The sequence below is a fragment of the Callithrix jacchus genome, chromosome 4 (genome assembly GCF_049354715.1).
Source record: "Callithrix jacchus isolate 240 chromosome 4, calJac240_pri, whole genome shotgun sequence".
Taxonomy (NCBI): Eukaryota; Metazoa; Chordata; class Mammalia; order Primates; family Cebidae; genus Callithrix; species Callithrix jacchus.
Genome location: NC_133505.1, coordinates 141607735 through 141679140, shown reverse-complemented (window position 1 = coordinate 141679140; position 71406 = coordinate 141607735). Strand labels below are relative to the sequence as shown.

The window sequence follows — 71406 nt, the reverse complement described above, 5'->3', positions numbered from 1 at the left end:
ACAAAATGGAAGACAGAAATCACAACATACTTGCAAAGAGGTCTGTGCCATTCATAAGAGGGTTTGGCTATCCTTGGATTCTTGAGAAAAGGCTTTTAAGTCCTCTCTCTCAGTCTGTTCCAGCTGCTCTAACAAAACACCCCGAACTGGGTAATTTATAATAACAACCATTTATGTCTTACCATTCTAGAGGCTGGGAAGTCCAAGATCAAGACGTCAACATGTGGTATCTGGTGAGGGCTCTCTGCATCAAACATGGCATCTATTGCTGTGTCCTCACATGGCAGAAGGGACAAACACTGTGTCCACATGTGTTTGTCCACATGTGGCAGAAGAGCTGAAGGAACAAACTTGCTCCCTCAAGTGCTTTTATAAGGTCACTAATCTCACCCATGAGGATGGATCCCTCATGGCCCAATCTCATAATTAAGAGGCTTCAACTCTTAATACTGTTATATTGGGAATTAAATTTCAACATGAATTTTGGAAGGGCATAAATATTCAAATGATTGCACTCTGTCCCAAAAGGAAAGTCTCCGTGGCTCCCTTGGCCAGGCCAGGCCTAATTGGGAGATAAATATATAACTCTGAGATAGATTCAAATACTGTTGAATTTTGATTTGTCTAATGTCTCTTCTGGTTCCTTGTTGGTTCTTTAACTTTATCTGAGCTGCCTAAGTTCTGCTTAAGGTAAGAATAAATGTGCTGAAGTTTGATTATTTGGCAATTCAAGTAGTTTCATTAGAGGAAGGGAATGTGCCAAGACACAAGAATCTGTGGGTTTTCTGATATGCTTCTCATATTATATAAATAAATTGGAAGTTGGCTGTTAATATCAACCTCTTGAATTTAGTTAAATGAGCCTATTCTCAGTGCATTGACATAATCAGATCCCAAAGCCTATAAGCCAGATATCAAACCATGGTAATTTCAGCAAAATACTGTTGATGCCCCACGGAGCCTCCTGCCTGACAGCATACTGACATTTTCATCTGAGGAATTTTATCTGTGACTAGGCTTATTTCCTTAAACACCTTCTAAAATGTTCATATACAAAAATTGAGTGTATTCTCAGTGATGAAGAAAACCCCAGGTTATCAAAAGCATAATATTCAAAAGTTCTATATATTAAAATGAGTTCTTAGAAATACCATACTCATGTGACATATAAAAGACACACTTCTAAATAACCTAATGAAAGAAGACAATTTAAGATTATTTTCAAAAACGAAGATATTAACCTTCAGATAACTTTATACTGATGATGGTTTTCTTTTTGTTTTGGCTGCCAGGAAGCTGACAGCCAAATGTGAGGCCCCAAACTGTACAGGATCCTAGGCATTTTTAAACTACCCATATCCCTGGCTTTATCTTGTTTGCAAGCACTTAGTTTTCATTCTTCCCAACATTTTCTCCCAGCTGCAACCTATTATACTGTGTGTATTTTTATTTCTGTAAATCATCTCAAATCATTTGTGGAATACAAAGTAATAGAAATAAACCAGCAAAGTAAAAAATTTTTAAATGTGTATAATACATATACATATATTTATATGTGTACGCAACAAATTATATATATATGCATGTGTATATGTGTGTATATTTGCATGTAATGGAAAGAAATCAGAGTATATTCTTAAATATTTTTTGTTGTAGGCTTATGGGAAAACTAAATAAATAAGCATTTAACTAAAAAACCTGGAAAAGAAACAAAATGACTGTCCTTAGGAAATATACCCATGAGTCCATACCGATATGAATACATGATTAAATAAAAAAAGGGAGGTTGAATACATAAGAAAGGGTTTAAAATGAAGAGACAAATCTCCCTTGTAAAGACATTTCAAATAATTTATATAGAGATTTCACCTTTACAGAGGTAGAACCTAACACTACTCCTCGTGTGGGGCTGAGTGTAGTGACTTCTTTCCAAAGAGTACAGTATGGAAAAGCAATGAAAAGAAGAATTTCATAGAAGAAAAACGTGACAAGGACTACTTCAGCCAGGTGATCAACATTAACATCAGCAGTTACGTCATGTCGATCAGTGCATGCCAATATATATCTATGTATGTGATGTGGTGAAGATGGCACTTTACCTCTTCAGTATTCTTCCTAAAAAACTCATAGTGCCACTCTTATCATGAGAAAAACAGGCAGATTTTAATAAAGGAGCATCCTGCAAAATTATTGGCCAATATTCATTAAAACTGTGAAGGCCATCAAACATAAGAAAGTTCTATATGGGAATTTGCCATGAGTACCTAAGGAGACAAGCAAATGTAATGTGGCGTCATGAGTGGGCTCCTGTACCAAAGGCATTAGGTAAAAGCTAAAGAAATATCAATAAATTATGGATTTTAGTTAATAAGAATGTATCACTACTGATTCCTTAATTGTGGCAAATGTACTTTTCTAGTAGAAGATGTTCATATTAGGGGAAACAGGCTGCCATATATCTATAAATATAAAACTGTTCTAAATAATAAAGTCTACATAGTTCTTTAAATTTTTGTTACATAGTATTTAATACAAGTAAAAGAACATTTGTAATTAATACATAGATTAAAAACAAGAGAAACACATGAACTGTTCCCTCTACTAATAATTATAACTTTGGCAATAAGTGCCATTGAGGCTATCCTAATCTATCACAGCCTTTGCCCACTCCTATGGGGATTTTAAATTCAACATTTTCCTTTTTTTAAAAACATTATGTAATCTTTACATAAATTTTTATGTTTAAAAATGTAATTTTTTAATGTATGATTAATATGAGGTAAGAATCCACTTACATTTTTTTCTGTTGTGAATTTTTGGGAAAATATTTCAAATAAATGAAAAGTTCCAAGTCCAATAGAAACAATTTTTTCCTAAACCATGTTGGCATATGATGTCCATCACTACCGAATTGAATATCTGTTTCCTAAAAGGATTCTCCACAGGTCGGGTGCAATGGCTTACACCTGTAATTCCAAAACTTTGGGAGGCCAAGACCAGGGTAATGCTTGAGCCCAGGAGTTCAAGACCAGCCTGGGCAACATAGTGAAATCCCATCTCTACAAAAAATAATAAAAAATAGCCAGTCATGTTACTGCATGCCTGTAATTCTAGCTACTTGGGAGGCCGAGGTGGGAGGATTGCCTGAGCCCAGGAGGTTGAGGCTGTAGTGGGCCTGCTTGTGTCACTCATTCCAGCCTGGGTGACAGAGTGAGACTATCTTATCTATCTGTCTTGCAAAACCACAATAATAATAATCAAAATCAAGAAATTAATATGTATAGATTACAGCTACTCAACCAGCCTCTATTAACATTTCACCAATTGAAACAAAAATGTCTCTAATCCTACTTTGTTCCTGCTGTAGGGAGGACAAGGCTATTCTCTTACTGGTCTTGGAGTCCTGCTGTGTAGAAGTTGGGGAAATTTCACACTCAGTCCCACTTCCACCACCCTAATTCTTCAGTGGATGGAAAACTGCTGAGAACATTACTTTCACTTTTCTGGCTCAGCATCCAGCACAGGGTCTCACTGTGTCACTCAGGCTGGAGTGCAGTGAGTAGTGATTGTGCCACTGCATGATCACGGTTCACAGCAGCCTTGACTGCCCAGAGCTCACGTGATCCACCTCAGCCTCCCAAGTAGCTGGGACTACAGGCATGCCCCACCATACCTGGCTAATTTTTTCTATTTTTTGTAGAGATGGGGTCTCACTTTGTTGACTGGGTTGGTCTCAAACTCCTGGGCTCAAGTGATCCTTCCACCTTAGCCTACCAAAGTTCTGGGATTATAGACATGAGCCACCACACCCGGCATTAAAGAATCCACTTCAAAATACAGAGTCTTTTCCTGGGAGACGCCTGGTTGTTGATGTTGCCCCTGAATCCCACTTGCCCTGGAGAAATTTATCTCCACTTTGTTGTTCCTGGCACCTTACGGAGTGCCACTGTAGATTTCTGGGTACCTATTCTGCCTAATGCTTATCCATGTTTAGCTATATATACTGGGCAAGCCTTTGCATCTGTCCTTTGTTCTTGATCCCAGAATGAAAGTCTGAGCAACCAGGGCTTCCTCCCAGGGTGAACAAATAAGCAGTGCGATCTGTGGCCTCATTCCTGGTCAATTGTATGCATGGATCAAGAAGCCCACGTGATAGGCCCTGTGCCTCTTCTTTTCTAGATATGCCTGAAAAAATCTTGTTAAATCTTTTGGATGATAAGAAGTGGTCCCTGGCCAAGTAAAGCCCTTCCTGTGAAAATCAATTTTTAAAAATAATTCCCTTGGTCAAACTGGATCTGACCGCAGAATTAGGAAGCCTGGAGGATCTGCTGCTGCATACGAGTTGAGAGTGAGGGGTCTCATACCCCAGTAGGTTTTGAAAAGGAAAACGATGCCAGTCACATCCATTTTAAGGTATTGTGGATCAGAATCATTTCTATAGTCTACTTTGCTAAGTAATTTTTTCCACTTTGTATATTTGGCATAAGGTACCATTTTCTCTGATTATCCTTGGCCATTTGACCCAGAACACCTGCAGCTTAATTGATCCTAATGTCAGATCCTTACCAAGTGTCCAGTTTTAAGTATCATCTGACTGTGGAGTCAGATGGTAGCTGCTTCTACAGCTTGTGGCCTTTGTAATATCAATTCCATACCCCTGAACTGGATTTAAGTTTTGTCATCTTAGCACTCTTAACATACTGGAGAAGTTGTATGCCTTCACCCCCGAAGGCTCCACTGACCACAGTTTTAAGTCTTGCCTCTGAGCTGGGCTCTGGACTTTCACCTTCTTGGTTAGGGAGGTAGGCTAGGGTTGTATCATTAACATGGTATGTCAGGCCCCAGGCATTTGGCCATGCCCTTTTCTTTGAGGAAAAGAGCTGCTTCTCCTCACAGAGGGCTCTATTCCTGTCTAGATATGGGATTAGTGCCCAGGGACTGGTATCTGCAAGACAGAGAGTATCAATGAGAAATTTTGAAATTTTAACCAACTAAAATTATATGTCTGCTAACCAGGGTAGGCTTGTTCATGCTGTGATTTGTTAGAAATTGACTCCAAATACAGTGGCATAGGAAAACACATGTTTATTTCATGCTAATTATCACCACGTAATAAAACTGTACTCCATACAGTGACTCAGCATTCCAGGCTGACAGAGTTCTGCAACCTGTACCTGCCACCTGGAACACACAGCCTTCCTGGTCTACATGGAAGAGGGAGGGACAGTGGACAGTTCCTCAGCAGGCTTGGCTCTTAACTCAAAGACCGTTGCCAGAATGATCCAAACGGCCCCACCTAATTGCAAAGGGGCTGAGGAGTACTCGGGAGGAGAACTGTATATTAGAGAACATCAGGGGCGGCCTCCACAGGGGGCAGCTAGCATTTTCCCCAAAATGGCTGAGTTTAATATAAATGTATGTGTTAGGTCTTATCTGTTCTCACTTGAAACAGAATCCCACATACATCTTGAATTTCTCTCTTATATCTTGTTCCTCTCCTCTCCCAGTTTCTCTAGCATTCAGCTCCATCTCTTGGGGGGTCCTGCAACTATCATCCCAAGACAGTGGTCCCATTCTGAGCGCCAACCTTGGAGGCCAAGGGCATGTCCCCAAATTCCTCAGAGTGGACCACATACAACCAAAGAAACCTCTAGTGTTTCATATTGATAACTTTGCATAGGATAATTTTGATGTGTGATTGTGCACAATGCCTCCTCCTAGGAGTGAGGCTAAGAAGATTGGGGTTGGGGGGCGGTGGTGGCAAATGGGCAAGAGAACAACATCCTGCCACATATAAGTGAGAATAGTTATTCCTATAACAACAGCATTTACATTTTCATTCATTCCATGTCATGTTTTTAGTAGGAGAGAAAAATTATAGAGGAGAGGACAGAAGGCCAGAGAGCCAGAGAAGATTCTTTTAAATTTTTGTCTATTATATTATTTTGTTGATATGATAATATATAGGAGAGAGGAGCTCATGTAAAGGCTGGAAGCACCAGGAGAGAGAAGAATGAAGAGTTAGATGATGATCCAGTGAGCAAGGTTCTTGTGGAGACAGAAGGAAAATGGTACCCAAAACAGGTATTTATATGGCCTGGAATTACCGTCTTTTAACTGCCTCTCCATGCTCCTGTATCCATCCTCCCTTATCCTTCTTCAAAGCCTCATTGCCTGATCGCTTCATTTCACTCTCCTGGCACTCTCCATTCCCCACCCTGTGTTTCTCCCGAGTCTAGTGTACCCCTCCCAGCTGCCTCATGTTGCTGTGCTGTGATTTTTGTTTACCACTTTGGGGAGTTTAGAACTCCAGTACACCTGGGGCACCCTAAATCAGGATTGCCTTTCCCTTTTTAAAGAGAATAACTTTTGTTCTATTAGATAAAAGCACCCTATTCTCTTTTGTAATATTCTAGAGCAACTAGTTTTCTTAGAATCTTAGTATACTTAAAAAAAAAATTAGCTAGGTGTGGTGGCAGATGCCTGAAATCTCAGCTACTTTGGAGGCTGAGGCAGGAGAATCGCTTGAACCCTGGAAGTGGAGGTTGCAGTGAGCTGTGATTGTGCCACTGCACTCCAGCTTGGGCAACAGAGTAAGATTCCGTCTTCAAAAAAAAAAAAAAAAGAATATTAATTATATTAGTATACTTAATACCTCCCATTTATAATTTTTTTTCAGTTGCACTCAAGGTCTTGCGATCCCTGTCCTCACAGTGCAGGATCTGGCAGTGAATCCACCCTTTGGGATGTGGTGGGTGGTAGATTCTGCTACCGCGAATGGGATTACGCTTCACCCATGGGTCAGGATGCTGTTACAGGGATGTGGTAAGAACAGATCAGCATTCAGCAGGACACACTGGTGAGCAGATGGAGCCAGCCAGAAGAATTCAGGAGCAGGTATATCCACATGTCTGGTGAAGCAGGTAGAACTGCCTGGAAGTAGGTTCTCAGCCACTAGACCCAGATGGAGTATTTCATGTCTCTTCAAGGGAAACTGACAGAAGAAAAGTTGGTGCCAAGCTTAGAGAAAAGGCTTGAGGCCATGTCAGAGCTCAGATATCAGGACTGGGGTCAAAGACATGGCCAGACTCTGAGTGAGGCCCATGTCCTCCAGGGTTAAAATCTCTTCCAGCCCAGCTCAGCTCTGGTTCCAGAGTCAGTTCTGTGGTTGACCTGTAGGTAGTGATCAAATGGTTGCACTGTGGACAGAAAAGGGCTGACAGGACAGAGCAGGAAGGGAGGGAAGGCCCAGTACATTTAAAGAACCAGCAAAGGCCCAGCTTGAGCAGCCAATGGCACAAGGATGCCACTGTAACTGACAGACACACCTGCTCTGCCACTGGGCCTGCTCCAGTGTGGGGAGTTCTGATCAGCACCAGGAACTGTTTTTTTTTTTTCTTTTTCTCTGCTTTGTCCATGTTGAACCAGTCACTCTTTAGAAGCACTGTGTCTGGTTTCTATACTCTTCTGCTGTCACTCCTCTCTCATGCCATCGTGGGAAAATTTCTTTCTTCAAAAAGATCTCCCTTCCATAGTCCTCTCATTAGAATCTTTTGGATCTTATACAAAAAGACAAACATTCTGATGAGTCCATCACATTAGGCTGAATTGCTGGAGACCTAGGGAGATGGGCTACAAGAGTCTTTATGCACACACTGGGTGGACTTGACGGCTCTCAGCACCAAGCTCACTCCTTAGTACTTTGCTCTGTGCTGCCAGGGCTGGGCCCTGCGTATTTCTCACGTTCTGTCTCCATCTGGCCTTCTGACCATGCGCAGCACAAGAAAGAACCTGAGACTACCTCTGTCTCCAGTCCCTGTCAGCAACTCTCCAGCGACAGGCAACCTGGCTCCAGCCTCCATCTGCTCTGGGCCTCCCAGTATCAGCCACACCACGCCCTATGAAAGTCCCAGCACCAGCTGGGGCAGAGGGCGGGGGGCTCCCCTGCAAGTTTCTGATTTCTCATAGCCCACCTCTTCCGTTTTGTCCTCCAGTTTAAAGAATGGCAGCTGCTTTTTGTGGTTGCTAATCTCTGGGTTATCTCAGCAGCCCTTCTATGCTGTTTCAGCTTTGTCTGGGTAAACATTTCCTGGTATTAAACTTCGAAAAACCTACCATGCTTTCTGTTTTCTGAATGGACCCTGACTGCATATGTGATTGTATTTATTTACTCATATATGTATTTATAGTTATGCCTTGCTTCACGATGGGAATACATTCTGAGAAATGCGACATTAAGTGATTTTTATGGTTGTGCAAAAAATTGAGAGTATTTACACACACCAGGGCGGTGCAGCCTGCTCCACACCTAGGCTAGATGACAGAGCCTATTGCTTCTAGGCCAAAAACCTGGCAACACATTACTGTCCTCAATACTGTAGGCAGTTGTAACGCAGTGGGAAGTATTTGTGTATCTAAACAGAATACATAAAATAAGAGTATAGATAAAAAATGGGCTGGGCTCAGTCGCTCACGCCTGTATTCCCAGCACTTTGGGGGACGGAGGCAGGTGGATCACGAGGTCAAGATACCAAGATCATCCTGGCCAACATGGTGAAACCTCGTCTCTACTAAAGATACAAAAATTAGCCGGGCATGGTGGCGTGCACCTGTAGTCCCAGCTACTTGGGAGGCTGAGGCAGGAGAATCGCTTGAACCCGAAAGACAGAGGTTGTAGTGAGCTGAGATCAAGCCACTGTACTCCAGCCTGGTGCCAAAGCGAGACTCCATCTCAAAAAAAAAAAAAAAAAAGTTACACCTGTACAGGGCACTTACCCACGAAATTTGCTTTGGGTGAGTGAGTGGTGAGTGCATGTGCAGCCTAGGGCAGTACTGAACGCTGGACTGTACACTTAGGCTGCACTAAAGTTACGACAAATACTTTTCTTGGATAATAAATTAACCTTAGCTCACTGTAACTTTCCTACCTTAGGAACTTTTCCATTTGTAAAATACTTTTTGACTCTTATAATAACAGCTTAAAACACATACAACTGTACAGATGTATTTTCTTTATATCCTTTTTCTATAAGCTTTTTTTCTATTTTTAAATATTTTATTTTAAAATTTTTACTTCTCTTAAAAAAAAAAAAAAACGAAGACACAAACAGTCACATGATCCTTGGCCTACCCAGGGTCAGACTCATCAGTGTCACTGTCTTCCTCCTCCACATTTTGTCCTGCTGGAAGGTCTTTAGGGGCAGTAACATGGGTGGAGCTGCCCTCTCTTCATATAGCAATACCTTCTTCCAGAAAAATCTCTTGAAGCACCTCTCTGAGACTTTTTTACAGTTAACTTTTTTTTAGTAAGTAGAAAGAGTTTACACTAAAATAATGATAAAAGGACAGATAACAGGCTGGGTACAGTGACTCACACCTGTAATTCCAGTACTTTGGGAGGCTGAGGTGGACAGATCATGAGGTTAGGAGATTGAGACCATCCCGGCTAACACAGTGAAACCCCATCTCTACTAAAAATACCAAAAATTAGCCTGGCATGGTGGTACCCACCTGTAGTCCTAGCTGCTCGGGAGGCTGAGGCAGGAGAATAGCTTGAAACCAGGAGGCAGAAGTTGCAGCGAGCTGAGATGGCATCACTTTACTCCAGCCTGGGTGACAGAACAAGACTCCGTCTCAAAAAAAAAAAAAAAAAAAAGTACAGACAGGAAATACATAAACCACTAACATAGTCATTTATTATCATTATCAGGTATTAGATACTGTACATAATTGTGTGCTAGACTTTTATACAGCTGGCAGTGCAGTGGGTTTGTTCACATCAGCATCACCACAAACGTGATAATGCCTTGCGCTGTGACATTACGATGGCTGTGATGTCACTCGGCAATAGGAACTTTTTAGCTTCATTATAATTTTATGGACCTTTGATGTATATGGGGTCTGTCATTCACTGAGATGTTATGTGGTGATAACTGTATTTATATATACGTGACCGGTGTTCAAAAAAGTCAGAAGAGATTTTCAACAAAAGCATAGTAATATGACCGAAAATCATTAACACAAAATAAAAGGAAAAAAAGTGTGAGACCGGCCTGGGCAATGTAGGCAAGACCCTGTTTCTACAAAACAATAATAATAATAATAATAAATTAGTCAGGCATGGTGTGGCATGCCTGTTGTCCTAACTACTCAGGTGCCTGAAGCAGGAGGATTATTTGAGCCCAGGAGTGCAAGGCTGCAGTAAGCTATGATCATGCCACTATACTGCAGCCTGAGTAACAGGGAAACTTGTATCCAAAAATAAAAAATAAATAAAATAGATTCAAAAAAATAATTTTTGTATATGGTGCAAGGAATAAATAAAAGTTATTTCAAGGCAGGTGGGTCACGAGGTCAAGAGATTGAGACCATCCTGGCCAATGTGGTGAAATCCCATCTCTACTAAAAATACAAAAATTAGCCAGGTGTGGTGGTGCAGGCCTGCAATCTCAGCTACTCAGGAGGCTCAGGCAGGAAAATCACTTGAACCCGGGAGGCGGAGGTTGCAGTGAGCCTTGAACACACCACTGTACTCCAGCCTGGTGACAGAGTGAGACTCCGTCTCAAAACAAAAACAAAAACAAAAAGTTCACTTCAGAACAAAAAAGTAACCTAGAAAAGAAACATTAACAATTTTAAGCTGAGAGAAAATGTACCTCTTGAAACATCTTTATACTGCTCTCCTTCTTTTTACTGGGTGAGGAGATTGAGCTCTTGCCAAGAATGTGGTTATGGCTGGGTGCAGAGGCTCAAGCCTGTAATCCCAGCACTTTGGGAGGCTGAGGCAAGAGGATCATTAGAGCCCAGGAGTTCAAGATCAGCCTGGCCAACATAGTGAGACCTTGTCTCTACAAAAAATACAAAAATTAGCCAGGCATGGTAGCAGGCGCCTGTAGTCCCAGTGATTTGGAAGGCTGAGGCAGGAGAATCACTTGAGCCTAGGAGTTCACATTCCTTGATTAAGGAGGCTGAGCATGGTTAATATATTCATCAGCCAATTGTGTTCCTTTACCTGTGGATTGCTTCCTTTGCATCTTTGCTTATCTTTTCTGTTGGGGTGCTCATTTCTCTTACCAATTTGTAGAAACTCTCAGCTACATCATGGATTCGAACCCCTTGCTATATGTATCATACACATTTTTGGCTTGTCTTTATTTGCATGGCACACCTAGGAAGATGTGAGTGCCACTGTACCCCTGGTTTGGGGATGGAGAGACAGCTCTTCCAAGAGAAGGCAGCCGGGGTAAAGAAAAACAGTGGAGCAATGGAAAGAGGGTGTCTGTCTTCCGTCACCTCTGCAGGGTGAGCAGTCATGCGCTGAGGAAAAAGGTTATGACTTGGAGATTAAAGGGCTACAGTTCATCCCTTGTTAACTAGGTGACTGTGGAGAAATGGTCTAACCTCTTCAAGGCTGAGTTTCCTCTATAGAAGGGAGGAAGTAACGGTTACTTCATACAGGATCGTTGTGTGTAATAAATGAGGAAATTCATGTAGAGGACTTCGGGGCCTGGCATCCAATCAGTGTTTGAGCAATGAACAGTTGACGGTGTGAACCCAATAAAATCACAGGCACTGCTGCCTTTTGACGATTTTAAAGGACTATGAACACTTAAGTAGCTGTTAGTTTTACACACAATTATGCATGTCACATAAGGTACTAGAAGTCTGTGAAACATTCAGCTGCCCTCTTAGTTCTGAGTTTGAGACTGGAATGCCCTCTGAGAGCGTCAGCTGCCCTCCCACATTCACTGATTGGCAAAGGGAAATATGGGGGCTGGGATCAGGGAGACTCACTCAGGAGTCCAGACAGTGGTGGGACAACCTGAGTGCTCAGTCGTGAAGAGGAAAGGCAGAATTTTTCCTTGCTATGGCTGCAACAAAGGCACTTTTGATGCTGGAAAACTTCATAGATGGAAAATTTTTACCTTGTAGCTCATATATAGATTCTTATGACCCATCAACAGGGGAAGTGTATTGCAGAGTTCCGAATAGCGGAAAAGACGAGGTGAGTATGTGCACTCAAACAAGACTGAAATGTGTTTAATATGTTGGCCAATTATGGGTAACAATTTTGGAAAGGCAGAGGGAGTTGGGGGAAGATGTAGGATTGTTAAACCTGATAGAAGGAAGATTCTGGTTCTAAGAAAGTTTGTGACTGGACTGTATGATACGTAGAACAAATCTCTTACTATATTCATAAGTAAGTCATTTTTCTAGCCAGCCTAACACAACAGTGTGTGCAGTTTTTGTTTTTGTAATTCTCAAACATTTCCTAGTGTCTGGTACAAAGTATTATTTGTAATGATTACTTTGTTAAATATTCCCTTCTCTCCACCAAGCACTGCTTAAATTTACCACTATATCCATGGAATTTTAAAAAATGTGTAGCTTTTTGGTGCATTGAACAAAACAGAATAATGCACAAAGCAACATAGGAAAAAAAAAAGAAAAATGTGTAGCTTTACGAAAACAGACAGGCAAAAAACTGTGGGCTTTGTTTCAGATTGTCTCCTCATAATTTGTCATGTCTTCAAAATGCCTGGTGAAATAAAATCAATCATTTGAACGATGAAACTCAAAATCAAATTCCCATATATTTTCGGAGTTAAATTTAACAGCGTCTTTTTTCTTATTCAGAGTGTTTAATGGTATATATATTATAATTTTTAGTGATGTATAATTAATTTGACTTGGGGAATTTTGTAAAATATTTGATTAGCTATCAATCATTGCACTGAGAATGTAAATATATTGGGAGTGGTAAATGTAGCTGATGTATGTATAGTCATCTAATGCCCTATGCATTATAATTTATTCTCTTTAAGGCACAAATAACTAGATTATTTAAAATATAATTATGGCCTTCATATAAAAATATATATTACTTGCAAAGTTTTTTTTTTGAAGACTACTATTTTTTTCTCTTTTGTTAATACTTCAAATCTGTCTTGCATTAAAAATAAACCTTTAGACTTAGGGATTAATGTTTGCAAATGTTGGCTAATTCATTGGTTAAATTATAATCTGCAATTTTGTTTGCTTTGAATGACCTAACACAGCTGTGGGAAATCCAGCTTTGTGTTTTCCACTCTTCCTTGTTTGCCAAAGTGAAGTTAAAAATGACAAACATGCCAAATTCAGCTGAAATATTTCCTGCAGCTGATAGCTCATAGCTTTTTAGACAATAGAATGTGTATGGATGCACTAGCTGGTAGAGTAATAGATGTGTTCAATTTCTCAGCAATCCAACTTCCAATTATCCTATCGGATCCCATAAGCAGATAGGATCAGATAGGATATTTGGGAGTTGGATTGCTGGCCTGAAAAATATGGTTACCATACAAACCGCATGTCCAGTTTCCCAAAACACCACTCAGAAAAATGTCGCTGGCACTGCTAACAGTGGCTCCCATTTATTAGGCTTTTGCTATGTGCTTTGCAGTCTTTACACCCTTTTTAAAAATTTAAAAAATTGATACATATTAATTGTACATCTTTATGAGCATATGTGACATGTTGATACATGGACACAGTGTGTCATGATCAAATCAGGGTAATTAGGATCTCCATCACGTTAAACATTGATCATTCCTTTGTGTTGGGAACATTCCAAATCTTTTCTTTTATTGTGAAATATACAATAAATTATTGTTAACTATTGTCACTCTACTAGAACTTACTCCTTTTAATCATATTTTTGTATTCATTAGCCAACCTTGATCCTCTCCTCTACCCTTCCCAGCCTCTGATAACCATAATTCTGCTCTCTACCTCCATGAGATCAACTTTTTTTAGCTTCCACAAATGAATGAGAACATGTGATATTTGTATTTTTGTGCCTGGCTTATTTCACTTGACATAATATCCTCTAGCTCAAATCGTGTTGCTGCAAATGACAGGATTTTGTTCCCTTTTATGGCTGAATAATATTCCATTGTGTGTATATACCATGTTTTCTTTCCTTTTCTTTTTTTTTTTTTTGAGATGGAGTGTTGCTCTGTCACCAGGCTGGCGTGCCGTGGCGCAATCTCGGCTCACTGCAAGCTCCGCCTCCTGCGTTCAAGCGATTCTTCCGCCTCAGCCTCCTGAGTAGCTGGGACTACAGGTGCGTGCCACCATGCCTGGCTAATTTTTTTGTATTTTTAGTAGAGACGGTGTTTCACCGTGTTGGCCAGGATGGTCTCGATCTCTTGACCTCGTGATCTGCCCGCCTTGGCTTCCAAAGTGCTGGGATTACAGGCGTGAGCCACCGCGCCTGGCCTATACCATATTTTCTTTATGCATTTATCTATTGATGGACATTAGGTTGAGTCCATATCTTGACTATTGTAAATAGCACTGCAATAAACATGGGGGTACAGGTATACTGATTTCCTTTTCTTTGGATAAATTCCCAGTAGTAGGATTGCTGGATGATATGGTTGTTCTACTTTTTTTTTTTTTTGAGGAAACTTCATATTGTTTTCTATAATGGCTGCACTAATTTACTTTCCCACCAATAGCATATGCATCTTCCCTTTTCTCTGCATCTTCACCAGCCTTCTTTATTTCTTGTTTTTTTTTTTTTTTTTTTTTTGATAATGGTCATTTTAACTGGGATGAGATGGTATCTCTTTGGATTTCCCTAATTACTAGTGATGTTGGACATTTTTCTAGGTACCTATTGGCCATCTTCTTTTGTGGAATATCTACTCAGACCATTTGTCCATTTTTAAGTTGGATTTTTTTGGGGGGCTATTCAGGTTATTAATCCCTTGTCACATGGATAGTTTGCAAATATCTTCTCCCATTTTGTGGGTTGTCTTAACTCTTGATTGTTTCCTCTGTTGGGTAGAGCCTTTTTAGCTTGATGTTATTTCATGTTTTGTTTTGTTTGCTTTTGTTGCCTGTGCTTTTGAAGTCTTACCCCCCAAAAAATCTTTGCCCAAATCAATGTCCTGAAGCATTTATCCTATGTTTTCTTATAGTAGTTTCATAGTTTTGGGTCTTACATCTGTCTAAGTTTTCAATCTATTTTGATTTGATTTGGTGAGAGACAGGGTTCTAGTTTCATTCTTCTGTATATGGTTATCCAGTTTTCCCAGCACCGTTTATTGAATAGACTATCTTTTCACCAATGCATATTTTTGGCAGCTTTGTAAAAAAAGAGTTGACTGTAAATGTATGGATTCATTACTGGGTTCTCTATTCTGTTTCATTGGTCTATGTGTCTGTTTTTATACGAGTGCCATGCTATTTTGGTTACTATAGCTTTTAGTATATTTTAAGTCTGGTAGTGTGCATCCACTAAGCCCTTTAACATGGATTGTCCAAAGAAGCAAGTTGTAACAACCTAGAAATCTCTATTATGAAAAAAAAGGAAGTTGTAATAGAAATCTCTATTATGAGATTTCTAGGTTGTTACAACTTGCTTCTTTGGACAATCTATGTTAAATAAGAAATCTTATTTTACAGAGAATAGTGCTAACACTCTTATCTCTGATGCTTAGATCCATGGTCATGTGCACATGTGTGCACACACACATGCACACCTATGTGCATAGCACATTTTCATTGTAGCATTGTGGTCATAAGCACACACTACAGTCAGACTGCCTGGTTCAAAGACTAGCTTCACCACTTTGTATCTACAACCTTGACTTAGAGCTGAACTTCTGCATGCCTCAGTCTCCTCATCTATGAAATGAGGATAATAATGATGCCTACTTTATAGTGTTATTCTGAGGATTAAACAGACTCATATGTGTTAAGCCCTTAGTGCTTGGCATATAGTAAATTATTTCTATGTATTAGCTTATACTCATATTATTGTATATAGTACTTAATATGTATTCTGTATTCCATGGGCATAAGATGTGCATAAGGCAACTTAGAAAATGTAGTGAACTTGAATTTTCTGAATAGCAAACAGATCAGATTTTTACACTGACTGGAGGAATTCACCCTTTTCTTGCTGGCTGGCAGTGGGGCTTCCTCATGGCTATAGCTGGTGGTAGAGGTCACCAAAGCCATCTCGTCCCCCATCCTGTCTGCAGGTCCACATTAGAGATTTAGTTTTTGAGGTGAAGCCACCGTATTTCTAGAAATTTCTAATTAAGAAGAGAATCATTTGATACTTTACTTCAGCTCAGCTGAAAGTGACTCTAATTAGTTCTTTCTCATACTGCTATAAAGATACTACCCGAGAATGAATAATTTATACAGGAAAGAGATTTAATTGTTTCACAGTTCTGCATGGCCTGGGAGGCCTCAGGAAACTTACAATCGTGGCAGGAGGGGAAGCAGGAATGTTTGATGGCAGGTAAGACAGCATGTGAGGCCCAGGAAAAACTACCATTTATAAAACTATCAGATCTCATGAGAATTCACTCACTATCATGAAAATAACATGGGGGAAACTGCCCCCACCATCCAATCACTTTCCTCCCTTGACACATAGATATTATAATTCAAAATGAGATTTGGGTGGGGACACAAAGCCTAACTATATCAGTGACTTTGCACAAGGAAAATGAAGGAGGGGTGTGGGTCAGGTTTTGCATGAGGGCTAGCACAGGCTCAGGCGGCTAGATTGCTTCAAGTGCTCCAAGAAAGATGCTTGTGGCTGCCAGAAGCCTCTGGAAAAGGATTCTGAATCTGAGCCGGGGCACAGTGGCGGAAGCCAGCTGTGATTATAATAATTTTTCATGCATGTGAGAAAAGAGAGGAGTGAGATGCGGGTTAGGGATTGTTATCTCTGGAGAAGGTATTACTTAGACACTGCCGGAGAGAAGAGACAAGCAGATACGGACTTGAAAATTATTTTGCCTATATCACATTTTGGCCATGAGTTGGCCCTACCTACACCTTCCCACACATATATTGTTTCCTTTTGTATGTAACTCTAAAACCAGGTACCCAAGCCATGTGTTCAGCCACAAATCTCCTCTTCTTCAATAAGGTCTTTCCACTGGGCAAACCAGGCAGCCGGCAGAGCAACGTGTGGTCCTGGAAACCACCAAAATCAGGGTCTGAGTCCTGATTCTGCCACTTACTAGCTGTGGGACCTCTGGCAAGTTACTTGAGTTTTTGTGGCTCCATTTTTTCATCTGTAAAAGGGGCATAGCAATACTCATTAGCATGTTCCATTATATAAAAATTAGTCAATAAGTTATGAATATAATTAGTTATTTCAAATGAAAAGGACAGTCTGAGGATGTGATTTCACCCAAAACTTTAGACCTTATAAGATATGTCACAGCTGAGTTAGAAGCTTTAGAGATTCCACATACCTAGATGAATTTTCTCCTTCAACGCTATATATATTGTATATACTACATATTATACATACTATATGTATAACAGATACATTTTTTTGAGACGGTCCAACTGTGTCACCTAGGCTGGAGTGCAGTGGCACAATTACAGCTCACTACAGTCTCTACCTCCTGGGCTCAAGTAAACCTCCCACCTCAGCCTTCTGAGTAGTTGGGACTATAGACATGCACCACCACGCCCAACGAACTTTAAAAAAAAGTTTGTGTAAAGACAGGGTGCCACTATGTTGACCAGGCTGGTCTTGAACTCCTAGGCTCAAGTCATTCTTCCAACCCAGCCTCCCAAAATGCTAAGATTACAGGCATGAGTCACCACTCCTGGCCCACGTATTTTAAAATTTTTAGTTTCTGAAGTGATTGATTGAAAATGTACATGTGTTAAAATTCAAATAGCTTCTTTCTAGCAATCTGATTGCCACATTCTGGGTGAATTGGTTAAGTGGAGTGTGTTTGTTTCTTTCTATGGTAGTTCTCCTTTGCTGGTCATGTAAACACCTGTGTCATCTACTTTGTGGGTGGCTCAGCACTGGGACATATTGAATATTCAAAATTAGGTGTGGGTGGGGCATGGTGGCTCACGCCCTTAATCCCAGCACTTTGGGAAGCCGAGGCAAGAGGAACCCTTGAATTCAGGAGTTCGAGACCAGCCTGGCCAACATGGTGAAACCCCGTTTCTGCTAAAAATACAAAATTAGCCAGGCATGGTGGCACACACCTGTAATCCCAGCTACTCGGGAGGCTGAGGTGGTTAGCTTGACTGCCAGAAGCAGAGGTTACAGTGAGCCAAGATCATGCCACCACACTCCAAGCTGGGCTACAAACTGAGACTCCGTCAAAAAAAAAAAAATTAGGTGTGTGGGGACCTGAGGATTCTGGTTCCATCCATTCCATCAGGAGTAACAGCTTTAAGGTGACCCTCTCTCCCATTTGCTCCTCAAAGATCGAAGCTGCGGTCAAGGCTGCCAGAGAAGCCTTTCCCGGCTGGTCATCCCGGAGCCCCCAGGAGCGCTCCCGGGTCCTGAACCAGGTGGCGGATTTGCTGGAGCAGTCCCTGGAGGAGTTTGCTCAGGCCGAATCTAAAGACCAAGGTCAGAGTTACCTCTTATTTGTAACACGGGACTCAGGGCATCTCTGATTATTCATGTTACCCCTCCTGGGGCCACCAGACCAGCCCATGCCCCTTCTCCTCTGGCAATAGCAGGAGTGGAGAGCAAACCCTCCCCTGCTCCAGGCCTGGGAAGGCTGGGACTTGCAGCTGGCCCACCTCTGCCTCATTCAGTGGCCAGAGAAAGTCACATGGCTGGATCCAAAAGCAGAGGGGCAAAGAAATACACTCCGACCATTGGATGAAAGGAAATGCAAATATATACAGCAAAGGGCATGGATGTAGAGAGAGACGAAGAACTAGGGCTGATCATGTAGTCTCCTACTCATCCTAAGCAGGGAATTTCAAAGTAAAGACAATCCGAAAAGCAGTGACACAGTCAGATTATTTAGGATGTTTTCTGATATGTCAGTCACCATTCCACTCCCGACACATTTTCTCATTTTTTTTTCCCCACTTTTTCCCAGAGGTCAGGGTAACAGAGTAAATACCTGTAAGTTTTTGCAAGAATATCTGTTAGGATAAGCCAAGAGTTTATCTGTTAGGATAAGCCAAGAGTTGTTTTTTTTTTTTGAGACAAAATCTCACTCTGCCACCAGGCTGGAGTGCAGTGGCGGGATCTTGGCTCACTGCAACCTCTGCCTCCTGGGTTCAAGCGATTCTTCTGCCTGAGCCTCCAGAGGAGCTGGGACTACAGGTGCATGCCACCACACCCAGCTAATTTTTGTGTTTTTAATAGAGATGGGGTTTCACCGTGTTAGCCAGGATGGTCTCGATCTCCTGACCTTGTGGTCTACCTATCTCAGCCTCCCAAGAGAGTTTTAAAAATTACATGTGTGCTATAAACCAACCAAAGAATTAGGAAGCACCCTGAGTCCAAGCCCTCAGGACAAAAATAGTTCTCTGCTGGTGTTCCTGGCCAGTCTCCCTGCATTGTTAAAGAGAACTCAGTAACAGTCCAGGTCAGCTTATGTTTCTCTTTCTGTTCTATCCAGGAGTTAGGATGAGCAGGACATGTGATGGGCGAGCAGGTGACACATAGCATCCCATGCCAGGGTGTTCCCAGCCATCCTTCTGATGACTCTACCATGTGTTGGAAGGTCATGAAACACACATCACATGTGTATAAAAGGGTTTTGTTTTGTGATGTACAAATATGACTGCCCTAACCCCCATATTTCAATGCCTTTGTCACAGGTACAAAGCCTGGTGATTTTGAATTGCTAGAGTTTGTGTGGGTGAAGTGGTAGCATCTGGAAAATTCATGATGAGAATCATGTGTTCAGTCCTACAAAACAAAGATTATTGACTCAGCTTAACCTCCCACCTCAGTTTCCAACCTTATAGCTAAATATTCTATGGTTTTATCAAACCATGATCAACTCTTTGTGAGGTCAAGGAATGCCTGCCCCAGGCTAGAAGGAATCCAGGCCGTTTCAGTGTGAGTGGGGATGGGACATGTGTGCGGTAAAAGCTGACAGAGTGTCTTCATTAGCTGACAGTGCTTTCTGTTGTTTGCTTTGTACAGGGAAAACCTTAGCACTGGCAAGAACCATGGACATTCCCCGGTCTGTGCAGAACTTCAGGTTCTTTGCTTCCTCCATCCTGCACCACATATCAGAGTGCACGCAGATGGACCACCTGGGTTGCATGCACTACACGGTGCGGACCCCTGTGGGAGTCGGTAGGTGACCTTCAGTGAGCTCCCGCCTCCTTGTTCTGCTTGCAGATGCTCACAGCATGCTATAGCATTGTCCTCAAGGAACAGGCCAAGGAAAAGGAAGAGCTGATATTTTTCTTTTACTTAAAATCTATTGGCCTCCAAAAACTATTTCTACTCTACTTTCTTTGTGTTAAATTGCCTACTTTTTTTTTTGAGACAGAGTCTCACTCCGTCGCCAGGCACCAGACTGAAGTGCAGTGGCACAATCTCGGCTCACTGCAACCTCCGCCTCCTGGGTTCAAGCAATTCTCCTGCCTTAGCCTCCTGAGTAGCTGGGATTACAGGTGCACGCCACCACGCCCAGCTAATTTTTGTATTTTTAGCAGAGACAGGGTTTCATTATGTTGTCCAGGCTGGTCTCGAACTCCTGACTTCAAGTGATCTGCCTGCCTTGGCCTCCCCAAATGCTGGGATTATGGGTGTTAGCCACCACACGGGGCCTATGTTCCCGATTTATTCCTGGAATATTGTCTTGGAAAAACAGGGAAAAGAATGATGCTAAGAGTAAATACGTAAATGTACATACCAGGATTTTGTTTGTTTTTTTTTGCTACTTATAATTTAAAAAGGAAAAATCAGGCTGGGCTCAGTGGCTCACACCTGTAATCCCAGCACTTTGAGAGGCCGAGGTGGGCAGATCATTGGAGGTCAGGAATTCAAAACCATCCTGGCCAACATGGAGAAACCCTGTCTCTACTAAAAATACAAAAATCAGCCAGTGTGGTGGCGCACACCTGTAATCCCAGCTACTAGGGAGTCTGAGGCTGGAGAATCTCTTGAACCTGGGAGATGGAGCTTGCAGTAAGCTGAGATGGCACCAATGCACTCCAGCCTGGACAACAAGAGAGAAACTCCATCTCAAAAAAAACACAAAAAACCAAAAAGACAGAAAAATTATACTTTAGAATTGTGTGGGAAAATCACTTAACTTCTATGTGCTTCGGTGTCTTATATGAAAATCTAGAATAATAATTTACTTTCATCTACATATATGTATATTAAATAAATTAATAAATGTAGGGCATGTAGGATGGTACCAGGTATGTGATAAATAAGCCTGAACTGAGAATTATCTTACTTCATGCATGTCTTTGCTTCTTGACCTTTGGAGGAATTATAAATGTCTGCAATGACTAAAACTGTCCACTAGATGCCACTGTTTCATCGGAGAAAAAAACCCTCTTTAATTTGTTCTATTTTATGAATACAAGTTAAACGGAAAAAAATTGTGACATCTTTTTGTTTTGGTTCTTTGAACCCTTCAGAAATTATGTTCTCAAGGCATTGTGGAAAGCTCTACTTCCTCCTAAGAAGTATACTAATAAGTTTTGCTGCAAAAATACTGTTATTCCCTAAAGAATGGATTTTTTCAATGGGAAATTAAATAATATAAAAGATGCATTTGCTTTCATAGCACAGGCTTGGGGCAAGAGTATAAAATAAGGTGAATGCATTTCCTTTCAGAAGGTAGGTTTTTATATTTGTGCGTTTTGTGATTGGAAGCCTAGATAGTTTCAGAACATTGCATGGAGACACATTCTAGATGCTAGTTACGTTACTTATCCAGAAAACGTATCTGGTCAGGATACAAGTGACAATCTAGAGAGAATTTTTCTTTAAAAATCTAAATAGTCAAAATGGATGCTATCACAATCCATGCGCCAAAGGTTATGGGCTTTACACAGGAGGGCCTTCACAAGGAACACTCAGAACCGACTGGCCCCTATTTTATGAATAATTGCATAAAGCTTGAGATCTTGTGTCTCAACCCACAACAGATTTGAAATAAAGGTAAAGAAACTTGTTAGAAGAAATAGCAGCCAGACAGATAAAATAATGAGGAAGGAGACATTTTTGAAAAAGTAAAGCTCAGTCTGTAAATCTCAAAATGCATCACATTCTAGAACTGTTTAGTGACAGGTGACCACTCTTTTTTATTTTTTATTTTTATTTTTTTTAAGTTCAGGGGTACATGTGCAGGATGTGCAGGTTTGTTACATAGGTAAGCGTGGGCCATGGTGGTCTGCTGCACCCACCAATCCATCACCTAGGTATCAAGGCCAGCATGCATTAGCTCTTTATCCTAATGCTCTTCCCCCCAACCGGACAGCCCCAGTGTGTGTTGCTCCTTTCCCTGTGTCCGTGTGTTCTCACTGTTCAGCTCCCACAGATAAGTGAGAACATGCAGTATTTGGTTTTCTGTTCCTGTGTTAGTTGCCGAGGATGATGGCTTCTACCTTCATCCATCTCCCTGCAAAGGACATGATCTCATTCCTTTTTATGACTGCATAGTATTCCATGGTGGGTATGTACCACATTTTCTTTATCCAGTCCATTATTGATGAGCATTTTGGGTTGATTCCATGTCTTTACTATTGCGAATAGCAAAGTGCTGCAATGAAGATTCATGTACATGTGTCTCTATAATAGAATGATTTATAATCCTTTGGGTATGTGATAGGTCAGCTCTTTAGCTCCGGAGTTTATGTTGCTATTGTTCATAATCATGAGCCATCAGGAAATGAGTAAATCATATTGACTTTACTCTGTTTTAAAAGATACAGTTGCTTTAAATATATTTCAGAATTATTTCCCTGAAGGTGACTACAAATAAGCAAAGCTTGGGAAGAAGTTAGAAGAATAAGCTAAGTTTCCTGCAGCCTGGAGTTTTGCATTAATAACCCCACTTGGCCAGTCCGCCTCAGAGGGGTATGCCGTCACTGGCAGCGCTTCTTTCATCCCTTAGCTGGACTGATCAGCCCCTGGAATTTGCCCCTCTACTTGCTGACCTGGAAGATAGCTCCAGCGATGGCTGCAGGGAACACTGTGATTGCCAAGCCCAGTGAGCTGACGTCAGTGACTGCGTGGATGTTGTGCAGACTCTTGGATGAAGCAGGTAACTGGCTGGTTGGGGGCAAGCACAGAGTTGAAGCAAAGTTATAGTTTATGCAGCACAATCGATTCCAGTGACTTCCTGGGCTTTGTCTGTCTGATCCGTTTCTGAGAAATCCCCTGCACCCACAGGGTTTCCTCACCCTGCATCCTGTCTTCAATGCTACTTCAGGCTAGTTCCATTCCCCAGGGGGGGTGACTGGCAGCACAATAATGGCAGAGACTTAAACAGGTTGATCAAATCAAAGACACCAGCCTGCTCCAGAGAGTCCATTTAAATTTAAGTTGGAATCTCAAGTTAAACTTGATGACAGTAAGAATATTGCTAGATACACCTACAGTTTGCTTAGCAACAGAATACCTTGTAGAAGTAGCCCGATTTCAAGAGATGAAAACATGCATCCTTCAGTTTTCCCTGCCTTAGGGACTGCTACTGGAAAGCTGATACAACGTGGCCTTTCCCTCGCACATCAAGGCTCACGTGTTTGTTCCTTGCTCTTTTTCTGCTAATAGTTTCTTGGCTGCATTCAGGGTTTTGTTTTTGGGGTGTAGCTCCCCACAGGAACAGGCTGGCACTGTTTGAAGGTAGCAGGCAGGAGACCCCAGCAGCCCCCTGTGAGAAGTTCCCTTAGTGTGAAGTATTTTGGCTATGTCACTCCACAGCCAGGGCAGGAGTGATGGCGGAGTGGTGGAGACAGACTCACTGTCTTTCTAGCTGAGTCCTTGCTGCCTTGCAGCCCATAGTGAGGCTGGGCTCTCCTGTATCCACAGAATGCCTCGTGTATAGGAGTCCATTTCTCGCTCCCGCTTTGGAACACCTTTCTTTGAAGCCCAGACATACACATTAGCTTCCAGTAAACTCTAGCCAGTTCTTTACTCCATGAGGAATATGATAGCTTAAAACGGAGGCTGTTTAGGGAATGGCATTGGGTGGTAGGATCCCAGGGTCCTGAAGAGGAATGAGACTATCTAGCCTGAGACTCTTGAGTTTTTGTCTATGGCGATCTGAGGCCTCGAGGTGGGGCGGGGGTCAGGGAGTGGGGGGTGGGGTATATGATTTAAATGACCCAACCCTTCCCATGTTCCTCCACTACAAACGACCCCACAGTCTAATCCCATTCTTTGTAAAATGAAGACCTTGGTGTCTGCAAGGGCGCGAAGTATTTCTTCCCTGCCTGGTGACTGCAGGTTCCCTAGAGTGGACTAGGCCTGGGGCTTATCCTCTACTGGGACTTGGAGGCAGGGGTGGCGCCACAGACCCATGTTCCCTTAACCACTCTCTCCTGAGACCAAGCGCGTCTGGATCCACGATGAGTTATCCTTCCCAACCAGTCTGCCCTGAACCTGGTGTGCATGAGAGTTTTCGGTTTCCATCTCTTTGCACAGCGTTTATCTTATTTCTTGTGAACTAAGAAGCCCATTAAACTAAGCTAGCCCGTCTCTCCTTTCCTCCATGGGCTGACTTTGCTGAACGTTCCTCCCCTGACAAATACAGAGATTGTCATGTTCACTTTGCTCCTCTCTTGAGCCCTCAGTTTCTCCACTGGGGTTGGGAGGAATGTGAACCACATCTAGGTCATCTGCTTTAGAGCAATGTAAGAGAAGATTTTAGCAGGGGAGGGAAAAGCGAAAATAACTAATTCATTCTGGATGTTTAAAGAGCTAACTCCTCTAGTCCTGGGCATTTAAACAGACCTAACAGATAACCTTCCTTTGAAATAAAATCATTTTTAAAAGGACACAGTAGGCCGGGTATGGTGGCTCATGCCTGTAATCCCAACACTTTGGGAGGCTGAGGTGGGTGGATCACCTGAGGTCAGGAGTTCGAGACCAGCCTGGCCAACATGGTGAAACCCGGTCTCTACTAAAAATACAAAAATTAGCTGGGTGTTCTGGTGTGCTCCTGTAGTTCCAGCTACTCGGAGGCTAGGCAGGAGAATCACTTGAACCCAGGAGACAGAGGTTGCAGTGAGCTGAGATTGTGCCACTGCACTCCAGCCTGGGAGACAGCGAGACTCCATCTTAAAAAAAGAAATGAACACAGTGAATACTTCTATGGGGTTCCTGGGATAGTCATTTTCTTCTTGGGGGTGCCAAATATTTGCCCTCATTCCCGCAGTACCCAGTGACTGCATTTTCCTGGCCCTTCCCAATAGGTGTGTGGGGTGCTGGGGAGATGAGGGATGTGTGTGTGTTGCGGGGGGGGGTGGTGTGTGCTCTATGTAAGCCTAAAATTCTTCTTGCTGCCACCCTGCCAAGCTCTGGCATTTGAGGGGCTTCCTTCTTGTCTATTCTCATCTGTTCCTAACTTGTCTGTGAGCCACCTCCCCTGAGTTTTGCTAAATTGCTATTTATCCTTTAAACTGCTTTCCTTCTCTTATCACCAGAATCTCTTCAGGGTTATAGGGCAGATAACTTGAGAAAAATTCCATTAATTTCTGGATAAAATGTCAAAATGGTACCGAGAAATAATGGCCAGCCGACATTAGCATCCAAGCCCAGGGGAACATAATGCAAATGTTAATGCACAATCCTCTGGGGCAGTGAGCTCATTTTACTGTGGGATAAATGTGCAGTGCTTCTGTGTTCTGGCTCACCCTCAGTTAAAATGCGACTGTGAACATTAGCAGTGATTCCTTCTATTTTTTGCCTTCAGGGTTGATAAAAAGCCTCATAGTCCCCGCCTCCTGCTCCTCACCGCATCCACCCACCTGCATGCCCGGTCATCGGTGGAGATACAGGGCTCCATCCAGAAAACTGTGGGAAACTTGTCCTCATTTTCATCTCATCATCTACTGGGAGGGCTTCTCCTTCCACACTTTGCTTTGCCCCAACCCAGAGCTGGGGTGCTTTCACAGGGTGTGGCCACTCCTCTGACAGTGACCTACAGTCTGGGATTGACCTAAGCTAGATTTCAACAAATGTGCACGTTGGGTACAGAGATGCAACCCTTAGAATTGGGGCTCTGGCTGGGTCTGGTGGCTCCCGCCTGTAATCCCAGCACTTTGGGAGACCAAGGTAGGCAGATCACCTGAGGTCAGGAGTTCAAAACCAACTTAGCAGACATGGTGAAACCCTGTCTCTACAAACATACAAAAATTAGCCAGGCGTGATGGCAGGTACCTGTAATCCCAGTTATGCAGGAGGCTGAGGCAGGAGAATTGCTTGAACCTGGGAGGCAGAGGTTGCAGTGAGCTGAGATTGAGCCATTGCCCTCCAGCTGGGTGACAGAGTGAGACTCCATCTCGAAAAACAAAAAAAAGAAAAAAGAAGAAGTGGGGTTCTGCCAGGCACCATCACAACTTATGGAACCTTCCGACCTGTCTCCTGAGGACTCACTGGGCTGCGGCCCTCACTGTAGCTTCAAGGTGATTGGGCCAAGGCTGTGGCTCTATGGGAGAATGTTGTGGATGATAATGGATCATCAATGTGAAATTAGTATACATGTGATTTATAATTTAAACATGGATTCTGGAAGAGATGGGTTGTATCTAAGGGAGTATGTTTCTAATGAGGAGAGATGCTCTAACCTGGAGCAAAGGGAAGGAAACCAGAAGCGAGGGAGCAGGTCACAAAGCTGAGACGCTGGAAGATTTCTGCACCTCCCGAAGGTCAGGCCTGAGGACATAGAGGAATCAATTCTGCTGCCTCCAGGCAAACCCTAAGAACTGCCTAGACACAACGTGATTATACAGATGACTTTCTTTTTGAACATTATAATGATGATTTTCTTTTCAAAGCTTCCCCCGTTCATGAACCATTTCTAATTTGAATAATGTACACTAAGCATTCATTCACTCATTCATTTACTTAACAATCATTAACCTGTTGGCTTTGCTACTTACTGATTGTTATTTAATCTCACTTTGCCTCAGATTTCTTATTGGTGAATTAAGCATAATAAAACTACCTACCTCCTAAGGTGGTTGTGAGGTCTGAAGGGTGTGAATCACTGATAGCAATGGGGAGTCCAGGCTGCCCATCCTGCAGGCTGGGAAGAGTAGCCTCTGCCCAAAGCGGAGAACAAGTACCTGGAGGAGTGGGGTAAAGGAACAGAAATGTATGCAGATCAGGGTGACTGAATATTCATATCCAGTTAGATGTGGGAGGAGTCATGAATATTTATGAAAGGAGAAGCAGGGGCATGCACAGGTGAGCTTCGTGTCTTCACTGGATCACATGCTCAAAAAATGGCAGCCTTAGCATGATCCGAGGGTGGAGTTTTTGGCCATCTGACATCAAACAGTGAAGCAGAGGACATGAAAATGCTCACTGTGTATCCTCGGCACGTCAGCAAAAACCAGTCCTGAGATGGTGGTTAGTTTTCAGGAAGGGATGTGTTGTGAGACTGGTGAGCTGTCACCTTGAAACTCCAAAGAGGGAGGAGAATTTGGTCACCGTTTTAGATGGTTAGCTAGAAGCGATGGAGGAATGAGTTGTTCCTTTCTTGTGTTTTAGAGCTGGTTTCTGCTTACACTCAGGAAATAATTCTGGTTAAAGGTTAATAAGGAAAGGTCATATTGTGGCACGTTTGACCTCCCATTCCATCATGACTGGGGACTCAGTTTTTAAGGTTTCTCTGGGATCCCTGTGGCCAAGAGAGGGTCCATTCAGTCAGTTGGGGGAGCTTAGGATTTATTTTTATTTCTCAGTGTCAAACTAGGCTGTCGCACAGCGTATACAATGGAGAGCAAAGAACAGATCCTGTATCTGCCCCTTAGCTAGTGTACCTTCTTTTTTTTTCTTGAGACGGAGTTTTGCTCTTGTTGCCCAGGCTGGGGTGTAATGGTGCGATACCAGCCCACTGCAACCTCCACCTCCCAGGTTCAAGCGATTCTCCTGCCTCAACCTCTCAAGTAGCTGGGATTACAGGCATGCGCCACAATGCCTGGGTAATTTTTTTGTATTTTTAGTAGAGACGGAGTTTCTCCATCTTTGTCAGGCTGGACTAAAACTCCTGACTTCACGTGATCCGCCTGCCTCGGCCTCCCAAAGTGCTGGGATTACAGGCATGAGCCACCACACCCAGCTGTTAGTGTACCTTCTAGTTGTGTGCAGACAGTGAACAAGTAAGTCCAGAAAACACATGCCTAGGCCGGGCATGGTGGCTCATGCCAGTAATCCCAGTACTTTGGGAGGCCGAGGCAGGCAGATCACTTGAAGTCAGGAGATCAAGACCAGCCCGGCCAACGCAATGAAACCCCCCATCCACAAAATACAAAAATTAGCCGGGCATGGTGGCATGTGCCTGTAATCCCAGCTACTTGGGAGGGTAAGGCAGGAGAATCGCTTGAACCCAGGAGGTGGAGGTTGCAGTGCGCTGAGATGGCATCTCTGCACTCCAGCCTGGGCGACAGAGCCAGAATCTATCTCAAAATAAATAAATAAATAAATAAAAAGAAAAAAACATGCATCAATGCATGAAGATACAGGGCAACAGAGTCTTGTGATAGAAATGATTGGGGCACCCATTTTTGGTTGTTGATGGTACTTGTAAGTTGGCTCTACAACGTTATGACACTATACGGATGGTGCACAAGACTTCCAACCTGAAACCCACCCTCCCTGGGGAGCCTTGCCCTGCTCCCCTGGGCCAAGATAGTCTCTTCTTTGCACCTCTGCAGCATGTATACACTTCTCTGCTTAATGTTTTCACACTGCATTGTGACTTCTGGACACCAAGACGGAGCAGAGTGCTGCTCCCCTAGTGGGCTTGACCTGCCTGAGACTATCTCTGCATCCTCAACCCCTAAAGTCTAGTCAGTATTATGGAATGAATTGTCTAAAATGTGTTCCATCCTGCATGTCTCTAGGGCAAAGCATCCAGAGTACCCACCTGGTGTGTACTGTGGGCAGAGGTGACTCTGTGGTTTTTGCTTTGCTATTAAACCACAGGCAGCCATAAAAGTTCCAGTGTTGTAAAACCCAGTTGTTTCCTCTGTCCCCACCCACCCCCATTCAAGCGATTGGACTTTGAAGAAGAATTTCCATGGCACTTGAACTCTTCAACATATTGAGGAGAATTTCTATAACTGATACTGTTTCCTATCCAGGTGTTCCACCGGGCGTGGTCAATATTGTGTTTGGAACTGGGCCCAGGGTGGGGGAGGCCCTGGTGTCACATCCAGAGGTGCCCTTGATCTCCTTCACTGGGAGCCAGCCCACCGCCGAGCGGATCACCCAACTGAGCGCTCCCCACTGCAAGAAGCTCTCTCTGGAGCTGGGGGGCAAGAATCCTGCCATCATCTTTGAGGACGCCAACCTGGATGAGTGCGTACCTGCAACCGTCAGGTCCAGCTTTGCCAACCAGGTATGTCCCCGGGGGTTCTTCTGCTTTCCCTCCATGCTCCTGTCAAGCTGGATCTGTTTCATCACAGTGCAATGTCTGGGAGCGAGCAGGTCAATCCAATGCCGTTTCTGTGAAAGCAGAATCAGTACACTGTGTGATTCCATTAACTCTCCGCTCAATTTTAGCATTAATTAGTGGCCCTGTAGAGTCTTCGGTTCAGGAAACTCCTGTTCTTGAGTCACACAACTTTTATCAGGTGCCAGCCATGGGTGGAATGATTGATTTTGCTGCTCCAGGCATCTCCATTTCTTTATTCACACAGTTGCCCTGGCTTGTCTTTTATTATTTTCTTAAACCTTGTCTTTGCTTGTGGTCCAAATGTCCGATTCCCAATAAAAGAACCTTACTCTCATTTCAAAAGTATTTCAAATGCACTCACACACTGAGTTCTAAATACCTGAAACTGACTAGAAAAGATTTCTCAGCGTGGATTCATGGATCAGCTTCAGGGCATTGTTGTAGCTCCTGAAAATACATAACAGGTATTTCTCTAGCCTCTGTGGTTTTTGTCAGATTCTTTAAGGCTGTGGCATTCCAAAGAGTTAAGAACACTAGACCAGGCCGGGCGCGGTGGCTCACACCTGTAATCCCAGCATTTTGGGAGGCCGAGGTGGGTGGATCATGAGGTCAGGAGATCGAGACCATCCTGGCCAACTGGTGAAACCCCGTCTCTACTAAAAATGCAAAAATTAGCTGGGTGTGGTGGTGCGTGCCTGTAGTCCCAGTTACTCAGGAGACTGAGACAGGAGAACCGCTTGAACAAAGAAGGCAGAGGTTACTCTGAGCTGAGATTGTGCCACTGCACTCCAGCCTGGCAACTGGAGTTGACTACATCTAAAAAAAAAGAGGGGGACACTAGATCAGATCAACAGTAGGCTGCAAGAAGGTGGGAACCGTGTCTGCTTTGGTGTGGTATTTTCAGTGCCAATGCTTAGAATACCACCAAGGATATAGCACGTGTATATAAACACTGGATGATTTTCTTCAAAGGATATTTTTATTTTAACAGAGAATAAAGACATAGGCCAAAGTCTTAGAACTTCATAGAAGGAAAGAGCAGTGAGAGAGATGTCTGTATTGACCTAACTCAGGTAACATTGAATATTGCATAAACCTTTGAACCTGCATTGCTTCACTAATAAAATCATGAACAATAATGATGACTTCTAACAGGGGTTTTATGAGTATAGAGTGAAAAATGTTACTTTCAATTATCTTCATGATAATCATAAGTGTAATTATTTCTCTCACTGTAACTCCTAAAGGAAGTAGCTAGAAATATAGTTTCTGGATTAATAGACAATGTACTTTTACAATGTAACTAATTTAATCATTAAGCAAGTATCAAGTGAACAATGAAGCCAAGTGTTTTGATGGCTTAGAGATAACAACGGGAGGCAAATTTTGTGGTCTGAGAAACTAATATTAGAGAAAGATGAATTCGGTATTAAACAAATTCTGAGGGGCTGGGCACAGTGGCTCACACCTGTAATCCTAGAACTTTGGGAGGCCAAGGTGGGTGGATCACCTGAGGTTAGGAGTTTGAGATCAGCTTGGCCAACATGGCTAAGCCCTGTCTCTACTAAAAATACAAAAATTAGCCAGGTGTAGTGGCAGGTGTCTGTAACCTCAGCTACTTGGGAGCCGAGATAGGAGAATCTCTTAAACCTGGGAGGCAGAGGTTACAGTGAGCCGAGATTGCACCACTGCACTCCCACCTGGGAATTAAAAGCAAGACTCCGTCTCAAAAATCAATCAAACAAACAAACAAACAAAAACAAAAATCAAATCGAATTTTAGGCCGGGTGTGTTGGCTCACACCTGTAATCCCAGCACTTTGGGAGGCCAAGGCAGGCAGATCACCTGAGGTCGGGCGTTCGAGACCAGCCTGACTAACATGAAGAAACCCCGTTTCTACTAAAAATACAAAAAGTAGCTGGATGTGGTGGTGCACCTGTAATCTCAGCTACTTGGGAGGCTGAGGCAGGATAATTGCTTGAACCTGGGAGGTGGAGGTTGCGGTGAGCCGAGATTGTGCCATTGCACTCCAGCCTGGGCAACAAGAGTGAAACTCTGTCTCAAAAAAAGAAACAAAACAAAACAAAACAAAACAAAAAACCAAATTCTGAGCATGAAGATAAGAAGTGTAAGCTTCTCTCCTACCAGAATTTTGTGAGGATTTGATTCTGCCCAATGAACCTTCCTCTTGGAAGTGTTTTAAGATGTCAGTGTGGAAAGAGACATACACTAACGAATTGGCTAATCCAAGGTCACAAATGGATTTTAGGCAAAATAAATAAAGCTGCTTGATTTAGCTTAGTGATGAATTCCATGTAGTGCATATTTCTTCCTTACTTGAATGTAGTTGGCTCTTTTTTTTTTTTTTTGAGATGGAGTCTTGCTCTATCGCCAGGCTGGAGTGCAGTGGTGCAATCTCGGCTCACTGCAACCTCCACCTTCTGGGTTTAAGCAATTTTTCTGCCTCAGCCTCCCGAGTAGCTGGTTCCACAGGCACATGCCACCATGCCCGGCTATTTTTTGTATTTTTAGTAGAGACAGGGTTTCACATGTTGGCCAGGATGGTCTCAATCTCTTGACCTCGTGATCCACCCGCCTCGGCCTCCCGAAGTGAGTTGGCTCTTTTGAAGCATCTCTGTGTGACCTTGGACATGTATTAATTCAAAACTCCTTTTTCTAACTGTAAACTGGGAAAGCTAACAGACCACAAAATTGTAATGAGGAAAGCACCCTGCACAGTGTCTGGCTTGATAGGCACTCCACAAATGATACTGTCCTTTTCTTACTGTCTCCAAAGTCTTCCTTCTGGGTATCTTGGTATGCTTACCAATGCTTTCTGGGCACTGAGTGACAAGGAACTGGGTCAACCTCTCTAGCTTCTTCGTTACACTCTCCTTCCCTGATATCACAGGGAACTTGTGCAAATGAAACTATCAAGTGTTTTGACGTTTCCCAAGCTAGATATGGAGATGATCCTAACAGTGATCCTGGTTGCAGAAAAAATGTATTATTTCCAAAACATTAACGGTTTAATCTGGACAATGAACCTTTGTACAAATACCAAGACAATCAGGAGTCTTCTATTTCCTAGGATTGTTGTGAAGGTCAAACACAAACATGGTGAAAATACTTATGCATTTATGTACTTGCCATGCATAAATAATGCTTTGAAAGTCTAGAATGGGGTTTGCAAACTGTTACGTGCTATATCCAGACGATAGGGTTATTTTTCATTGAGAAATCTGTTATAGCCCCTCCCCTGCACACTGAGCATCTCTATTTGATGTCTGTGAGGAGTCTGAAACCTAGTGTGTCCAAGCCCAGCTCTCGTTTCCCTCCCTCTCCCTTCCTTCCCACCTCATGTCTGCCTTTCCAGGGAACAGCACCACCATCCACTCTGTGGCCTACTCTTGTTCTTGCCCTCTCTTTGCATCAACAGGTCTTATTGGTTCTGTCTTTAAGGTATATCCTGGATCCCATCACTTCTCCAGTGCATCTGTGCCAGCTCCATCACACTTTGGAGGTCCCGTGCCACTGGAAGAATCTGTTGAACTCAGTGGGTCCTTGTCACTCCTCTGCATTTCCATGGATGCCTCCTTGGTCCAAATTACCTACACACATCTGCACTTCTGGAATATTCTCTTAACTCCTCTGCTCTGTTCCCACACTTGTTTCCTTCCATCTTATTTTCCCACGGCTGCCAGAATGAGCATTTTAAAATGTAAATCTGATCATATTATTCTGCTGCTTAAAACCCGCCCCTTTTTTATAATACTGAGAATAAAACGTAATCTTCTTAGGAACCTATGAGACTGCACGATAGAACCTTGCTAGCCTCCTGACCTCCTCTCCTACCATGCACCTCCTGTCCCTGCCTCCTCTTCCAGCCTCAGCCCCACCCACCATCTTGCTTTTTCCTCATGCACAGCAGCTCATTCCTGCTGCAGGTCCTCTGTACTTACTCTGGAGAATTCCCCACGTCCAGATCTTTTCCTGCCTCCTGTTTTTACATCAGTCAAGATTCCATGCCAATATCTCCTCTTTGCAAGTGCCCTCCATGACTCCCTTTTGTAAAATAGCTGCCCCCGTCCCTGCTATCAGTTTCTAGTCCCATCCTCTGCTTAATTTTCTTTTATGGCTTTGATCACAACCTGAAGTTATATTATTTATCGAGTTTATTTACTTGTGTTTTTAATGTCTTTCCCACAAGGCTCTGTGTTCCACATGGTGGAGACTTTGTCTTATTTACACCGTACTCCATTGCCTAGACCAGTGCCTGATACATGGCAGGTGCTCAAAAGTGCGGGGTGCTCTATCCACGAAGGAGAGTGTTCTCAGCCATGTCACCGTTCTCATTCTTGGCAGGGTGAAATCTGCCTCTGTACCAGCAGGATCTTTGTCCAGAAGAGCATCTATAGAGAATTTTTAAAGAGATTTGTAGAAGCTACCAGAGAGTGGAAAGTCGGCATTCCCTCTGATCCGTTGGCCAGCATGGGTGCTCTGATAAGTAAAGCACATTTGGAGAAAGTAAGTAAATTTCTGCTGTGTAAGTAACAGAATAAGTTCTTATTTGAAGACAAGCTCAGTATGAGCACAGCACATATCAGACTCTGAAATACTGTTAGTTACTCCCCCATTTTTGAAAAATAACCTGGGAGAAATTGTCTGTGGATACAGAATCTGAACATTGTAGATATGAATATGCAAATACAGTCCCAGTGAAAGTAGCATCCACATGAAATTAATGAACTTGAGAAGTCAGCATGGAGATACCACCAGTAGAGAGGAGAAGCCAAATTTCAAAACATTAAGATCAGCTAATAAGGGTGACATGGAAGAGTGCCAGTGATTTCCATAGGCAAACATTCTCTTTGGAAAAGGCCCGCCTCTGGTTTATAACAGATGGGATTCCAGAAGTGGCAACACAAACAATCCAAATTGTGTAATCTTTAGTCAGTGGGGGACCGGGGTGACCCATCTGGAAGAAACCACTGATAGTCTCTGAGTGACTGATGAAACTCAGATCTTCAGGATCATTTTTTTTTTTTAAAGCAAATCTGGCCTTTGACTACAATTTAGGGTTATTTTAATTTATTACCAGATGTGACTCCCAAAATAAGTCATACATTTTGGAGTTAGAAGGACTCTGCTTTCAGCTGAGGGCCATTGAGGGAAACTTGACGCCATCAGCCAGCCATAAGAGACAGAGCGTTTGCGTAAGTCCGTAGAACTCCCTGACACTGCACAGCGCACTCCCACATGGACTACATTTAACTTTGACTTTTGGGACACTGCAACACAGTTGCCTGCAGATGGAAAGATGAAGTAGCTTGAAGCCCTGTCCTTATTTCTTCTGTTTTCTCAGTGAAATAGACATCAGGGTGAGGAGGGGAAAAGGTATTGGAGCTTTCCGGAGGGAGGAGAGGGTATGAAATAATCTCGCAGTAGGTCAGGAGAGGGAAAGGACTGGGAAGTGACAAAGTTATTAGCAGAGCAGCTCAAAGGGCTCACTTGAGGCCTGTGGTCATTTATTTAAAGTGAGGCTGACCAGCATGGTGTGTTTTTCTCCAGCTAAATTAACCTACAAGATTGCAGGTACATAGGCAGTGCAGATGGTCCTTCATGGAGTGAAGATTTTCCAGGTGCAAGAGACTCCCTTGTTCTCTCTCCTCCTGGCTCTTTTAGACACTAGGGCTCCCTGCCTGCCTGCCCACACCTGCAAATGCCTGGTGAAAAACAATGTTAGTATGCCCTGGACTGCTTCCTGGGAAACAGGAAGGGGCAGAACGAAACTCAACTCCTGGAAGTATCTTTCTGCAGGCTCAGGCAATAGTGCAGCGTGAGGTTCTCTGTGTAATTCACTCATTCAGAATTTCAAAGTTCTTTCTGTTTCAACTCAACAGATACACTATTTTTTTTTCTATTTTAGTCGCTGACATAATAACTATTTTAGTTACCCAGTGAGAGAATACATATTAGTGAAACAAATAAAAGTATTGACTTTTCTGTATCAGTTGAATGATCCCCTTTGTTTGTCTGTCTCTGTCTCTGTCTCTGTCTCTCTGTCTCTCTGTCTCTCTCTCTCTCTCTCTCTCTCTCTCTCTCTCTCTCTCTCTCTGTGTGTATGTAAGAGAAAGGAGAGAAAGAAATTGATGCCACACTTTGACACTTTAACTGATATTGGTAGCTATGGCTTTTCTCTGTGATACAGTAAATATTTGTCTTCAATATGTTGTAATTTCTGTGGACTTTCATACCATATTTTTGATGCCTGGTATTAAATATTTAATATTGTGATGACTTATACAAGATGCTAATGAGTTCTCATAATTTATTGGTATAAATTGCAGATTCTATGTGTTTATAAAATGTAACACTAGATAGATGACATGCCCTCACCTTTAAAACCACTCCAGGAGCCCTCTCTTTAACCTGCTCTCCTGTCTTTCTGAGCCTGCTGGAGGCCCACCTGAAGGCGTCTCTGTCCTCTGACAACAGGCAGCCTCACGTGGTCTGATTTTCTCTGCTCCACATGGACAACAAGACCTCTCTCTACTGAGCCTTGGTTCCTTTCAGTGGAGAATGGTAATCAAGGCCAGCATCTGAGCTGAAGGGTGTTCCATTAGGGGATTTCCTATTACATGGCAAGTGGCCCAATGACATCCAAGAAGAGGTGGCTTAAAACCTTGTGGTGCTTCCAACACACACTGCCCTTCTCCTCCTTTATTTTTTAAGATGGAATCTTGCTCTGTTGCCTAGGCTGGAGTGCAGTGGCACAATCTTGCTTCACTACAACCTTCACCTCCTGGGTTCAAGTGATTCTCCTGCCTCAGCTTCCCACGTAGCTGGGATTACAGGCGCAGGCCACTATCACCCAGCTAATTTTTGTATTTTTAGTAGAGATGGGGTTTCACCATGTTGACCAGGCTGATCTTGATCTCCTGACCTCAGGTGATCCACCTACCTTGGCCTCCCAAAGTGCTGGGATTTCAGGTGTGAGCCACAATGCCTGGCCACACTGCTTTTTTTAAAGAAGGTTCCTGGCCAGGTGCAGTGACTTATGCCTATAATCCCAGCAGTTTGGAAGGCTGAGGTGAGTGGATCATTTGAGGTCAGGAGTTCAAGACCAGTGTGGCCAACATGGTGAAACCCTGTCTCTACTAAAAATACAAAAATTAGCTGGGTGATAGTGGCTTGCGCCTGTAATCCCAGCTACTTGGGAGGCTGAGGCAGGAGAATTGCTTGAGCCTGGGAGGCGGAGGTTGCAGATTGTGCCACTGCACTCCAGTCTGGGTGACATAGTGAGACACTGTCTCAAAAAAAAAAAAAAAAAAAAAAAGAAGGGTCCTGAGTCCATGCTGACATTTCCAATGTAGCTAAATTGCCTTTTAAACCTCGCTTTAATATAATAGTTATTTCATTACTGGTGATCATGTGTCAAGATGTTTGGTCATACCCCATCTTATTCACAGCCAATGCCTAAGTCTTTGGACTAACCTAAGAAACCAGCTACGATCTGTCCCATTACCTCTGTGACCTTCCCTTTCCTCATTGCATTACTACATACTGGCCTTCCTGTCCTTCCTGGAAAACACCAGGCACTCTTCTGCTGCTTGGCCCTTGCTCTTGCTGCTCACGCTGCCTGGAATGCTCTTCCTTCAGATGTATGCATGGCTCTCTCCTTCCCCTTCTTAGAGCAGATGTCACCTGAATGAGGGCTTGCCTGCCTGCCCTATATACAGTGGTACCTTTGAAAACTTTGACTTCTTTGGAGCTTTTTCTCTGTGGTTCTTACTGTCATCTGACATGCCATATATATGTCTTATCCCTTTACTGACTATCTTCCCTGGATTAGAATGTCAGCTTCATGGTCAATGTTATTCACTGCTGTATCTTTAGACTAAGGCTGCTGGGACACAGTAGGTGCATATTCGTTGGGTGAATGACTGAATTAACACCACATGATGTGCCCCAGATATGCTATATCTCTCTAATTTAAGGTATCCATTTTCCTTGAATTCTTTTTGATCCTTGCCTTAAACTATCTGGAATTGGGTCCAAAATGTACAGGTCCTGGCCATCTCTGGCCAGCATGACTCAGCATCAAGACTGAAAGGAAAAACAAAATAAACATAAAAACTAAAACCCAGCCTTTCTCCAAGAAAATGCTTGAAAACATGCAAGCACGGAGCCTCTAGTATCACTGATCACTAAATCATAACAATGATAAAGGCCTTATAGACACATGCATGCCTTCGAGGTTTGGCTTAAAATTCCTCTTTAACTCTTCATCATTGGTACAAATATTGGTGATTTCAGCTTAGGTCACAAGTAGTTTTAGTATCTAATTCTAGTTTTCTAAAAACCTTTTGCCAAATATAGATCTTCAATAACTCAATAATATACACATCTAACTTTTTAAATGGCAATTATGAATCTCAAAAAATACATCTAGATTATTATGAAAAATAATTTCAGATTTCTACAGCATTACTACAAGTATACACGTGAAAAAATTTCTGCAGGTCTATATTTCTCCATGGTTCCTGTGTTTCTCAAGAATCAACTTATTAAAAAGGTACCGAAATATTTCTGTTATAACACATTTTCGTTAAAGACACAATTCGCATTGCATTTGGAAGCCTCCCAAATTCCCGAATTTTAGTTTTGTGTTTTGGTGATTCCTAGTTTTCATCACCTGTAAAGTAAACACAGAATTTAGCAAGTTTAGGTGTCAGAATGTTTCAGCATAAAATATTCGTGTTTTTCCCCTGAGTGAAATGTACCCTGAATATTGTGTCTGTGAGTGACTCCACAGAGAGGACCTAGATTACCTTTCCTTCAGTAGGTTTGTGATTAGAACCTTTCAACCTAAAATGACAACATAGAGAAGGACTCTCTAAAGAAGTAAAAGTGACTTTATTTGGGAATGAGTGCCAGGAGATTACAAACTGGGATATGTGTGTTGTGATGGGTGCTGGGGATAACCAGGGAGGTGAAGGAAGACAAAAGCTTTTAAAGGTAAAATGAGGAAGGTGATAGAATGTTGTTTTGAAATAATCATTGTTGGCTGTAAGGATCAATAATAATGGTTATTTATTATTGTTATTATTATTATTATTTTGAGATGGAGTCTCGTTCTGTCACCAGGCTGGAGTGCAGTGGTATGATCTTGACTCACTGTAACCTCTGCCTCCTGGGGTTAAGCGATTCTCCTGCCTCAGCCTCCTGAGTAGCTGGGCTTACAGGCATGTATCACCACGTCCAGCTAATTTTTGTATTTTCAGTAGAGATGGGGTTTTACCATGTTGGCCAGGATGGTCTCAATCTCTTGACCTTGTGATCTGCCTGTCTCAGTCTTCCAAAGTCCTGAGATTACAGGCATGAGCCACTGTGCCTGGCAAGGGTGATTTATTATGAAATGGGGGCTCCAATCCAAGGTTGAACGGACAGTGCTGTGTAAACGTCCTTGTAGAAGTATTTTTTTGGGCATGGTTCCTGTGGCTTTTGTGCAAGGTTGTGGTTTTGGTGGAATTTCTTGTGGTAGTTTTTGTTATCAGGCCAATATATGTGAGGACTCTGTCCATGGCAGGTGGTAGCTGAGGACTCAGTTTGCAAGGGCGTGTCATGGTAGCACCGGCATGCAGGTGGGAGGGACACCCTACTCCAGGTTTCTGAAGTCGTGTCCCTCTCTGGCCACCCTCCCTCTGCCTCAGCCCAGCTCCCTGATTGGATTTTTCAAGCAATTTCTTATGTAAATCCAGACTAAGACAAGCAGGGAGTCTGGTTTCCCTCGGGCTTGCCTTGTCCTGGCCAGGTCCAAGCTGTGCTCGCAGGGAATCAGGGGACCTAGCGCACTTTGCTGGGCTTCATCACAATGACTCCCAGGAAAAAGATTCTCCTGTCTGAACTCCTCATATTTTTACAACTGACTTTCATCCCTTGCACCTCCCTAAATAAATTTACCTTAGCACAGTGCTTACGTCACCCCATCTTAACACTGTTTTGTTACCAACCCCATCTTCGCTAATGGAAGGAGAAATGGGAAGACCACCATTCCTCATTATTTCTGGCACCACAGCTGCAGAAGCTGTGGACAAAAACCAAGATTTCTTTCTAATCGATCTAAACCACTTATTATATTCAATATTTTTTAAAACTTGAAATATTGGCAAAGCCCTGGACATGGTGCCAGCTTCTCCTGGACATATCTAATTCCAGAAATGTCATCTTCAACTAAACCAAATTATGCCTGAAAATCAAGCATCTGTTTTGCATGGTAGTTGTGTTATCTTAATATCATTTCAATTTAGTATATACCTAAGTGATACGGATCACTTTGGAAATGATGAATCTTAGCAGTTATCATTTTTTTCTGACCACATTAAAATATAAAGCCATAAACTCATATTTAGCTTTTAAACAAAACTTTGGAAGGACCCTAGATATTTTTACCATTGAATGCTTTCTGTCTCAGCCAGAAAAAAAAAATTTTTTTTTTAAATAAACCTTTGCAGGGCATGGTAGCACATGCCTGTAACCCTAGCACTTTGGGAAGCTGAGGCAGGAGGATCACTTGAGCCCAGGTGTTCTAGAGCACCCTAGCCTGGGCAACATGGCAAAACCCTGTCTCTATAAAATATACAAAAAATTTAGCCAGGAGTGGTGGTACATGCCTGTAGTCCCAGTTACGCAGGAGGCTGAGGCAGGAGGATGACCTGAACCCCAGGAGGTCCAGGTTGCAGTAAGCTGAGATAATGCCACTGTACTCCAGCCTGGGCAACAGTGAGGCACTGTCTGAAAAAATAAAATAAATAAGCTCCTACTTTGTAATAGTTTAAGATTTATAGAAAACTTCAAAGATAAGGCAGAGAGCTTTTATATCCACTCGCCCAATTTTTCCTGCTGTTGGCATCTTACAGTCCTAAGGTACATCTGTTCATGCTACGAAACCAGCACATTACTATTAACTCAACTGAAGACTTTTCAATCAACTACTTTTGATTTTCTGTTTGATCCTTATAGAAAATAATTTTCAACAACTATCCTTATTAAAACTAAGTATAGCTAAATAGTTTGCACTCATCTCAGAAAGCTTCAACATTCTCCTGCTTCAAAGGGGAAAGATTTAGGACATGGCTAAAAACTTATTCACTCTTAGGCCAGGCACAGTGGCTCATGCCTGTAATCCCAGCACTTTGGGAGGCCGAGGAGGGCTGATCACTTGAGGTCAGGAGTTCAAGAGCAGCCTGGCCAACATAGTGAAACCCTGTCTTTAATAAAAATACACAAATTAGCCAGGCATGATGTCGGGCACCTGTAGTCCCAGCTACTTGGGAGGCTGAGGCCGGAGAATCGCTTGAACCCGGGAGGCAAAGGTTGCAGTGAACCGAGATCATGCCACTGCACTCCAGCCTGGGTGACAGAACGAGACTTTGTCTCAAAAAAAAAAAAAAAGTTATTCACTGCTAAAAACTTGAAAATAGTACTTATCATCAGACCATTTCTTCAAGGGAAGAACAATAAAGATGGTATTTCCATAACCACAGCCCGTTTAAGACAACTGATATCTATATAGCTTGCCTTATTTTGTCATTTTCTCTGTCTGATCCCACCCACATAGAGTAGAACTCTTCTCAGCTCTGCCTGCAACACCTCTTCTGTATAAAGCCTTGGGAGGACCTAGTTTCTGCTGGGAAGCAGCCTGCTGACCCCATCTTGCTGTGGCTTAGAGCATCACTGGGCCACTCTGAGTGTGTGCCCAGATGAAATGAGATATGGCTTTGCACTGAGTGAGTCTCCCACCAGGTGGATTCTTCATGGGGCTTTCAGCTCAGTTCTAGTGAGAAAGACCTGCTATCTCTGCCTTTTGTGACAGAGCTAATAGAAACAACGAGAGAATTGTTAAGTATGGCCTCTTCAGACTGTGACTAGAGTTCCGTGTGCCAAACCATCTGGGCTGCAGGAGGCAGTGGATGTCCTCTGTTGATGGTCATCTTTCCTCCCCTTTCCCCAGAAAGCTTTGAGGCTGTGTGCCCAGGAAGATGGGGCTGCCATCTGCATTCCAGCACCCTCTGTCCCTGCCGTGTGTCTTTGTTTTCTCTAAATCAAATTGGCCATGTGGAGTCTGGAGTTTTCATTTCCATACTACCTCTGTGTGATTGCCACAGTAGGTGTGATGCCACTGGTGAAAGAATCCAATTAGAATACGTAAAAGTTGTTTCGTAATGGACCGAGGCTCAGGGGCTTATGGAGCTATGGCCTGCTCCTAATTGGGGGTATGACTTCCCAGGGTCCTAGTGACTCCACGGGGATACACAGCAACCTGCAGGGGATTCTGTCCTTGTGGGATGAAGGTAAGTCTCCATTTGCCTGGTCACAGGGTTGCTTTTTGTTTTTCTTCCTACCTCCTGAATCCTTCCCTACTTGACACTAGGGAGAATCTGGCTTTGTGCCTGCCTGCCCAAAGATGCAAGCAACTATAGAGAGAGAATTCTGGAGGTTTACAATGAGGCTGGAGGAAGCACAGAGGAAGCTGACAGGTGCATCCCCTACTAGGGCCAGGCCTGAGACTTAACTAAGGCTCACTGTTTCAGTTTCCTGTCCTCTTTTATCAGATAAAAACCTGACCTACAGAATAAGGGGCACCCCTAAGGCCTCTCAGCTAGTAAGTGTCGGTTCAGTCATTTCATCGTCTTTACCAACATCATCACAACAGAGGCTGACATTCTAAAGGGCTTGCTGTGTGCCAGGCATCATGCTAAACCTTTTGTATATATTATTTTATTTAATCCTCTCAAGAGCCCTATGTATTAGTGACTGTGTTAATTCTATGTTTCCAATGAGGAAACTGAGGCATAGAAAGTCTAAAAGCCCTCAGCTAATAAATGGGTGAACTGGAATTTGAATACAGCTTGGCTCTCGGGGTTACTCTTATAACCTCTGTGCTCTAATTTTATGTGTAAAGCTACTGAATACTTTTCTCTCTACTCAATAAAAAGTTTTATAATAATTTCTTACATTTATAGCATATTACTAGTCATGGTTTTTTATTGAAATCTCTGTTTCTCTGTTCCTGAGCTGCTAGGGTAGATATCATTCTATCAACTAGTCAGACTTTCTCTAGGAAATGAATTCCATTTAGTGTGAGTCACCTTATATATGAAATGTTTTGATAAGTTCGCAATTTGAAGACTGACACTTCTCTTTATCTTTTCTTATTCCAAGAGCATCTGAGAGATGAATCATGTGATCTCATTCATACATAAAGCCAGGTACTCCTCGTGCTGTGCGGAATCACTGGCTCAGTCCAGGCTGCTGCTTCCCAGCAGGGCCTCCAGACAGCTGCACCTCCATTCCCCTGTTCCCACAGGATACTAACTTTTGGAACCTTCTAATTAGTGTGGATGAGTTATTTTCGAAAAAAGAAAGAGAGTAGGGATCAAGAGAGGTACAAACCTGCTTTAGTTTTTACTCACAAACTAGAACAGCATATGTTTTGGGAAAGCTTTCAGATCACTATGGATGTTGGAGGTGGAACTTAATGGAAGGGAATATAAATCTGTACCAAATGTTCTATTTTTTTTAAAAAAAGGCTTGAGCTGGGTGTGGTGGTTCATTCCTGTAATCCCAGAATTTTGGGAGGATCACTTGAGACCAGGAGTTGAAGATCAGCTTGGGCAACATAGCATGACCCCGCCGCTATAGGAAAACAAACAAACAAAAGAATCAGGCATGATGACTTGTGTCTGTAGCCCCAGCTAATCAAGAGGCTGAGGTGGGAGGATTTCTTCAGGCCACGAGTCATCAAGGCTGCAGCAAGCCATGGTCGTGTCACTGCATTGCAGCATGGGTGACAGCGTGAGATACTGTCTCTAAAAAATAGTCTTTAACTTCATGGGTTATTAATTCTACAAACTGGGAGCAAATTTAATAATAGAATATTATCTTTATTTTACATGGAACATATACATATAGTTCTACACTGAATATAGTTCTACAATGGAACTATACATGGAGTTCTACAATGGAGTTCTAATCTAATCCTGGGGCAGAAGGCTCGATAGATAAATTAAAATCCAAAACATTATTGCAAAATTTACCCTGTCTTTGGGTTGCTTCTTTACTGCTGTTCTATATTTTTAATGTTTAGGACTACTTTTATATTTCTCTTTTGCTTATAATGCTCCTTGGGATAGAAAAACATGTAATTATGACTTCAACAATGTTTATATATATAATTATTATAATGAGTTATTTCTACAACCATTGTCAAAAATCATCTGTCATTATGTCTGAGTCACTGAGTTAACTTGCTACATAATTTATTTCACATTATAGTTAGATGTACTATATATATATGTACACATTATACATCAAATTATAATTTGAAAATATTTTACCTAGATATATTTTCAGAGTATCTTCAGTAATGAGACTAGAAATTAGAAATGATTTGTTCTGGAAGCTCAGCTGTTAAAGGGCATCTTGGCCTTGAACTAAAAAATCTTACACATCCTTCTCTTCCCATTTTCTGCGACGGACATAGCTCTCAAAAAGGGAGAAAATATCCTTTTGTGTATTTTGCTACAGAATATACTGTGTGAATTCTAACTTCACTGTTTATTAGCTGTATGATCCATTTATATATTTTTACACCTAATTATACTATCAGCAAATAGATAATAATAGATTAACAATAGCTAATCAAGTTTTGAGACAATCAAGTGAGATTGTATGAAAAGCACTTATCTGAGTTCCTGGCACTTAGACATTAAATAATTACTTCCCTCCCTTGTATGAAGGGTGAAGGCCCAAATGATGGTTAGAGCTCCCCTGCCCTCTAGCTCAGCAGCTGAGTGATAAGATAATCAACCCTAGATTCCTTAGAAATGACCTTATCCCTCCTTCCGAGATGATTAGAAAACATTGAATTTTCTGCTGATTTGTGTGAAGCCACATGGTAAGACAGTGCTAATTATGATTTTTACCCATGCAGGTCAGAAGTTATGTCAAGAAAGCTCTTGCCGAAGGTGCCCAAATTCAGTGCGGTGAGGGCGTGGATAAGTTGAGCCTCCCCGCCAGGAACCAGGCAGGCTACTTTATGCTTCCCACTGTGATAACAGACATTAGGGATGAATCCTGCTGCATGACGGAAGAGATATTTGGTCCAGTGACGTGTGTCGTCCCCTTTGATAGTGAAGAGGAGGTGATTGAAAGAGCCAACAGCCTCAAGTATGGGCTGGCGGCTGTGGTGTGGTCCAGCAATGTGGGGCGCGTCCACCGTGTGGCTAAGAAGCTGCAGTCCGGCTTGGTCTGGACCAACTGCTGGCTCATCAGGGAGCTGAACCTTCCTTTCGGGGGGATGAAGAGTTCTGGAATAGGTAGAGAGGGAGCCAAGGACTCTTATGACTTCTTCACTGAGATCAAAACCATCACCATTAAGCACTGATCTTCGCTAATGGTGGAGCTTCTGTGGCCCATGCCTGGCTGCAGCGATCAGTTGCTCAGTGTGGTGAATGAAAATCATGGCATGAATTCCAGCTATGCCTTGACTTGGCAGAAGGTTATCTCTAGCTTATCTTCAGTTCTTAGTTGGTAATTTTACCCCCTAGTGAAGAGATACTGTCTATTTTCAATGTGGACTCGGAAGAGAAGTCTTCGAAATAGGAAGACAGAACAGATACCAAACAGTTGTCAGGTTCCTCCCAGGTTATGTTTTCACAGTGTTTCTTTCATCATCTTCATTGAACTCTTGGGAATCTCCAGATAATCAGATTATTTCATTTGCAAGTATATGGTAAATTAAAAACAAATCTACAGTCAGGTACAGTGCCTCATGCATATAATCCCAGCACTTTGGGAGACCAAGGCAGGTGGATCACTTGAGTCCAGGAGTTTGAGACCAGCCTAGGCAACATGGTGAAATCCTGTCTTTACCAAAAATTTAAAAATTAGCTGGGCATGGTGCCCTCCTCCTACAGCCCCAGCTACTTGTGAGGCTGAGGTGGGAGGATCACTTGAGCCCGGGAGGTTAAGGCTACAGTGAGCCATGATCATGCCACTGCACTCCAGCCTGGGGGACAGAGTGAGACCTTGTCTTTAAAAGAAAAAGCTACAAAGCCAAAGTGAAAAGAAACAAATGGCCATAATTAGCTATGTTTGGAGAGATTATGGAGATGTTCTGCTTGTCTATTAGCCACTAGCATGACTAATTGATCACTGATTGTACTTCATTAAGTAAGGGGGCAGTGAATGTCTGGAGTTTGTTTGGGGAAGCCGATGTGGTAACTCTACTAACTATATCTGTACAAGGATGAAGAAAAACAAAATAACTACCACTTTTGCAGGAAACTTGAAACAAGAAGAGGACATAGTTTAATCTAATCCTACGGTCAAGTCTAATCAATTCCATTGCTTGGCGTATGCATCTAATGAGGCTTACAACTTACTAACCCCCAAAGAAGCAATAAATGTTAGCAATTTTAATAACCAGTGTGGCCTGTATCTTATTTTTGAGTGAGTTCCTCCTTATCTCCATCCTGTTGAGAGTATGGACGTTTCACTGAGTAATAAAGATTTCAAATGCTGCTTTTTTTTGGATCTCCAGATGATCACAGGAGAAAACCGAGGTTTACAGAGGTTGAGCAACATACCCAAGGTCACACACATGGTATGGGTAGAGGTAGGGTTTGAACCCAGGACTTTCAGGCTCCAAAACCCAGGATCTCTCACTGCCTTCCACTTGCCTTAGCTGGTGCTCAAGAAGCAGTGAAGTACCTGTGGTTCCTGGGACACATTGTGTTGTCTCCCCTTCAAGTCTCCTTCCTGTTTTGCCTCCCCCGTCCTCTCTCCTACCCACCTCCACTTCAGGGCCCTTCCTCAGTGGCCATGCAATTCAGGAGCCCCTCCAGCAGGGGCCTTCCTATGCTGATGCAAGTGATCTGTTTGCATGTCTGTCTCCGTAACTGGACAGAAGTGCTGAAGGCCAAGGCTGCTGGTGCTGCACTCTGAAGAATCTCAATTCACAGCACAGTGCCTGGCATACAGCAGGTGCTCAAAGCAAGTTCTGAGAAGGGAACAAACTCTTCCTGATGCTCTGGGGTATTTGTTCCATGGTTTGTGTGTGTGTGGTTGGGGGTGATGATAGGGGAAGACCAAGCTTTCTAATTTTGCTTAGGATTTCAGATATATTGGCTTGCTTGCAGATGCTGAGAAATAAATGCCAGCCCCTTTCAGATAAAGTGATGGTGTTGGATTATACCTGGTTCTAGATTCTACCTTCCTTTCTCCTTTCCTTGCCTCTTCTCTTCCTCAGCGGAGTCCCCTTGACCTTAATCACTTTAGTGCAGAACCAATTTGAACATCAGCAGGAGGAATTTCAGCAACTTTAGTCTCTAGGAATTTGCATCTTTACTCTTGTAAATGGTCTGGCCGAAGCTTATCCTTATTCCTGAGACCCAAGCCATAGCTTGATTCCAAATTCCAGCAACTGACTCCTTGCTCCCTGTGCCTGGACAGCCACCTCCCACCCACTCGTCTTTGCCCAGGAGACTGTCCCCCCTAGGGCTCAGAGCCAGCTCTGCTCTTGTAGGTTCCTGTCTTGGCCCTGGGTCCTGCCTGTGGAGGGGCCTGCTTCCAGCTGACAGACATCCTGGATGCCATTTTCCTACTTCTGGGTTTTTCAGTTCTCTAAAACTCCCACTGGGCTCACAAGGAAGCCTCATTAATGCGTTTTCTTCCAGCCAACACTCTTCTGACTCTCAGTTCTTTTAACCATTGTCGGAGTCTTAGCACCTTAGCTAGAACTTTCCTAGTTTTGTTCCAGCCTCTTCAAGTGAGTGAGAATGGATCCAAGACTGTCCTGCTCCCAGGCCATCCTTGCAGTCTCATGTCCCCACAGCAGCTGAGGCGCAGCTCCATTCTGTGCCTACACTGTGGCAGAGTCCCAAGGCACCGGTGATCCTGGCTTGGGGCTTCCACATCCCTGCTGTACTGTGCTCAGAACCGAGATAGAATTGGGGTGAGGACATCCACAGGGGCTTTATTTTTAAGCTAATTGATGGGCCCATAAGCGTTTCCTATATTATTTCATAAGTCAGAATTTTTCATATACCAAAAAAGGAAAGTGGATCATATTGAAGGGATAGCCAGGAACAGGCTGAGAGGAGAAGCTGAGAGAAGGTGGGAGAGACCCCTCCTGGCAGAGTGCAGAGGTCCCAAGCTTGAGGCTAAAGGATGAACAGCAGCCAAGGAGCAGTGCTTCTTAGACGTGGATGTGCTCCTGGATCACCAAGGACTCTGTTAAAATGCAGATTTGGATTCAGTAGTTCTGTGGTGAGACCTGAGATTGCACTTGGAGTGTTGAGGAATTAGAAGACACTGATTAGAAGACAGGTGCCTCACGCCTGTAATCTCAGCACTTTGGGAGGCTGAGGCAGGTGGATCATCTGAGGTTGGGAGTTCGAGACCAGCCTGACCAACATGGAGAAACCCCATCTCTACTAAAAATACAAAATGAGGTGGGCGTAGTGGCACATGCCTGTGGTCCTAGCTATGGGGGAGACTGAGGCAGGAGAATCGCTTGAACCCGAGGCAGAGGTTGCGGTAAGCTGATATCACACCATTGCACACCAGCCTGGAGAATAAGAGTAAAACTCCATCAAAAAAAAAAAAAAAAAAAAAAGAAAAGAAAAAAGAAGACAGGTGCTTCCTCTAGGTTTCAGGAGCAGCAGGCTACACTTGCTCCCTACTGGAGACACTAGAGTAGATGAACTTCCCAGGAATGCCTCTAATGAGGCTCTAGGCACAAAACCTGAGATAGCTCAGGACCTTCTGTGCAACGCTGGGGAGGAGGAAGAGAGAGGCAGCCCCAGGTTGGAGTGAGATGCACTGTAGAGTTTCACCAACCAAGGCAAATTCCTCCTCACTGGCAGGTAATTAATGAGGGTACAAGCTGAACTCTCTACATGTCTTAGAAAGAAGCTTCTTCAGTAAATGGGGATTTAGTCCCCCATTCAGCAATGGGCCTTATGGGTAAACTGTTTTTCCAAACTGCAAAAAATAATTTTGTCAATTATCCACGCTAATCAACAATATCGTTTTGGTATTTTTGTCGTTTTTTTTTGTTGTTGTTGTTTATTTGTTTGAGTCAGAGTCTTGTTCTGTCACCCAGGCTGGAGTGCAGTGGCACAGTCTTGGCTCACTGCAACCTTCACCTCCTGGGTTCAAGCCATTGTTGAGCCTCAGCCTCCTGAGAAGCTAGGATTATGGGCACACACCACCACACCTGGCTAATTATTGTATTTTCATTAGAGATGGGGTTTCATCATGTTGGCCAGGCTGATCTCGAACTCCTGACCTCAAATGATCCACCTACCTCGGCCTTCCAAAGTGTTGGGGTTACAGGCATGAGCCACCACGCCGAGCCAACAATATCATTGTTATTAAAAAAATTACTGGCCAGGGCCGGGCGTGGTGGCTCATGCCTGTAATCCAAAGCAGATCATGAGGTCAGGAGATTGAGGCCATCTTGGCCAACATGGTGAAACCCTGCCTCTACTAAAAATACAAAAACTAGCCAGGGGTGATGGTGTGTGCTTGTAGTCCCAGCTACCCAGGAGGCTGAGGCAGGAGCGTTGCTTGAACCAGGGAGTTGGAGGTTGCAGTGAATCAAGAATGTGCCACTACAGTCCAGCCTGAAGACAGAGCGAAACTCCATCTCAAAAAAAGAAAAAATTACTGGTCAGGCAGGGTGGCTTATGCCTATAATCCCAGCACTTTGGGAGGCTGAGGTGGGTGGATCACCTGTGGTCAGGAGTTTGAGACAAGCCTGTCCAACATGGTGAAACCCCATCTCTACTAAAAATACAAAAAATTAGCTAAGTGTGGTGGCACACATTTGCAATCCCAGCTACTTGGGAGGCTGAGGCAGGAGAATTGCTTAAGCCTGGGAGGCAGAGGTTACAGTGAGTGAAGATCATGCCACTGCACTCCAGCCTGGGTGGCAGAGTGAAACTCTATTTCAAAGAAAAAAAAAGTTACCAAGTAACCAAGGATTATTAAATTTTTGGTAAAAGAAAAATATTGAGATGTGCAAAAGAGCAACTGATTGTGGTAGAAACAGATACAAGAAGGAGTGAAGAAACTAAAAAGTCGAATGAATCCCCTCAGAAAGATGTGAGGGAATAGTGCATTTATAAATAAGAACAGGCTACTATGAAAAAGGAGCAAGCAAACAGCATAAAAGAGGTCCTGAGAAATTAACCATTGATTCTCCAAATAAATTTTAAAAATTTATAGAATTGAATCATAATATAGCTGAAAACAAATTAGTAGTCTGGAATAAAGAGTTGAGAAAATAGCTCAGGATGTAAAGAATGACAGAAAAGGAAAAATCTAAGAGAGTCAGTGAGATGCAGGATTAAATCTAGAGAGCTATTAATATGTAACTAATTCAAAATGTAAAAACAAAGGCAAAAATATGGAACCAGCCTAAATGCCCATCAACCAACAAATGGATAAAAAGAATGTGGTACGGATGTGTGTGTATGAATATATACACATACACTGTGGAATACTACTCAGTCACAAAAAGGAATGAAATAACAGCATTCACAACAATCTGGATGGAATTAGAGACCATTATTCTAAGGGAAGTAACTCAGGAATGGAAAACCGAATATCATATATTCTCACTTATAAGTGGGAGCTAAGCTATGCTATGAGGACACAAAGGCATAAGAATGATATAATGGACTCTGGATCCCCCGGGAGCAGGTGGGATGGGGGTGAGGCGTGAAAGACATTGGGTGCAGTGTATACTGCTCAGGTGATGGATGCACCAAAATCTCAGAAATCGCCACTAAAGAACTTATCCATGTAACCGAACACCGCCTGTTCCCCAAAAAGTATTGGAAAAAAAAGACAAAAAAGGGGGAAATAATCAAATAAATAGAAAAAGAAATTTTCTCTGAACTGGAGAAACTCTTTTTAGATGGAAAATACTCACCTTGTGTCAAGAAATACTCTGTTGAAAATTTTAAATTCCTAGTGTAGGCTGACTGCAGTGGCTCACACCTGTAATCCCAGCACTTTGGGAGGCTGAGGATCTCCTGAGGCAAGAAGTTTGAGACCAGCCTGGCTAATGTAGTCAGACCCTGTCTCAAAATATTAAAATAAAAAAAAATTCCTAGTATAAAGCTTGCAGAGAGAATCAACAGGATACAGACCCCCAAAAAAGCACCTAAGATTGTCATCCTCTTTTCATAGTAACATTGATGCTAAAAGACAGAGGAGCAGATCTTCAAAGTTCTCAAGGAAAATTATTTATTTTGAACCTAAATTTATAGGCAGCCAAACTCTTACTCATGAATGAAGGCACAATAATATATGTAATGACCCCAAATTTTCTCCCTGTTTATTCTTTCTGGTATTGTGGATGTAACACTGCAAAAGGAAACAGGAATTCAACAAAACAGAAGAACTGCCTGAAGAACGAAATGAAAATACATTTTTAAGTTGTTAGATATTTAAAAAGAGGCCTAGAAAGCGATTGGCTCAAGTTAAGACAGGAAAGACAGACTTGGTGATTGAAGAACATCTTTAAAAAGAACATGGATTTGAAAATATGGTTTGATAATCTGGAAGATCTTAGATATGTAGAAAACCTAAAGAAGACCAGAATATGCCACCCTAAAATATGCTACTTTGGCACATTGACTGTTTTGAGCTAAAGTTAATTAAGAAAAAGCTGGCACAGGAGAAGTTATTTTCCCCCTATTTGCCTATAAGGAGGGCATAACATTCCCTTATGACAGTGTTCTCTCTTGTACTGGGACAAAAAGAATAGCCTTTATTTCTGGAGATGGAGATGGTGCTGAGATGTACGCATAAACAAACCTTATTAAATAACATTTATCTTCATTGTTTTTCCCCCAGATATTTACCTTCCTTCAGTTTACTTCCCCTAAAAATGCAAACCTCCTCTTCTTTGTTAGTAATTTCTCAACAATTTATCACCCTTTGTTAAACTGGTACTTAAGGTCCCAAGACTAGCCCCTTTTTGGGATTTTACTTCTTTTCTATGGAGCCCTCATGCATATAAAATTTAAAATGAAATTTATATGCCTTTTTCCCCGGTCAATCTGACTTTTGCCAGTTTAATTTGCAAGGCCCAACTGAAAAGGGTAGAGGAAAAGTTTTCCTCTCCTACAGAAATAAGATAAAAATACATGTTCATCTACTTTTTGCTTGTCAGGCATGGATCAAGTTCAAAACTTTACATTTGCCATGATTCTAGAACTAGTACAGGAGTAATTTTGTTTAAAAAAGGAGAATAAGATGGCTTCAGTTTTTAGGAGCTGAAATTAGAGATTGTGGATGACATGATTCAGTACTGGCCCCAGGGACTTTTCTGGCCAGGATGTTATCTTCTCATGAAATAATCAGATCATCCTATTAGAAGGCTTCATTTTATAAGAGAAGGATTCATTGCTTTAATAAGTTTAATCCAAAACACTTGAGTCAGTAAATTCCTGCTGTAAAATTTCTACAAAATATTACTCCATACTCCCAAGTTGACTTTTTTCTTCTTAGATTGATTTATAAGTACTCTCCCTCCTAAGTTTTCAACTACAAAGTATTGTTTTCTCTTTCAAAGCCCAAGTGCATACTTTGGAGAATATTATAGAAATGCTGTGATTCACCCTATGAGTTATAACCACAGTCTCTCAATCATGTGATGGAGAGTATACCCCTGGAGAGGGCTATTCAAGGGGTTACATGTAATGAACTCTAAATACAATTCATTTGAACAATGGGTGGGGCCAGGCCACACCTGTCTGGGTGGTGGTCGTAGGGCTCTGACTCCATTCCCCACTACTTGAGCTTCAATCCTTGCCAAGAATTAGGAATCTGTTAGCAGATTTTACAGTGTCTGATGAGCCAGGGCACTTGGCTTCCATATTCTCACTTACGGGATGTGTGGGTGCTACTCAGAAATCAATAAAAATGAAAATAACAATTATAGTTTGGTTTTTGCCTCATTGTAAAGAAGTGTGTCATTTTTCCAAGACACAGGACAATTCCTGTAGTGATTTTGATTTTTATTACATTCAGTGCAGCAGATTTTTGTGGCATGTCTATGCTGTCCAAGGCATTGATCTCGAATCTGTAAGGATAAAACAGTCCAGACATAAACTAACATGAAAAATAATCTACTTTCAAGGAGTTTGCACTCTATGGAGAATGCAATAGTTTTGGAATGCATTTTCAGAGCACTGCATGTGAAGCATAGAGATAATGCTTTTGTATATTTAAAACTATATAAATCATAAAAATAAAGAAAAAATGGGACTGGGATGCCTTAAGATTCTTCAGAACATGGAAATGAAATGTTGCTTTCTCTATGGCTAACCTCTAAGGCAATCAAAATAGAATATAAATAGCTATCTATTGCTGCCAAGGCTTAAATCATTTTTCCAAATTGTGTTTGCCAAGACAAAAGGAGGTATTTTCTGTATCACAGGAGAGGTGAATGAGAGGGTGAGTAGGTTGAACTGTCCTGAGTAATTATTGCATTTATTTAGGTTTCTGCAGCCATCTATCAGGCCCTTGGCTTATGATAGCAAATGATAATGAATAGTCAAAAGGCAGAAATAGCAACATTCACCCTATCATGCCACAGGGACATTACATTCTTTTTATACACAATACAGTGCAAAGGTTCAGGGAGACTGAGAAGTGTGACCTGAAGTCATTTTTCCACTACTCATCATTTCTGACAGTTACAAGAAATCCAGAGAAGGGATTTTCTTGTCTAATTATTTCTAAACTTAAAGTTCAGGGAGTCAGTCTTTCTCGAGATTAGGATGCACTAAATACATCCTGAGGAAAGGGTGCAGTATGTGTTCTGCAAATTCTGTCCAGGAGATGTGAACTCTCTCCCCTTATTTAGAATATCAGAGGAAGGGCCAGGAGAGGGGAGGAGAACTCAGTCATCTCAGCTTGAAGCAAGTGCTCGGTAAGCACTTTGGTATCACTTCCATGGGGGACTGTATCACTTCCATCCCAATGAATGAACTGGGCTTGAATGCAGACCACTAACTGAGCCCAAGTCCCAAGCTGCAGAACCCCTGGAGTTACTATAAAGAAACCCTCAGAGCTGCTTCCTGGTGAATTATTAGTGGGAGAGTGCATTTCCCCTAAGATACCTAAAATCAATGCAAAGAGGAATTCAGAAGTATGTATTTTGCTGAACTTGAAACATCAGAGAAATTGTTCAAAAATCCCCCTGAAGAGATAAATATGCTGATATTCAAATTTTCACCTATCTTGATGATTCTCACATGCTTTCATTTCTCAAGGATATGGCATGAAAATCAGATTTCCTCTATTAGAAATTCATGAGTGCCTGCTGCTTGCTTCTCATCGGCAGTCCTTGGGACCTGATATGTGGGCACTTTCAAAAGACGCTTCAGGAGAGCATTTTATGCTCTGTGCAGGAAACTGCTCCTGCAGGCGATTGTCACCTACAGTCACAGAGCCCGGGGCTCTGGGGCTGCCACATAAGTTGCACAGAATCGGAGACTACTTCCCACCCAGCAGCTCAATTACCCCAGAGAGCGCCATTCGCCCTTCAGTCCCCCAGGGAAGGGGTTTCCACCCTCTCCTGCCATTCACTATGTCTGAGCTTGAAATATTAAAATAAAGTAACTTGTTCACATATAACTCAATTCCAACAGCTGTAATTAAGAACACATAGAGGTCAGCTGCTTATTATATGTGGGCAGGAACTCCAAAATACTTAATCAGAATTTACAATTAGTTGTCATTGTCCTCCAAATACCTCTATTTCTCTGATGCTTGTATATTTCTATATATTCTGTATATTCCGTATTCAAGTTCCATTTAGGAGTTGTTTGGTGTAAGATCCTGGGCCAGCCAGTAAGCTTCTCCATGCCTCAGTTGTCCATCTGGCAGTGGGGAGAGAGCTACACAAGGTGATTTCAAGATCCCTGGCAAGCAACCTTGTTATGATTCAGTGACTCCATGAATCCTTAATATTCCAGGAGTATTTTTCAAGGCTTTGCTGGAAATTGTTGAGTCACACTGGAATGAATTGCCATTATGAGATGAGGTTGGAATGTTCTAATCACTCCAAGGGTAAGACTGGACTGAAGAATGTGGAGGAGGACTGTGACGAGGTGTGGGATGGGAAAGTCATCATCAGATTCGAGGAGATGGCATATCTTAGGCCAACAGACAAGATTAGGCAGATTTCCAGCACTCAATGAAGGGGCCAGCTGGAAGCGGAAATATGATTTTTCCCTGAAGAGTGGCCGATGATTTGTTTGGCAGAAGCCTCAGAGTCGTGATGACGATGATTTGCATTGGGCTTTGGGTGAGTCAGCACTGACAAGCTTGGCAGCAGAGACTGGCAGTGACTGTTGAGGACTGTTACATGCATTTCAGAAGGCTTGCTGCGAACAAAATATCTGAACTACAACCTGAAACCTTCATGAACAAAGCCTGAAGTGAGAGGCTTGGCCCTGGGACAGCTCAGGGGTGAATCCACCCTATATTAATGGAGTCATAGTCAGCTGCTGGCACCCCCAAACAAAGGACACTTGAAATTCCCAGGAGATAAGCAGATCCGAAGCAAAGAGGGACCAACGGCTTTGAAATATCCTTCCTTCCTTCCCTTCCTTCCCTCCCTCCCTCCCTTCCCTCCCTCCCTCCCTCCCTTCCTTCCTCCCTTCCTTCCTTCCTTCCTTCCCTTCTTTTTGATGGAGTTTCACTCTTGTCACTCAGGCTGGAGTGCAAATGTGCAATTCTGAAACCTCCGCCTCCCGGGTTCAAGCAATTCTCCTGCCTTAGCCTCTTGAATAGCTGGGATTACAGGCATGCACCACCATGCCTGGCTAATTTTTGTATTTTTAGTAGATACAGGGTTTCATCACATTGGCCAGGCAGGTCTCAAACTTCTGACCTCAGGTGATCCGCCCACCTCAGCCTCCCAAAGTGCTGAGATTACAGGAGTGAGCCACCATGCCCAGCCAAAATTGTCTTTCAAAAGTCTGAGCTCAGTGGCTTACTGGAATATCTAATATGGATGACCTGAAGGCAGGTGGATCAACCTAGACGAGCCCCTGGCACTCCCTGTACCAGGCAGACGGGAAAGAGAAGCGCAGTGGGAAGCTGGTTCCCATGGGTCTGCCTCTACGGATCTTTCTGCTGAGCCAGCCTGGCAGCACATGGGGCATGAGAGGACATTGTCCTCCTTTGACCTCACCTGGAGCAGGCTTTCCAGGTTATCTCTGAGGAAGGTGTTCTCTCCAATGTCCCTAGGTGTCCCATGACACCAGATAACCTCAGTGTTAAGCTAAACACCCGCCTTTCCATTGTTCTTCCCAAAAGTAACCATTTAGAAATAGTTCTGGTTTTAGGTCTTCTCTACAACAGAACTAACCCATATGTAGGCCCACATTTCTGGCCACATCAACTTCAAATAACATGCAGTATTTCAGTTTCCTACAATGAAAGTTGTGAAATTCAGCACACATAGACTACCTCATCCCATCTGCAACTCCCCTTCCAATTTTTATTAGTTACACTGATATTTTAAGATATTTGCCCAGGACTGGTGGCTCATACCTGTAATCCCAGCACTTTGGGAGGCCGAGACTGGTGGATCACCTGAGGTCAGGAGTTTGAGACCAGCCTGGCCAACATGGTGAAACCCGGTCTGTACTAAAAATACAAAAATTAGCTGAGCATAGTGGTGCATGCCTGTAGTCCCAGCTACTTGGGAGGCTGAGACAGGATAATCCCTTGAATAGGAGGTGGAGGTTGCAGTGAATGCCACAGCATTCCAGCCTGGACCACAAAGTGAGACTCCCATCTCAAAAAATATATATGTTTAAATATATTAATGATTCAATGCACAACTTTAACAAATATGTATAAATTTTAATATGTTGATTTACTGAGTTTTGACATCATCTACCTTCTCCCTGTTCTGTAAGATGAGGAAAGTAGATGGTCGCCACCATCCCAGGCTTCTGCCTTTTCCCCTCTTAATTCACCCGCTGATTAATTTCACTATCTAGTAACGTCTGCACACTGTTCTATAATTTTAAGTTAGCTTTCTGTACTTTGTCTATAGCTTGACTTTAAAAAAGGCTAAAAACTGTTAAGAAACATTCATAATATTAAGATAATATACAGACTGGCTGCAGTGGCTCATGATTGTACTCCTAACACTTTGGGACGCCGAAGTGGGAGGATTGCTTGAGGTCAGTTCAAGACCATTCTGGGCAACATGGTAAGACCTCATCTGCACAAAAAAGAAACAAAATTAGCCAGGTGGGGTGGCATGCACGTATAGTCCCAGCTCCTTGGGGGGCTGAGGTGGAGGATTGCTAGATCCCAGGAGGCGAAGGCTGCAGTGAGTTGTGATGGTGCCACTGCACTCCGGACTGGGTGACAAAGTAAGACCCTGTCTCAAAAAGAAGATAATATAAATATTGATTGCAAAGTAAATACTATGTAAGGTCCATAAAGGTGGAAAGATGATTTTATGTTGCCAAAAATATCCACCTAAAAAGGTGAAAAAATTGATTCCTTTTCCTTTTACTTTTTCTGTTTATCCAAGTCATATCACATTTGAGTTTACTCTTCTTATCATGACTTCTGAATAGCCTTTTCTTTCTGTTTCCTTTAACGCATAGAATAGACATATACCTTGGAAGGGAGGGGAAAAAACTTTCCTCTACCCCCTTAGGTTTTGTGTCTGGGACCTGAAAATTAGACTGACAAAAGACAGATTAACAGAAAAGAAAGATATACAGGCCAGGCACAGTGGCTCACACCCATAATCCATCCCAGTACTTTGGGAGGCTGAGGCGGGAGAATCACTTGAGGCCAGGGGTTTGAGACCAGCATGACCAACATAGTGAAACCCCATCTCTACTAAAACTACAAAAGTTAGCCGGGTGTGGTAGTACGTGCCTGTAATCCCAGCTACGTGGGAGGCTGAGGCATGAGAATTGCCTGAGCCTGGGAGGTGGAGGTTGAAATAAGCTGAGATGGTGCCATTGCACTCCACCTGGGCAACAGAACAAGACTCTGTCTTGAAAAAAAAAAAAAAAGACATACCAATTTTATTTAATATTTACATGCACAAAGGTCTTCATAGAAAAGATCCAAAGAAATGGTTAAACTTGTGGGGCGTTATACCATCTTAACAAAACATAATAAATCTTGGGGAAGCAATAAGAGGAGGAGTTTAGGCATCTAGGGGTGGTAAATTTGCTTACCAAAGTGGAAGAGGCAGGGACTGGTCATTTGAAGAACATTAAACTCTCTCTATACAAGTAGGTGGAAGGCCTTCAGGAATAACTGTTGTGGTGTATGCTTGTGTGGACACTCAATCTGCGTCTGAGGATTTGAGAAGCCTCCTTACCTTCCTTCATTTTACATGACTTTCTCTCCTCCTTTTCCATTTTTTTCTTCTCCTTCTCCTTATCTTTATTTTTTATTTTTTGGAATGTTTTACATAGTAACTTTATTTGTGTACAGATTTCTGGATTTTAAAAAATATCTGCATCATCAACATTTTTCACCCTCCTCCCTCTCTCCCACTCTCAAGTATTCCTTCGATACCATCAGAACAGCCTGTACCCAGAGCTTGGATCACGGGCTCCTCCACAATCTGTACATGCATTTATGTCACTGGGTAGTGCTAAGCAAGATGAAGTGTTAAGATTACAGGGATCTGTATTAGGTTACAGATCCCGAGACATCATGTGAGGTGGCTTGATGACTAACGTTCCCTGGTACATTTTCCTAGCTTGGCCTTTCTGCAACCTGTGCAGTTTTCAAGGAAATGGCTGAGTGGTTTTGTTCTGGTTGAGTGACAGGGAATGTTAGGAGACACCCATCTTATCTTCTTTTCATATTGTGCTGAAGATCAGAAACAGAAAAAATGAAAAGTCCAGCCTGGCTGGTTGTTACCATTGACCTGGCATGTGAGCTAACTCATGCTGAAATGCCCTCCTTGGTACAATGATTGCTAAGATGGCTGGGCAAATATAAGCTCCTTTTTAGCTAAGTGTTTCCTTACATGGGGCTGCTCAATACTGGGAAGAATTGTTGTTTTTCACTTTTCTACTGCCTTGAGTGCCCTGGTGTGGGAAAGCCCTGGTCTGGGAGCATGATGCTGCTAAGAGTTGAGCAGAGAAACCCGGTGGCTCTCTGCAGCTGTCCTCACAGAAATCCTGGCTGACTTCAGGGAGGGGAAGTAGGTGACATCTGGTCAGATCTCTGTATATCCTGATCTAATCATCATGGCCCTTGGCCCCTCGGTCTATGACTCGTGGTCTCTGTCACTCTATAGACAGTGTGAGTTTCATCAAGCTGAAGATGGCTTCATTGCAGAATGCTATTTTGATCAGCCAAGGAAATATCATACTGTGTACAATGACACTCCTTTATTTTCAGTACAACAAAAATAAAATCCTTCTCTAATCATGAATTATTTTTGACATCTGAATCTGAGCTCACCAATCCCAGTTTGCAGAGCTAGTTGTATTTCTTTGGATGAAGCATGAAAGAGCCTTAGACTAGGGGTTTAGGAGAGGTGGCTCTGCTGTGTTTCACTGCTGTGTTTCAGGCTGGGGCCTGGTGGTATGACTGGGCTATGGCCTGGTTAGTTGTAGGAGACTAGTAAGAGCCAGGACCCTGCATTTGATGTTCCCAAAGGACTGAGGCAAGTGTTGAAGGGCAGGACACCTGGCAGAGCTCTGATAGGAATTGAGAGCATGACTGTGGCAATGACCATGAGGGGGTGCTTGCTGTAAGCAGGGGGAAGCAGAAGGGCACCTCCTGTCCTCACGGAGCCAGGGCACTACAGTGGGAAGCAGGAGAGGCTCCCAAATTCTGGCAAACAGAGTGTGGCATCAGGAAATTTGTTGTAGACAGCAGGGCCCTGCTGGAATTCATGGGTGGGGCTCCGATTCCCAGCAGGGAGATAGGAAAAAGCCAGGCAGAACCCCAGTGCTAGACAGTGATGGGAACACTGGCAGGGTTATCCAGACAGGGAGTTTTCACTACGTCTTCAGGGAACTCAGAAAGTCTTATTTTAGTAAACTATTATCAGAACTGAGGCACTGTGTCAGGGATAACTAGCCACCACATTGACTTGAACTGGAGTCCTTCAATCCCTCCTTTCTCAGCCCAGGGAGGCTCAGCTGGTCTGAACCTAGACATGAGGATCAAGTTGAATGATGCATGTGTAGAGGAGAAGGAGGAGGCAGGGCAAAAATGAGCTACAGATGCTGGGACCTTGCCTAAACCTGGTAATTCTCGGTCCAATAGGGTTGTTGTGAGTTCAACATTAGGTATGGTATATTACAGCAACTTCAGAAAGGAAATCCTTGTGAAAACTCAGGTCAAATAAGCCATGAGGTTTTTCCATAGAAATTTTATAAGACCGAGATGCCAGGGCATCTTCAAGCATAGAACTTTTGCGTAGGCTGTCTGTTTTTCTGCAAAAACCCTTTCTCCCTGCTCTAGGCCTCCATAACTCCTATTTAGTCTACTGAGCTTTTACTATTATTATTATTTAGAGATGGGGTCTTGCCATGTTGCCCAGGCTGGTCTTGAACTTCGGGGATCAAGCAATTCACCGGCCCTGGCCTCCGAAAGTGCTGGGATTATAGGTGTGAGCCACCGTACCCAGCCACACTAAGCTTTAAAAACTCATTTCAGTCACCCTTTTTCTTGGGAAGTGTTTTCTGCATCCCTGACCAGGTGGCATCCTGCTTCAAAGTTCCCAGTTAGCTGAGTTGGAATTTTACATATTTTTGCCTGATCGTTTAATTACTGTTGGCCACTCCCACTGAAAGGCACATTTCCTGAGGATAAAGAGGACGTCCGTCCCGTTTGTTGCAGTGTCCATAGGCTTAGCCCAATGCTTGGTATATTTTAAGTGTTCAGTTAAAATTTGTTGACTGATTGAATGAATATTTTCAGAGAAATAGAATTCTTTTTTTGTAGGAGAAAGCAGGAGCATTACTGTTGGTATTTGGTCTTGTTGAACACTTATGAAAATAGACCATCTTAGAAACATATTTCAAAGACCCACAAGATAACTAAGGAGACCAGACAGGAAGGAGTTAGAAAGCCTAGAAATACTGATAGCTGTGTTGATAGCTATGTCCTTATATCTTTGGCCCAGATTTGACATAAAAATGAACAAAAATGAATCTAAGTAGGTTTTTGAAGGAAATTCATCTATAGGACAAGTAGATGGCACCACAGTCCTATTCTGTTTTCCCTTCCCCCTCCCCCCTATATTCTGCATCCTGTCCCCACAAATCTATAAACATTGGATGCATTCTTCTTCTTTTTTTTTTTTTTTTGAGATAGAGTCTTGCTCTGTCACCCAGGCTGGAGTGCAGTGGTGTGATCTCGGCTCACTGAAACTTCTGCCTCTCAGGTTCAAGTGATTCTCCTGCTTCAGCTTCCCAAGTAGCTGGGATTACAGGCACCTGCCACAGTGCCCAGCTAATATTTTGTATTTTTAGTAGAGATGGGGTTTCACTGTGTTGGCTAGGTTGTTCTCAATCTCCTTACCTCTGGTGATCCTCCCACCTTGGCCTCCCAAAGTGCTGGGATTACAGGTGTGAGCCACGGTGCCCGCCCTGGAAGCATTCTTTAAGGGGGAAATAAGTCATGCCCATACTTAGAATGGAGGTTGTAGAGGTGGGTACCCCTTATTTAGTTTTGATGAATATGAAAATTCTTTGGTTTCCAGCAGCAGAATCTAACATTGACCATGGTGTGAATTGCATAATCGAAGGGAAGGGTGGAAAAACCAGGCTTGGAAATGAATTAGAATGGGAGCATTGCTGTGTGGCCAAAACTATGACTCAGCTTGCATGGGTAGAGTAGTGTATATATATTTATTTTAAAGCCTATTTCATTTTTGTTCTATTTATCAGGTTGCTTGAGTTTCAAGTTCTAAAATAAAGCAGATATTTGGGTTGTTTCCTGCCCAGATAATGTTAATACTTCCAGCAGACTTTACCCAATGGGGAAGATAATTTCTTTTCTTTTCTTTCTTTCTTTCTTTTTTTTTTTTTTTAAAGTGAAGTACTATTTCTTAAAAAAGGAGGTAGGAGCGTAGGGCACCATCAACAAATGAATGGATGAATGAAAGGTTGTATATAGATAGAGATGCAATAGAATATTATTCAGTCTTAAAAAGGATTGAAATTCTGACACACACTACAGTATGGATGATCCTTGAAAACGTTATGCCAAGTGAAAAAAGCCAGAAACAGAATGAACTGTATGATTCCACTTATATGAGGTTCCCAGAGAAGTCAAATTCATAGGAACAGAAGGTAGAATTGTGGTTCCCAGAGCTATGGAAAGAGGAGAGAGGGTAGTAACTGTTTAAAAGGAACAGAGTTTCAGTTTGGGATGAGGAAGGGTTCTGGAGATGATTGATGATAATGGTTGTATAACAATGCAAACATATTTAATGTTACTGAACTGTACACTTAAAAATTATAAGTTTTATATTATGTATATTTTATTGCAATAAAAATAAAGAGCCAGAGTTAATCAATGTTAAGACAGGAAGAATGGAAGTTCATGGTCACTGGAAGGAAAGGCCCCCTGGACACCTGGTAGAGTTTATTGGACACCTGCAAGCTCTAGCTCTTCTGTATATTTCTGGCCAAGTCCCCAAACCTCCCTGAACCTCTTTCAAGGATAGTTAACACTGGCCCTATTACCTATTTCATAGGAACTGGGTTGTACTGTGAGAGTATCTGGTAAATGTTATAAACATTCTGTATAAATGGAAGGCATACCATCTGAAGGAATGGAAAAATCCTTTGTAAATCCATGTGTCAGTGGCCTGGATGATAAGTGGAGACCACCTTCCTTAGGTTAGTATTCTGGAGGTGACTATCCCAGGTGGATGGAAAGGGTTCGAACAAAATATCAGAGCAGGGCAGGAAGCGGTCATTTACGTACATGCTACAAAATCTAAATCGGCCTGAATTGCCCTACCGAGCTGCCACTGCATTAAGGCTTTACAGCCCTCAGTGGAAGGCTCAGCCGTATCCATAACTTTGGCGAAGCAGCTGGTGTTTCCAGCTGAGTGTCTCTAAATGGTCTGGCCAACAATGGAGCTGTTAATGAACGTCCATAAAAAACCAATAAGGGGTGCCTGTTGGATGCATCTGACCTATGTCTGGTACAGGATTTGGGCAAATAAAATAATGATTGGTTCCAGGCAAAATTCCAGAGTTTCAGCTTTGGAAACCACAGGTCTATTTCTAAGCTGACTGCTTATTTGCTTACATGAGACCCAAGGTACAGGGTTGGGACAGATTTCATTGCAGAGATTCTTCTGGTCCTGATTTCTGCCTAAAGTCTTCAGAGAGGGACCATTGTCAGAGCTACGGGTTGATCAGCCTCTAGGACTATTGAAAGAAAGGATAGTAGATTTATAACCTTTGGGTAGAGTTTTCTGGTCATCCTTCAGTGATGGCATTTGGCTTTTCACTATTTGTGCAAACAGTACAGTTCCAATACCTGCGGAGCAGGTGCCTGGGGCTTCAACCCTAGTTCTGAATTACATATTTCCTTTTAACTCATTGAGGGCTACCTGGCTTTAACACTTTCTCACTCTTGTGTCCTTAAAGGGTCTATTCTCAAAATTTTGTTTCTTTCTTTTGAATTTGACTATATTACACAACTTTTATCTATCTCTTGTCCACACACATACTCTCAATTGGCCTCTCCTTCCAATGACCGTAACCTCCCATTTTCCCTGTCTTCACACTGATTAACTCTGACTGTTCTCATTATTTTTATTGTGGTAAAATATACATGACATTTATCATTTTAACCATTTTAAGTGTACAGTTTAGTGGAATTTAGTACACACACACACACACACACACACACACACACACACTTCTACCCATTCTTTATGTTGGGAGTGGAAGGAGAGCTTCCTATACATGCTCAATTTTTGATTCTGGTGATTTTGATGTTTGGCCATTCAGAGAACCTGAGAACCAAGATGGCATGGCCTTTATGGAGCTTGGTGTGTCCTTCTGGGGCTGGTGATTCTGTGGTGGCCTGCCCATGGCCATTTGAATTCACTGCAGCCTATTAGGAGGAGAGGACTGTCCCCACTCATTACCGCAAGACTAGCCTTTTTACTATATCGGAATTATTGATTTATGTTGGTTGAAAGTGACTTCACTTCTGTCTGTCTAGGAACAGATGGACCAGAGCTGGGGTTGGGTATTAGGGAGAAGAGACACGGTCAACAGGAAGACATGAAAGAGATAGAAAGAGGAGCAGAGAAGGGAGAGTAAGAATGAAGACAGAGAAAAGAGGAAGGAATCTCAGCGGAAATCAGGATGGATCAAGCCAGAGGAAAGAGGAAGAGGAATTAGGAGCAGGTGTGTGGGTGGGGTGTAAGGGGAATGCTGTTTTCTTCTCCGCCTGGGAGGGGCCAGCTTCCAGCAGCAGCCAGCTGAGGTCTGTGATTACATCTGGATGTGGGTGGTGGCAGAGGAACACCTCTCTAGTCCTCTCTCTTCATTTGTCAGACACGTTCAAAGTCTAGCTCAGACCCTGGAGCCTGCCTCCATGTGGCGTGAGGGAAGCTCATTTTCAATGAACAGATCACCAGGGAAAGCGAAGGTTGCTGTTTTTCACAATTTCTGTCTCGATATTGACTTAAGGGCAAAGCTGCTGCAAGCACATTTGTTTTCCTTTTGAGCTGGGGTGGGGGCATGCAGGGCCAAGTTTTCAGCCAGCCCCATTTCTGTATAGCAGGAAACATTATTGAAATCCAACATGCAAATATTTGTAACAGAAGGGTTTTGACAGTGTTCTTGAATGTTCTTGAAGACCTAAAGAAGCAACCTATCTGACTGACCTCCTGCATTCAAATGATCTGCCACACAGGTCTTGCTCCAGTGCACAGAATTAATGTGTGGCCTCTGAATTGTGATGATTCCAATTAGTTCCTCTTTTCAAACAGCAGTTTTTGGTGTCTGGTGGTATTTAGAAACTTCTAGCACTCCATTCTATTTATAAATTGCTTTTATAACCACAGGATTTAGAGACTGAAAGAGACCTTAGAAATGCTTTAATGAAAGGAGCACTTTTCAATTCCAACTTCAAAACCCATTTGTCTGTGACCTTGAATACACCACTTAACTTCTGCATGTCTGATTTTGCTCCTCTGAAAAATGAAATGCTTGAACTAATTATGAGGTTACTTTGGTTCTCACTCTCCTTTATGTATCACCCCACTGTTGCTTGCCAGTGAGTGGTTCCCAGTGAGAGGCTCTGAGTTGTTAAATGCCCAGGCCAGACCCATCCCAAGTTAGTGATAGGTTCCACCAGACCCTGGCTCGTGGCTCTTCCTGCAGGATGTTTCCACAGCACTCTGGGGAGCAGTGCTGACCAGCTCACAGGGAAGCCCAGAGGCCAGAGCTGACCTACACCAGCTCTAGAGAGTCCGTGAGGATGGAGATCCTTGTTCAGTGGGAAAGGGACCTAGATCCCAGAACTCACCATGCTTGTTCTGGGTGTGTTTCTGCTGAGAGGTGCGTTTCTCTGCCATGGAGTAGGGGTTCTCTCACCTTAGAGAGAATGAAGGTGAGGATTTTCCAATCTGAATGCTAACACTTTTCAAACTGAATTTGACATCTCTTTAGACCCATTCACCATAGTCCAGGCTATTATGACCTCTCTGCTCAGCTTAGCTGACTTGGCATGTCCACCCAGGTGGACCCTGGGCCATGACTGACCACATCAGACAGTATATTCCTTACTCATGTCCTGCCCCAACCCAGCTGCTCCCCTTCTATGTTTTCTACATCTGTCAGCACAGTTCACGGTACTAGCCTGAATGCAGTGGCCCCAGCCAGACTCCTCTGAAGTCATCTTTGATTTTCCCTCTTCCTGGCTACTTTTACCAGTTGGCCTCTGTGTTCATTTTCCAGGGCTGCTGTAACAAAATACAGTAGTCCCCCCTTATCTGCGGGGGATGTGTTCTGAGACCCCAAATGGATGCCTGACATCACTGATGTCAAACCCTATATATACTGTGGGCTTTTTCTTTGATCTGATAGCAAAGCCAGCTGCTAAGTGATCTGCAGGTGGGCAGTGTCTATAGCGTCAATCTGCTGGACAAAAGGATGATTCATGTCCTGGCGGGATGGAGTGGGACAATGTGAGATCACATCACACTACTCAGAATGGTGTACAATTGAAAACTATGAATTGTTTACTTCTGGAGTTTTCCAGTTAATATTTTCAAACTGCAATTGACCACACATAACTGAAACTGTGGAACGTGAGATGGTGGATAAGAGGAGTACTGTGCCACAAATGGGGTGGCTGCAACAACAGAAATGTATGCTCTCATATTTCTGGAGTCTATAAGTCCAAAACCAAGTTGTCAGCAAGGTCGTGCTCTTTCTGAAGGTTGCAGGGGAGGACCTGTTCTATTTCTGGTAATCCTGGCAATCCTTGACATTCCTTGGCTTGGAGAAGCATCGCTCCTTTCTCTGACTCCATCATCATGTGACATTCTTCCTGTATGTCTGCATCTCTTCTCTTTTTATAAAGACACCAGTCATATTGGACTAGGCCCCCCCCCCATGTATGAATATGACCTCATCTTAACTTGATTACATCAGCAGCAACCCCACTTCCAAATAAGGTCACATTCATAGATACTGGGGATTAGGAATTCAGTATATCCTTTTGAGGGACACAATTCAATCCATGAGAGCTCTAAGTCCTGTTAATTCAAACTTTTAACTATTTTTAGTCATTATCCCCTTCTTCATCCTCACAGTCCTTCTCCTTGTTCCTTATCTGGATTTGTTCAACGCCTCCCACCAGTTCTGCTCTTTCTACTTCCACACCAATGGGGTAGAGCTCATCTCTCAAGAACCTTGGGAGATTATTATTATTATTTTTAAATAGAAGTGGAATCGTTGGCTGAAAAGGCATGTCTTTAACATTTTGAGAGACACTGAAAATTGTCATCCAAAGAAGGTGTTTAAATTTGCAGCTAGCTATGGCTTGTATATGGTTTGTCCCCATCAAAACTCATGTTGAGGCCAGTTCTCAATGTAAAGGTGTTGACAGTTTAAGAGGCCCTTGGATCATGAGGAATGCACCCTCATGAAGGGACTAATGCTGGCTAGAGAAAGTGAGTGAGTTCTTGCTCTTTTGGGACTGGATTAGTTACCATCACAGTGGGTTGTTATGGAAAGTGACTTTGGCTTTCTTGCTTTCCTCTTGCTTCCTCTTTTACCCTGTGGTACTTTCCACCATGTTGTGAGGCAGCACACCAGATGCTGGTGCCATGCTCTTGAACTTCTCAGCCTCTAGAACTGTGAGTTAAATAAACCTCTATTCTTTACACATTGATCTGTGGTATTCAGTTATAGCAACAGAAAAAAGACCAAGACATAGTCTTGTATATAACATATGAGTTCCTTCTTCCACACACTTTTTGCAACACAAGATTTTATCAATCTTTTACATTTTTGTCAACCTGTCAGATAATGGTGTTTCAATATTTTCATTTGTGTTTTCCTAATTACCAGGGACTCAGACCACACACCATTGCCATGCCGAATGGTGAGTATGGTGCCTTATCCTGCTACTGTTCTCTTTTCTGTGCAGCTCCAGTCAGCCTTAGTGCCTTCAGGGGGATGGGGACAATTAGTGCCTTCAGAATCTTCAGGTGAAAAGCAGGTGCCAGTTTCTATGTGTTCATATGTGAGGGGACACATTGCAGGCCCATTCAAAGTCCCACAGCTGAGTAAGCATGCAGCTGCACACTGATAGATGCCAGTCTCCCTTTGGTGCTGACACCCTCCTTCTCTATGATTGGCACTCTTGGTGCCCTTTTTGGTTGGATTGGGCTGGGGGGTTGGAGGGGGACATTCCTGGTTCTGCCAAAGCATTTTTTTCCTGGGCATGCACCTCACTAACTGGATGACTCCCTTCCTCCTTCATGAGCCTGACCTTCTGCTTCTAGAAGCCAGATGGGTTGGAGGGGCAAGAGTAGAAGGGCCAGCTTGGCCAACTCTTTATAAGTCTGAAGGTGATTTGGGCAACTCTTTGGCACTGTGTTTAGAACATGTGGCTTTGTTGAATGGTTGGCTTCAGCTTTGAAGATTTAGGCAAGATTTCAAGACAAAAGGAGAAAACTCAAGCAGTATTTTGTTACGTATATGTTCCATACATGTGTGAACATGGGAAAGTAGTACTTTGCATGTCTGTAAAATACTACTCGTGCTTTTATTCTAGGGATTACAACATCTGTGACTTCTTTTCCACGTTAGTGTGCATATATGGGGACTTTCACTCTGGGCTTTACAGTTGTATATTGCTTAAATTTTTTAAATGAACTTTTGCTGTTTTTGTACATTAAAAAACATAGGCTGGTTGTGGTGGCTCATGCCTATAATCCCAGCACTTTGGGGGGCCGAGGCAGGTGGATCACCTGAGGTTGGGAGTTTGAGGCCAGCTTGACTAACATGGAGAAACCCCGACTCTACTAAAAATACATAATTATCTGGGTGTGGTGGCACACGCCTGTAATCTCAGCTACTCAGGAGGCTGAGGCAGGAGAATCATTTGAACCTGGAAGATGGAGCTTGCAGTGAGCTGAGATCATGCCACTGCATTCCAGCCTGGGAAACAAGAGTGAAACACCATCTCAAAAAAAACCCATAATTTAAACATCAATAATTCACCTTTGGGAATCTCCCTTTTACTAGGTTGTAGAAAGCAAAAGCATCAACATGTCATTTTTCAAAAGGAAAGGGGTAATTTTAAAATTATTTTCTGAATGTCCTATGCATACCTTTGGGACAGAGTTTATTACACTACTTTTTTTTGTTGTTGAAATTCTACAATATCTTGTATAGGTATTGTCAAATAGGAGGCACTAAAATCAGAAAGAAAAGAAAGGAAAGCCAGAAAGAAGGAAGGAAAGCAAGCAGGCAGGTGAGACTAAGTAATGACAGTGCGAATCCCAAGGACTTCTCGAAGGTGAGCTGGGTTGTCACATTCTCTCTCACTCGCTCTTTCTTTTTTTTCCTGAGATAGAGACTTGCTCTGTTGCCTAGGCTGGAGTACAGTGGGATGATAGCAGCTCATTGCAACCTCTGCCTCTGGGTTCAAGTGATTCCGCTGCCTCAGCCTACCAAGTAGTTGTGATTACAGGTGCACACCATGACACCTAGCTAATTTTTAGAAGAGACAGGCTTTCACCATGTTGGCCAGGCTGGTCCCGAACTCCTGACCTCAAGTGATCCGCCTGCCTCCGCCTCCCAAGGTGCTGGGATTACAAGCGTAAGCCACAGTGCCCAGCTGGACTGTAACATTCTCAAGACTCCTCTTTAACTTTACACAAGAGCATTAATTGCTACTTAAATTTATTTTTCAGCAAAGATTCTCTGGCAGTGTGCTCATCTGATTGCTGCCTCCAAGACCTCTGAGCTTGTCTTTCTCCTTAAAGATGATGCAAAGAACTCTTTGAGGTTTTTAAATTAAATTAGGTGCCCAAAGGCTATCTATAGCCAAGAAATTTATGCTTCAAAAGATGGTCATGCACTTGAAAGTGGTGGAAAGTGATCTAGAACTGCATGGATTCCGACCTGAAATGCAACTTTGGAGTCTGTCCTGTGGGCTTGTACTTGAGACATAAACTTGAGTCTGGGCTCAAGGATAGCTGAAGACGAGCCAATGTTTTCCTTCCAGGGAATGCAACCTAACTGCCAATTAAAAAGCAAAGTGTGAGACATGGCGCGGTGGCTCATGCCTATAATCTCAGCATTTTGGGAGGTTGAGGTGGGCGGATGATCTAAGGTTGGGAGTTCAAGACCAGCCTGACCTACATGGAGAAACCTCATCTCTACTAAAAATACAAAATTAAACAGGCATGGTGGGGCATGCCTGTGATCCCAGCTACTTGGGAGGCTGAGGCAGGAGAATTGCTTGAAACAGGGAGGTGGAGGTTGTGGTGAGCTGAGATTGTGCCATTGCTCTCCAGCCTGATCAACAAGAGAGAAACTCCAGCTGAAAAAAAAAGAAAAGAAAAGAAAAGAAAAAGTGCTAATGAGAGCTGAATAACAAAACAACATAAAAAGCTAATAAAAATAAAAAATTATCCAACCTCATTAGTATCCGAAGAATTGTAAATTTACATAATGAACACAATTTTTTACATATCAGCTTGGCAGGAATTTAAAAAAGAGGACACTACTCAATTATTAAGGAATCAAACACTCACGCGCTGCTGTCAGAGATGAATTGGAACAAAACTTTTAGAGTGTACTTTTTCAACCTTCATACAGATGTGCAGAAATTTCAACCCCAATAACACTTTTATAAGTTTCAGAAAATATCCTGAATATGCAAAATGATTTAGCCATATGCTGCCTACTACAATCTTATGCTTAAAAACCTGGACATAAACTGTATGGCCAACGAAGAGAATCTGTTTGAAAAATTATGGTTCATCCATAAATAAAATGCTACTCAACCATTAAAGCGGAGGCCTCTAATCATTCTATTCAAACTGTTTTCCCCAGAACCCTGGGTGTCTCCCATGATGATGTTGGGAAGGCTGAGTGTGGGAGAGTCCAAGCTTCTCACAACATCTCCAGCCAGAACAAAAAATGCTGTGAATATGTGGGAGAGCTACTACTAGAACAAAACACAAACTTTAGGCCGGGTGCGGTGGCTCAGGCCTGTAATCCCAGCACTTTGGGAGGCCAAGGTGGGTGGATCATGAGGTCAAGAGATCAAGACCATCCTGACCAACGTGGTGAAACCCCATCTCTACTAAAATAACAAAAATTAGCCACACGTGGTGGCATGTGCCTGTAGTCCCAGCTACTCAGGAGGCTGAGGCAGGAGAATCTCTTGAACCCGGGAGGCAGAGGTTGCAGTGAGCTGAGATCGCAGCCTGGTGATAGAGTGAGACTCTGTTTCAAAAAACAAACAAACAAACAAAAAACCCGACGAATTTTAAGATAAGGAAAGGTGTTGATGGTATAATGTGAAAAAAGAGAAAGGCAACAACAGGTATGAATCCTCTAAGTTTGGTTTGGTGGCATGATGCTTTTGCTTTTTCTCCTCAGTTTTCCCTTTCTGAAGCCTTTCTACCTCCTCTGTGAGGCAGTGCATGTACAGAGAGTAATCAGACGGGAGTCCTTCTAATGCAACTCAGAGTGGGAAATGGAAAAAGGAGAGAGCCTTTAATGCATACTTACAAACATCAAGTAAGAGTTATGCTAAGAAGTAGTCATGTATGACGCAGTAAAACATTTCTTTTTATTGTTGTTTGTGTAGACATTGCACTTATCTTCAATCAAAATTAGTCAGAATTACACATCTCATTTCCGTGGGACATCTGACACTTGAATTCAGTCGCAGTGCTGATGTGAAGGTCTGTAGTGGGGAAGGGCACATAAATCCAGGGAACATCTCACATGGGTCTTGTGGAGAAGATGCTTTTATAGTTTTGCCAGTGCTAGTGTTGGAAACTTTAATCTTGGTATATTGGAAGGTCCATTAAAGACTTATTGTGTGGGGGGAGGCGGGGGATGAGCATGTTGGTCCACACCTGTCATCTCAGCTACCTGCGACTAAGGCGCAAGTGACAGGATCACATGAGGCCAGGAGTTTGAGGCCAGCCTGGGTGATATAAAGAGAACCTAGCTAAAAAAAAAAAAAAAAAAATTATCTAGGGGGCAATATCGTCCTCAAATGCCTCTGTGTTCTTGCATTTGGAAACGTCCCCCCCGGTGAGGGATGCTTATGTCTACTCGGAACTTTATGCAGATAGGTGCTGGACTTCCTTAAGAATGCCAAAGAGCTTCCAGAGACCTAAACTGATTTTAAAACTGTTATCAAAGCA

The 71406-nt window shown here is 42.8% G+C and overlaps 1 protein-coding gene across 1 annotated transcript; it reads left to right on the top strand.

The window, feature by feature from the left end:
- Nucleotides 1-11803: 11803 nt before the first annotated feature.
- Nucleotides 11804-45890, top strand: ALDH8A1 (aldehyde dehydrogenase 8 family member A1). The gene is made up of 7 exons (XM_002747051.6): nt 11804-12004; nt 18256-18403; nt 19949-20104; nt 22890-23039; nt 29089-29345; nt 33768-33929; nt 44401-45890. Exons 1-7 carry the CDS (start codon nt 11867-11869, stop codon nt 44851-44853), a joined length of 1464 nt encoding a protein of 487 aa, XP_002747097.1. The 5' UTR covers nt 11804-11866; the 3' UTR covers nt 44854-45890.
- Nucleotides 45891-71406: the final 25516 nt, after the last annotated feature.

What these genes read in the sequence shown, in the direction of transcription:
- ALDH8A1 (XM_002747051.6), top strand. Translation starts at nt 11,867, where the DNA reads ATGGCTGCAACAAAGGCACTTTTGATGCTGGAAAACTTCATAGATGGA. An exon ending in CGAATAGCGGAAAAGACGAG is followed by an intron (nt 12,005 to 18,255) that starts GTGAGTATGTGC and finishes TGCTCCTCAAAG; the next exon opens with ATCGAAGCTGCGGTCAAGGC. An exon ending in GGCCGAATCTAAAGACCAAG is followed by an intron (nt 18,404 to 19,948) that starts GTCAGAGTTACC and finishes TGCTTTGTACAG; the next exon opens with GGAAAACCTTAGCACTGGCA.